Below are 72,089 nucleotides of genomic sequence, written 5' to 3' on the forward strand. Positions count from 1 at the left end.
CATTTTGTACCAGTGTGTTTTTTAGATAGATCTCTGAAAGTAGAACTGCAGACTCCACTGGTAAAATGCGTGTGTTCATTTTGCTAGGTATTGCCAAACCAGCTAGATCTGAGAGTGCTTGCTTTCCCACAGCCTCACAAAAAGAATATGCTGTCAAATTTTCAGGTTTTTCCAGTCTGATAGTAGATAAATGAATATTCCAATGAGTTTCAGTTTGCAATTTTCTTATTATGAGAAAGCTGAACAGTTTTCTAATCATGAAAGGCTTGAGGTCAATTTCTAAGGTTAAGGTCCATTTCATTTCCTTTTTCTGTGAACTATGTATTTATTTTATAATGTTGTTAGCATTTATCTTCTTTGTTTTCAGGGGTTTTAGATATTAGGGATATCAACACTTGGTGATGTAAGTTGCCATTATTTCCTGGTTTTTCATTTATCTTTTTTCTTTGCTTAAGTGTGTTTTGGCATACAAGAAATTTTCTTGTTAAAATTTTATGTAATTTAAGTTAAATTAAATTAAAATATTTTGTTGATTTTGGACTTTGTGTCATAATCAGTAAGATTTTCTCTGCTTCCAAATTGTAGAGAAAATTGTACATTTCTACTACCCGTACATTTCTTCTACTACCTGTATAATTTCACCTCTTTACATCCAATTATCTAATGCAGTTAGGGTTTATAAATTGTAATTAATCCAATTTTATTAGGGTTTTTTTTTCCGATAAGGACCTTCAGTTTCATCAACACCTCCTATTAAAAAGAGTAATTTTCTCCTGAGATTTGAGATGCTGCCATTACTCTGTTTGGAATTTCATATACAACTAGGCTATTTCTGGATTATCTATTCTAATTTGTCCAGAAGTTTCTCTATTGATGTATTGATACCAGACTTTTTTAATTGCAGAGGTTTTATAGTATGTGTCAGTATTTAATGGGGCTATACCCCTATCAATGCAGTGATTTTTTTTCTAGTAGGCTTTTTTTTTTTTTTTTTTTGCTGTACGCGGGCCTCTCACTGTTGTGCCCTCTCCCGTTGTGGAGCACAGGCTCAGCAGCCATGGCTTACACACCCAGCCACTCTGCGACATGTGGGATCTTCCCGGACCAGGGCACGAACCCGTGTCCCCTGCATCGGCAGGCAGACTCTCAACCACTGTGCCACCAGAGAAGCCCTCTAGTAAGCTTTTTTCTTTTTGACTTCTTGGTTGTTTTTTTTCCCAAATGAATTTTATAATCAGTTTAGTTCCAAAAGTATAAAGCATCGACAACAAAACTGGTAAATAAGAATTGCATTAAGTTTATAAATTAGCATAGAGAAAACCAATATCTTTATGATGTTCAGTCTTCCTATCCAAGAATATCATGTTATTTATTTATTTATTCAAGTCTAAATATATGCCTTTCAGGAATGTTTTATGGTTTTATAAGTTTTGGACATTGTTTATGCTATTTTTAAAATTTTTAAATTTTTTATAACTTTATTGGATTATAATTGCTTTACAATGGTGTGTTAGTTTCTGCTGTACAACAAAGTGAATCAGCTATATGTAGACCTCTATCCCCTCCCTCATGAGCTTCCCTCCCACCCTCCCCATCCTACCCTTCTAGGTGGTCACAAAGCACCAAGCTGATCTCCCTATGCTAAACCACAGCTTCCCACTAGCTATCTGTTTTACACATGGTAGTGTATATATGTCAGTGCTACTCTCTCAATTCTGTTTATGCTATTTTAAGTGGCAAACATAAAAATAAAATCGATTGTTTCCCTTTTATGTAAGATTCTAGTTCTTAAATTGATGTATATACATTTTGTTATACAGTTCATTATACTAAGGTAGTGACCATCAATTCCTATATTTAAGAATTTTTAATATGAATGGGTATTGTATTTTGTAAAATGTCTTTTTTAATGTAAATGTACTTTTTCTAGAAATATTTTCTTTGCTTAGCTTCCAAAACCTATTTCGTTTCTCCTCCTGCCACCCTGGTTTTTCCTTTCTTCCAAGCCCTAAAATCTGTGTTCTTCAAAGTTGGGATGATTCGGAACTCATTCCTCTATCATCTTACCTATCTGCTCCCTCTCCTTAAGGGATCTTGTCCAGGTTCCTGTCCAGGCATCTATACACTGATAACTATCAAATAACTATCTGGAAGCTTTAGATTAATATATCCATCTACTTACACATCTTCTTCCCTTACATATCTAATAGCCATTTTAACTAAACTAAATTCTTGACTTTCTTCATCTCAGAACTGCTTCTCACTCCAGTGTCCTCCTCTCAGTTATATTTCAACAAACACTTAGATGGGGCATACTGTGTTCCAGACACTATTCTAAGTGATTTATTAACTACCTACTCATCTAACACTCATAATAACCCTGTGAGGTAGTTACTATTACCATGCTCATTTTATCAATGGGGAGATGGAGGCATGGAGAACTCAAATGACTTGTCCAGTATTCCAGTTAGTGAGAGAAAGCTCTAAGGTTAGTGGGCAGTTTGATTGCAGAGTGCATTTTACCATCATACAATGATTTGTTCTGCTTGTCCAGGCCAGTGAACTTGGAGTTATCCTTGACTCTTCTGTTCCTTTTGAACCCCACAAATACTGTACTACCAAATCTAATGACTCTTTCATCAAGATAGATCCAGAATCCGAACACACTTTACCTCATTCATTCTGAACACCTTGAGTTAAACCACCATAATTTCTTGCCAATAATATTAAAATTAAATATTAAAATATTAAAATAAACTAGTTCCCTGCCTCTTATGCTTTTTGCTTCTATAGTATATTCTCCACATGGCTTCTATTGTCCCAATTAAAACATACGTCAGACCTCGTCTGTTCTCTGCTCAAAACCCTCATGGTCTTCCCAAATTGAATAGCAGAAGTCCAAAGTTTCTAAAATGACTTGTCTCCTCCTTGACCCAGCCTTGTTAATCTCATCATGCTTTCTATGGCATCCTTATGGTGCCTTGAATACACCTCTACTCTCTCAACTCAGAGCCTTACAACTGGTTTACCCTCTGTCCAATACACCCTCTCCCTAGATATCTGTGTTTTGCTTTCAAATTCCTTTCAATTCTATACTCATAGGTCATCTTCTGAAAAAGATCTTTCTTAAATATCTTTTATTAAAATAAAAATTTCACTCATCAATCTCATCTGCTTTTTTAAAATAGCATTAATCATCATCCGAAATATTATATATGTATATTTTATATATATATAAAATATATATAATTTATTTACAACATACCCCAATTAGGGATTTTAAGTTTTTTTGTTTGTTTGTTTTGTTTAGTTTTGTTTTGTGGTACGTGGGCCTCTCACTGTTGTGGCCTCTCCCGTTGCAGAGCACAGGCTCTGGACGCGCAGGATTAGTGGCCATGGCTCACGGGCCCAGCCGTTCCGCAGCATGTGGGATCTTCCCGGACCGGGGCACGAACCCGTGTCCCCTGCATCGGCAGGCGGACTCTCAACCACTGCGCCACCAGGGAAGCCCGATTTTAAGTTTTTTACTGTTAGAACTTCAGTACCTGAAAAGGTACTTGGGAACCAAATAAGCGCTCGGTAATTATTAGCTGAATGTATAAGTAAGTAATATGCATGGTTCCCTTAGCTTAATTGATTAATAGCTCTTCTCATGGAGCATTCCACAGTGCTAATGTTCCGTGGAGCACTATTTAGGAAACTGAGTTAAGTATTAGACATGGTGTTTTATTTGAACTTGAGGGGAAGCTTACCAGTTTCTATTTTGCTTTAATTGTTGACTAGCTAAATGATGATATTGAATTAAGCCAGTTTTCTCCTGCTTCTGTTTACTTGTGTCCCAACTGCATCTAGAATATATTCCTTTAACTTTATCCAAACTCAACCCCTGTGTGTTTTACAGAATAGATATCCCTCAAATATAGGTCTCCTATTCTTTTCTGCTTATCTTCAACGTATTCACCAGGATTGGCTAATAGATTTAAACTTGTCGTCCAACTCATAGATTCATTTGAGGCCAAGAAGAATTAAAGTGTTGCGGTAGTTTAAGTGGCTTAGTCAGGGCTCAGGTAGAGTGTCTTTGATAAGTCAAGATTGCCTAGAGTCAGAAAGGGTGAGTGACACATATCTTTCATGTTTGAATTACAAGGTAAGTTCCTGAGAGAAATTAAATTATTCACTTTAAAAAAATCTATTTACTATCTAACATAAAACACTGTTAGTATATTGCCTATAATAGATACTCCATACATATTTGTTGTTTGCATGATTATTCTGCGAATGCTAAAGAAACGTTTATTTGTATCCTGAGCATGAATCTCATCCCTCTGTTTCCTAGGCAAATTTTTCCTTTGTAAAAGATCATTAATTCCTAATATATTCTAGATAAATCTTTCTGTGGCACCCAAATGTCACCTGTCTATATATCATGAAATAGAGTTCTACAAGTTATCATATGAGAGAAAAGCATCTCTTTTATCTATATACCATTCTTGTGCAAAATAAAAATAATTTATATTTTTTGGGGGGTAACAATACTTATAATACTCCTCAAAATAATTTATAAAACACTGCTAACATCCAGTAGCTCAGTGTGAATTCTTGTTGAACTCAATAGAAGTCCACTTATCATTTTCCTAACTGATAAAATCATACTGCTGACAGGAATAAGAAAAGATACAAGTGAAGAGTTTACAATGCCTAATTTTTCAAAGAAAGTTTCCCAACAGGTTGCCTCATTCTCAAAACAAAAACACACTTTACCAAACAATACAGATACATGATGATGTTTCACTATATTTCTAATAGTCAGTACTTGACCTCTAGGGTAGTGATTTGAAGCAAGTGAAAAGCACTCAATTTCAAAGCATTTACCAAACTTCAACATGAAATCAGACTTTTTTGTGTATGTGTATGTAATTGTTTCTTCTCTGGGTTCTCAGCCTGCTTGTTGTTTTTGATGTTTTTTTTAAACAAAACCATTTAACCAAGCATAGCCATATTTACAGACCTTGTTTCTATATTCTCTGGGGGTTTAATTGTTCTTACCTCAAAAAGAAAATAAATCATGCACCATCATCAATGAATGCCTGAACAATGGTTGGTAATTATATTTTTACCATTTCTCCTTTTTATTAAGTCCATCAATCCATCAAATCTGTCAGCTTAGCCATTAGGAACCTGATCTAGAAGCATTCATCTCTAGATAAGAAAATTCATGAATGTGGTGGTATTTGGCCAGCAGTAGGGTGTAGTGTAGGCCTGAATCAGGTGAGCTGTGAGAAGTATAAGGAATTTTTTTTTTTTACAGTTCAATTTGGTTTTTTTATTTTTACAAATTTATTGGAGTATAATTGCTTCACAATGGTGTATTAGTTTCCGCTTTATAACAGAGTGAATCAGTTATACATTTACATCTGTTCCCATATCCCTTCCTTCTTGTGTCTCCCTTCCTCCCACCCTCTCTATCGCACCCCTCCAGGCAGTCACAAAGCACCGAGCTGATCTTCCTGTGCTATGCGGCTGCTTCCCACTATCTATCTACCTTACATTTGGTAGTGTATATATGTCCATGCCTCTCTTTCGCTATGTAACAGCTTACCCATCACCCACCCCATATCCTAAAGTCCATTCTCAAGTAGGTCTGTGTCTTTATTCCCGTTTTACCCCTAGGTTCTTCATGACATTTTTTTTTTAAATTCCATATATATGTGTTAGCATACGGTATTTGTCTTTCTCTTTCTGACTTACTTCACTCTGTATGACAGACTCTACGTCTATCCACCTCATTACAAATAGCTCAATTTCGTTTCTTTTTCTGGCTGAGTAATATTCCATTGTATATATGTGCCACATCTTTTTTATCCACTCATCCGATGATGGACACTTAGGTTGTTTCCATCACTGGGCTATTGTAAATAGCGTTGCAATGAACATTTTGGTACATGTCTCTTTTTGAATTATGGTTTTCTCAGAGTATATGCCCAGTAGTGGGATTGCTGGGTCATATGGTAGTTCTATTTGTGGTTTTTTAAGGCACCTCCATACTGTTCTCCATAGTGGCTGTACCAATTCACATTCCCACCAGCAGAGCAAGAGTGTTCCCTTTTCTCCACACCCTCTCCAGCATTTATTGTTTCTAGATTTTTTGATTATGGCCATTCTGACTGCTGTGAGAAAATATCTCATTGTAGTTTTGATTTGCATTTCTCTAATGATTAATGATGTTGAGCATTCATTCATGTGTTTGTTGGCAGTCTGTATATCTTCTTTGGAGAAATGTCTATTTAGGTCTTCTGCCCATTTTGAATTTGGATTCTTTATTTTTTTGTTACTGAGCTGCATGAGCTGCTTATAAATTTGGGGAATTAATGCTTTGTCAGTTGCTTCATTTGCAAATATATTCTCCCATTCTGAGGATTGTCTTTTGGTCTTGTTTATGGTTTCCTTTGCTGTGCAAAAGCTTTTAAGTTTCATTAGGTTCCATGTGTTTATTTTTGTCTTTATTTCCATTTCTCTAGGAGGTGGGTCAAAAAGGATCTTGCTGTGATTTATGTCATAGAGTGTTCTGCCTATGTTTTCCTCTAAGAGTTTGATAGTTTCTGGCCTTACATTTAAGTCTTTAATCCATTTTGAACTTATTTTTGTGTATGGTGTTAGGGAGTGATCTAATCTCATACTTTTACATGTACCTGTCAGTTTTCCCAGCACCACTTATTGAAGAGGCTGTCCTTTCTCCACTGTACATTCCTACCTCCTTTATCAAAGATAAGGTGACCATATGGGTGTGGGTTTATCTCTGGGCTTTCTATCCTGTTCCATTGATCTATCTTCCTGTTTCTGTGCCAGTACCATACTATCTTGATTACTGTAGCTTTGTAGTATAGTCTGAAGTCAGGGAGCCTGATTCCTCCAGCTCCGTTTTTTGTTCTCAAGATTGCTTTGGGTATTCGGGGTCTTTTGTGTTTCCATACAAATTGTGAAATTTTTTGTTCTAGTTCTGTGAAAAATGCCAATGGTAGTTTGATAGGGATTGCATTGAATCTGTAGATTGTTTTGGGTAGTAGAGTCATTTTCACAATGTTGATTCTTCCAATCCAAGAACATGGTATATCTCTCCATCTATTTGTTTTTTTTTTTAATTATTATTTATTTATTTATTTTTATTTATTTATGGCTGTGTTGGGTCTTTGTTTCTGTGCGAGGGCTTTCTCTAGTTGTGGCAAGTGGGGGCCACTCCTCATCGCGGTGCGCGGGCCTCTCACTATCGCAGCCTCTCTTGTTGTGGAGCACAGGCTCCAGACGCACAGGCTCAGTAATTGTGGCTCACGGGGCCAGCTGCTCCGTGGCATGTGGGTTCTTCCCAGACCAGGACTCGAACCCGTGTGCCCTGCATTGGCAGGCAGATTCTCAACCACTGCGCCACCAGGGAAGCCCTCTCCATCTATTTGTATCATCTTTAATTTCTTTCATCAGTGTCTTATAATTTTCTGCATACAGGTCTTTTGTCTCTTTAGGTAGGTTTATTCCTAGATATTTTATTCTTTATGTTGCAATGGTAAATAGGAGTGTTTTCTTGATTTCACTTTCAGATTTTTCATCATTAGTGTATAGGTATGCCAGAGATTTCTGTGCATTAATTGTGTATCCTGCTACTTTACCAAATTCATAGTTTTCTGCTAGCATATTTAGGATTCTCTATGTATAGTATCATGTCATTTGCAAACAGTGACAGCTTTACTTCTTCTTTTCCAATTTGGATTCCTTTTATTTCCTTTTCTTCTCTGATTGCTGTGGCTAAAACTTTCAAAACTATGTTGAATAAGAGTGGTGAGAGTGGACAACCTTGTCTTGTTCCTGATCTTAGTGGAAATGGTTTCAGTTTTTCACCATAGAGGATGATGTTGGCTGTGGGTTTGTCATATATGGCCTTTATTATGTTGAGGAGAGTTCCCTCTATGCCTACTTTCAGGAGGGTTTTTATCATAAATGGGTTTTGAATTTTGTCAAAAGCTTTCTCTGCATCTATTGAGATGATCATATGATTTTTCTCCTTCAATTTGTTAATATGGTGTACCACATTGATTGACTTGCATATATTGAAGAATCCTTGCATTCCTGGGATAAACCCCACTTAATCATGGTGTATGATCCTTTTAATGTGCTGTTGGATTCTGTTTGCTAGTATTTTGTTGAGGATTTTTGCATCTATGTTCATCAGTGATATTAGCCTGTAGTTTTCTTTCTTTGTGACATCCTTGTCTGGCTTTGGTATCAAGGTGATGGTGGCCTCGTAGAATGAGTTTGGGAGTGTTCCTCCCTCTGCTATATTTTGGAAGAGTTTGAGAAGGAAAGGTGTTAGCTCTTCTCTAAATATTTGATAGAATTCGCCTGTGAAACCATCTGGTCTTGGGCCTTTGTTTGCTTGAGGATTTTTAATCACAGTTTCAATTTCATTGCTTGTGATTGTTCTGTTCATATTTTCTATTTCTTCCTGATTCAGTCTTGGCATGTTGTGCATTTCTAAGAATTTGTCCATTTCTTCCAGGTTGTCCATTTTATTGGCATAGAGTTGCTTGTAGTAATGTCTCATGATATTTTGTATTTCTGCAGTGTCAGTTGTTACTTCTTTTTCATTTCTAATTCTATTCATTTGAGTGTTCTCCCTTTTTTCTTGATGAGTCTGGCTAATGGTTTATCCATTTTGTTTATCTTGTCAAAGAATCAGGTTTTAGTTTTATTGATCTTTGCTATCATTTCCTTCATTTCTTTTCATTTATTTCTGATCTGAACTTTATGATTTCTTTCCTTCTGCTAACTTAGTGTTTTTTTGTTGTTGTTGTTGTTGTTCTTTCTCTAATTGTTGTAGGTGCAAGGTCAGATTGTTTATTCAAGATGTTTCCTGTTTCTTAAGGTGGGATTGTATTGCTATAAACTTCCCACTTACAACTGCTTTTGCTGAATCCCATAGGTTTTGGGTCGTCTTGTGTCCATTGTCATTTGTTTCTAGGTATTTTTTGATTTCCTCTTTGATTTCTTCAGTGATCACTTCGTTATTAAGTAGCATATTGTTTAGTCTCCATGTGTTTGTATTTTTTACAGATGTTTTCCTGTAATTGATATCTACTCTCATAGCATTGTGGTCGGAAAAGATACTTGATACAATTTCAATTTTCTTAAATTTACCAAGGCTTGATTTGTGACCCCAGATATGATCTATCCTGGAGAATGTTCCATGACCACTTGAGAAAAATGTGTATTCTGTTTTTTTTTTTTTTTTTTTTTTTTTTTTTTTTTTTTTTTGCGGTACGCGGGCCTCTCACTGTTGTGGCCTCCCCCGTTGCGGAGCACAGGCTCCGGACACACAGGCCCAGCGGCCATGGCTCACGGGCCCAGCCGCTCCGCGGCATATGGGATCCTCCCAGACCGGGGCACGAACCCGTATCCCCTGCATCGGCAGGCGGACTCTCAACCACTGCGCCACCAGGGAGGCCCTATTCTGTTGTTTTTGGATGTAGTGTTCTATAAATATCAATTAAGTCCATCTTGTTTAATGTATCATTTAAAGCTTGTGTTTCCATATTTATTTTCATTTTGGATGATCTGTCCATTGGTGAAAGTGGGGTGTTAAAGTCCCCTACTATGAATGTGTTACTGTTGATTTCCCCTTTTATGGCTGTTACTATTTGCCTTATGTATTGAGATGCTCCTATGTTGGGTGCATACATATTTACAATTGTCATATCTTCTTCTTCTTGGATTGATCCCTTGATCATTATGTAGTGTACTTCTTTGTCTCTTCTAATAGTCTTTATTTTAAAGTCTATTTTGTCTGATAAAAGAATTGCTATTCCAGCTTTCTTTTGGTTTCCATTTGCATGGAATATCTTTTTCCATCCCCTTACTTTCAGTCTGTATGTGTCTCTAGGTCTGAAGTGGGTCTCTTGTAGACAGCATATAGATGGGTCTTGTTTTTGTATCCATTCAGCCACTCTGTGTCTTTTGGTGGGAGCATTTAGTCCATTTACATTTAAGGTAATTATCGATATGTATGTTCCTATTCCCATTTTCTTAATTGTTTTGGGTTCGTTATTGTAGGTCTTTTACTTCTGTTGTGTTTCTTGCCTAGAGAAGTTCCTTTAGCATTTGTTGTAAAGCTGGTTTGGTGGTGCTGAACTCTCTCAGCTTTTGCTTGTCTGTAAACGTTTTAATTTCTCCATCAAATCTGAATGAGATCCTTGCTGGGTAGAGTAATCTTGGTTGCAGGTTTTTCTCCTTCATCACTTTAATTATGTCCTGCCAGTCCCTTCTGGCTTGTAGAGTTTCTGCTGAAAGATCAGCTGTTAACCTTATGGGGATTCCCTTATGTGTTATTTGTTGTTTTTCTCTTGCTCCTTTTAATATGTTTTCTTTGAATTTAATTCTTGAAAGTTTGATTAATATGTGTCTTGTGGTATTTCTCCTTGGATCTATTCTATATGGGACTCTCTGTGCCTCCTGGACTTGATTAACTATTTCCTTTCCCATATTAGGGAAGTTTTCAACTATAATCTCTTCAAATATTTTCTCAATCCCTTTCTTTTTCTCTTCTTCTTCTGGAACCCCTATAATTCGAATGTTGGTGCATTTAATGTTGTCCCAGAGGTCTCTGAGACTGTCCTCAGTTCTTCTCATTCCTTTTTTTAAAATTCTGCTCTACAGTAGTTATTTCCACTTTTTTATATTCCAGGTCACTTATCCGTTCTTCTGCCTCAGTTATTCTGCTATTGATCCCATCTAGAGTATTTTTTATTTCATTTATTGTGTTGTTCATTGTTGCTTGTTTCACCTTTAGTTCTTCTAGGTCCTTGTTAAATATTTCTTGCATTTTGTCTATTCTATTTCCAGATTTTGGATCATCTTTACTATCATTATTCTGAATTCTTTTTCTTGTAGACTGCCCATTTCCTCTTCATTTGTTAGGTCTCGTGGGTTTTTATCTTGCTCCTTCATCTGCTGTGTGTTTTTCTTTCTTCTCATTTTGCTTATCTCACTGTGTTTGGGGTCTCCTTTTTGCAGGCTGCAGGTTCGTAGTTCCCGTTGTTTATGGTGTCTGTCCCCAGTGGCTAAGATTGTTTCAGTGGGTTGTGTAGGCTTCCTGGTGGAGGGGACTAGTGCCTGTGTTCTGGTGGATGAGGCTGGATCTTGTCTTTCTGGTGGTAAGGTCTATGTCTCTTGGTGTGTTTTGGGGTGTCTGTGGACTTATTATGATTTTAGGCAGCCTCTCTGCTAATGGGTGGGTTTGTGTTCCTGTCTTGCTAGTTGTTTGGCATAGGGTGTCCATCACTGTAGCTTGCTGGTCGTTGAGTGAAGCTGGGTTCTGGTGTTGATATGGAGATCTCTGGGAGATTTTTTCCATTTGATATTATGTATATCTGGGAGGTCTCTTGTGGACCAGTGTCCTGAAATTTGCTCTCCCACCTCAGAGGCACAGCAGTGACTCCTGGGTGTAGCACCAAGAGCCTTTCATCCACACAGCTCAGAATAAAAGGGAGAAAAAGTAGAAAGAAAGAATTAGTAGAAGTAGAAAGAAAGAAAGAAAGAAAGAAAGAAAAGAGGGAGGGAGGGAGGAAGGAGGGAAGGAAGGAGGGAAGGAAGGACAAAATGAAAGAAAGAAGATAAAGTAAAATAAAATAAAGTATGATAAAATATAATAAAGTTATTAAAATAAATAATTATTAAGAAAAAAAGAAACAAACAAAATGGACGGATAGAACCCTGGGACAAATGGTTGAAACAAAGCTATACAGGCAAAGTCTCACACAGAAGCATACACATACACACTCTTAAAAAGAGGAAAAGGGGAAAAAATCATAAATCTTGTTCTCAAAGTCCACCTCCTCAATTTGTGATGATTCGTTGTCTATTCATGTATTCCACAGATGCAGGGTACATCAAGTCGATTGTGGAGCTTTAATCTGCTGCTTCTGAGGCTGCTGGGAGAGATTTCCCTTTCTCTTCTTTGTTCTCACAGCTCCCTGATCTCAGCTTTGGATTTGACCCCGCCTCTGCATGTAGGTCGCCGGAGGGCATCTGTTCTTTGCTCAGACAGGACAGAGTTAAAGGAGCAGCTGCTTAGGGGGCTCTGGCTCACTCAGGCCAGTGGGAGGGAGTGGTATGGAGTGCGGGGCGAGCCTGCGGCGGCAGAGGCCAGCTTGACGTTGCACCAGCCTGAGGCATGCTGTGCGTTCTCCTGGGGAAGCTGTCCCTGGATCCCCGAACCCCGGCAGTGGTGGGCTGCACAGGCTCCCGGGAGGGGAGATGTGGATAGTGACCTGTGCTCGCACACATGATTCTTGGTGGCGGCAGCAGCAGCCTTAGCGTCTCATGCCTGTCTCTGGGGTCTGCGCTGATAGCTGCTGCTCATGCCCGTCTCTAGAGCTCCTTTAAGCAGCGCTCTTATTCCCCTCTCCTCGAGCACCAGGTAACAAGGAGGGAAGAAAAAGTCTCTTGCCTCTTCGGCAGGTCCAGACTTTTCTCCGGACTCCCTCCTGTCTAGCTGTGGCGCACTAGCCCTTTCAGGCTGTGTTCACGCCGCCAACCCCAGTCCTCTGCCTGCGCTCCGACCGAAGCCCGAGCCTCAGCTCCCAGCCCCTGCCTTCCCCGGCGGGTCAGCAGACAAGCCTCTTGGACTGGTGAGTGCTGGTTGGCACTGATCCTGTGTGCGGGAATCTCTCCGCTTTGCCCTACCCAGGTACGTGGGGAGTTTCTTGCTTTTTGGGTGGTCTGAGTTTTTCTGCCAGCATTCAGTAGGTGTTCTGTAGGAGTTGTTACACCTGTAGATGTATTTCTGGTGTATCTGTGTGGAGGAAGGTGATCTCTGCGTCTTACTCTTCCGCCATCTTCCCCAGAAGAAGCATAAGGAATTTGATGTTAGTCATATCTGAAAAAGCTAGCTTCAAATCCCAGCTTTGTTATGTATTACATGACTTAACTTCTTCAGTCTCAGTTTCTTTATCCATAAAATGGAGAGAAAGGTAGGTAGCTTATAGAATTGTTATTTCGAAAGGAATGCTTGGCATATTAGAAGGAAATCCTTAGACAAATATAAGCCAATTACATTCTAATTTAAATAAATAGTTTGCCTTGATTTAATATGCTACCATTTTTGTATCAAGTTATCAGTACATCCTCCATGTTCTCTTCTAGTACTGTTGTAGGCAGAAATAAGCATAGGGAAGTCTACACATAAAGCATTACAGGAATGCTTGACTCTTAGAATATCTTTGTTGCTTTATAATTAATTCTTCGCATATGCCATGAAAATGTTCTTTCACATATGTAAATCAAACTATGTCACCTACTTGCTCAGAATTATTCAGTGGTTCCCATTCATCCATGCTAAAGAATAAATTATATACTCACTGAAAATCTAACTACAAATTTCTACTCCTCTCTCATTTCAGCATCATATTCCAGCAACATTGCTTCCTGATAAACTCATCTACCTCAAATTCAACTCTCATGAAGTCTCTTCTGACATACTAGACAAATATAAGTTTTTCTTTTACACTCTTACTCCATTTAAAGCAATTAATATCTTGTAAACAAGCATCTGTATGAGTGCATGAAATGTGACTCCAAGACCCAGTGATGGGATGGTCACAGATGCAACTTATGAGGGTTGCCTAATTTGCAAAACTAGGGCCAAATGGGTAAGCTTAGTAGAACCAACCTTGCTGCACTAATAACATCTAAGGGGGAATAACACCTTGGGTATAGCTAGTTTACATACAGCTAATCATAAACTCCTAAATGCATGGGCCTTGTCTTTCATGGTTATATACTTAGCACCTGTAGGCAGACAATAAGATACATCTCCACGCTTTTAAAAAAGGAAATATTCAAAATACTGACCATACCAACCAAGTATTTGTGAGGAACACAGGGGAACTGGAATGCTCCCATACTGTCGATGGGAATGCGTTTGGGTACAGTCATTCATTTTAGAATACGAAACCATATGTTCATATAAAGGATTTTATGTTCATGTTCATAGTAAGTTTATCTGTGAGAGGCAAACTGGAAACCACAAAACGCCATCCTTTAACAGATGAATACCAGTGAAATAATGGTATATCCAAACAGTATATTTATCAGGAAAATGAATTATTCACATTGGCAACTTAGATGATTCTCAAAGTAACTATGCATGGACATAAAAGAAGACAAGCATGTTAAGGCTCCAATGATATAAAAGTCTAGAAAACACTAACTAATTAAATGGGAGAAAAGTCAGTCAATAATAGTTGCCTGAAAGTCCTGGGAGAAATGTCAGAAGGTAGATATGGCAGTGATGGATGTTTGTTATGATGATGGTTCCCTGGCTTTACAAGTATTAAAACTTACAAAGCTGTGCATTTTAGGTATGTTCTGTTCAGTGCATACCAACTATACAGCTAATTAAATTTCAGTAGAAATTGGCCTCACATAAAAATCTTAATCTCTTTGCTAAATCTCCTTTTCAATAGAACTCTGGCAACCACACATTAACCCCATCACCTCTCCTTGCCCATGGGAGGGAATCTGTAGCAGTAGCAGTGAAGACTGGTGAGCAGTGAAAGGTGTTTCCACTTAAGTTATCCAGGAACTCTGCCTGGGTCCTAAAATTCACATGCCTCAACTACACTATTTCCACTCTCATTCCCCATTGTTTTCACTGTGCGACAATGGCCTTGAGATCAACTATTTGCGATGCCATGTAATTCCTAAAACCTTTACATTATTCAGTCTGACACTGACTGGGGGCTCAGGAGGAGAGAAACAGCTCTGGAACTCCTGAGAATTTCTTCAAAAACCTTATCCTAAACAGTCACAGTCACTGGAACATTTGTGGATGAAACTTTAGAAAAGGCTCATCCCTTCTTGTTTGTTTGTCTCTCACTCCCGATTAACTCCATGAGTGTTTCTGTATGAAATATCGTTCCCACCTGATATTCAAAATACTGACCATACCAACCAGCTGGACCTAGAGAATTTCTTCTCTTGAACAGTACTGGGGGCATGATGTGACATCCCATGTGAAAAAGAGAACCATTCATGCTGCTCCAAAAATCACTGGTGGTTCTCACAACTGTCCTCATCTCAGGGTGACCTCAGGACCCACCAAAAATCCTGACATTCAGGACTCAACATTAGTCCCACAGAGCCCTGCAGTCTACCCTAGGTGGCCTTGGACAACAAATTGGACCGAAACTGGAGTGAAAACTATTCTCTTCCATGATGCTATCCTCACTGAGGTATACGAAGTTTGGAACACTCACAAAACCTGTTCCTCATCATCCTGACAGTCCAGTTTGGTTCTCAACACCAGTCTGACAGTGAACAAACCCCAAGATGAAAGGTGGCTTAAATAATAGTCTTTATTATGGTATAGAGCAGAGCAAACTGAGGCAGATATTCCCAAACAGAGTGACTTGGACCTAGAATAACCGATCCTGAGCATGATATGAGACAATGCCGTCAAAGAAGTTGAAGCTCTGTGAGCCACCAGCAGAACCCAGACTGGATTCCCATGGTCAAAGCTGCTTTGGTCCTGACAGGACCAAAAAAGGATGACAACACCCAAGTGCTCAGGCTATTCATGCATTTCTAAGAGGATAAGAGAGCACAAAGGTCTACCTTTCCTGATCACACTGAGGTGATGGGTGCCAAGTATGGGGATCTGCCACTTGGGAGAGGTAAGAAACGCACAGTGACATTAAGTCAGAAAGTACAGCATAGCTCCTTAAAAGCTTCCTACAAACCTGGTACTCATAGGGAATCTGCACACTAGGGCTGTTCAGATGTATGGCATTCAACTTCCAGCTGATGACTCCCTCACAGAGCCTATTCAGTATGATGTATTAACTAAGGAGACAGCTCATTCACTGCTCTCCTCATCTCATTTGAAGGCCTTTCTCCAGTATGAACTTTCTGGTGATGAATGAGGTTAGGCCTTCAGCTGAAAGCTTTCTTACATTCACTGCGCTCATAGTGTCTGTCTGGGCTGTTAAGTTTCTAGCGCTCAGTCAGAGCAGACCTTTGACAGAAAACGTTTCCACACTGGCTGCACTGCTGAGGCCTTTCTGTGATATGAACTTTGTGGCGTTGAGTAAGCTGGATGCTTTGGCTAAAGAAGTCTTCACATTCAGTGCACTCATGGTTTTTCTCCATTGTGAACTCTGGTGCTTAATAAGAGTAGAGCTTTGGCTAAAACGTTTCCCACATTCACTGCACTTATAAGCCTTTGCTCCAGTGTGAACTCACTGGTGTGAAATGAGACTAGAGTTTTGGCTAAAATGGTTCCCACATTCACTGCACTCATAAGTCTTTGCTACAGTGTGAATTCTCTGATGGACTTTAAGGTGGAAGCTTCACCTAAAGAACTTTCCACATTCACTACACTCATAAGGCCTTTCCCCGGTGTGAATTCTATGTTTAATGAGACTGGAGATGTACCTAAAGACTTTCCCACATTCACTGCACTCATAGGGCCTCTCTCCAGTGTGGATTCTCTGGTGCTGAACAAGCATGTGTTTATAGCTGAAGGCTCTCCTGCATTCTTCACATTCATAAGGGCTTTATCCCATGTGGACTCTCTGGTGCTGAACAAGTTTGCTTTTAGTGGTGGAGGTTTTCCCACATTCACTGCACTCATAAGGTCTGACTCCATTGTGAATTCTCTGGTTCACAATAAGTTGAGAGCTTTGGCTAAAGAACTTCCCACATTCTCTACACTCATAAGGCCTTTCCCCTGTGTGAATTCTTCTATGAGTAATAAGGCTGCAGTTGCATCTAAAGACTTTAACACATTCACTGCACCCATAAGGCCTTTCTCCATTGTGGATTCTCTGGTGCTTAAATAGTATGGGTTTACAGGTGAAGGTTTTCCCACATTTGCAGCACTCATAAGGCCTCTCTCCAATGTGGACTCTCTGGTGCTGAGCAAGCCTGGACTTCTGGCAGAAGGCTTTCCCACATTCGTGGCACTTATACTGCCTTTGTCCATTGTGAGAGGCCTCCATACACTCGGTGTCCTTTTGTGGAGTGACCTGGTGCTGGAGAAGGCCAGAGGTACCAGGGAAATACTTCCCAGGCTCCTGGCACGTGAAAGACTTCTTGCATGCACAGACTCTGTGGCTCTTCCTAAAGGTTTTACCCACGTCTCTTCTAAAGGGTTTCTCTCCACTGTGCTGGTGAAAGTTCACACCTGCCCCACACAGTTTCTGACCAGGGTTTGTGCCAAGGTCCTCAGCTAGATGCAAACCATCTAAGTACAGGCAGAACCTCTGCCAGGGATAGGACTTCAGGGTGGACAGGTCTGTCTTTGAAGTATTTATTGGTGGCACTTCTACAGAAACTTTCTGCTCAGAAAGTGTCTCCTCATCCTCTGCTCTATGCCAATACCCAGGTGAAAGACACAGGAGGGGGTGGAACACACAGAGGAGCTGGGGTCCACAACTCACTCCTCTGGGAATGGTTTTCACCAGGGCCTTGGCTGCTGGTGACACTTGTGCTGTGTGGAAAGGTGTGTCCAGGCACAGGAAAATCTGTCACTGAGTAGCTGTGTTCAAGGACTATTTTAAGGATAAGTGGGGAATTCATGACATGTTAATGTAGGCCAGAGTGAGGATGGAGAAGACCACTAAAGAGTGGAAGACAGACAAGTGAGGGATAATCCTGGGTTCGAATTCAGAGTTGAAATGACAGAAGGAGCAAAGTATCAAGAATGGGTAGGAAAGATAGAAATGAGGTACACGGTCACTGTTCTTTACCCTAAAACATTGTGGGGCACAGGACGTGTTCCTGATATGATCTGAACCCAGCCATGATATCACTTCTTCCTCTGGATGCCAGTCACCAAGGCAGGTCCCACTTTGGGTCTCTCTAGCTGTGCCTGGAGTCATGTCCACTCTGTCACATACCCAGGGTTCACCTCCCAGCTCCAGTTGGAAAACAACATGGGACCTAGAAGATGAAAGTCTCAGCCTTGGCAACCACAGCACAGCGGACAAGGAAGCAGTAATAGAGATGTGGTCACTGTCTAGCCAATGACGCAACAAGTGGCAAAGGTCTCCAGGATCACATCACGGTACAGGACTCTCTGGGCCTCATCAAGAAGCCTCCATTCCTCCTGGGAAAAAGTACATAGCCACGTCCTCAAAAGTCACAGAGCCCGGTGCAGGGTTCATAAGTGGTTCTGAACGTGGAACCTGAATCGGACCCATCAGTGCAGCCTTCCCAGCACAGTCTGTGGGCCAAGCAGGGGCCCAGACCCGGCGGCCCCTGTCCCAGCCCCGAGACAGAGTCAGGGCGGATGGCACCCACACCGAGCCTCAGACCCCCCCTCAGAGCAGCCAGCACAGTGCCCTCCCGGCTCCCTGACCTCACGCCGGCCCAGGGCTGTGAAGCTCACCACCGGTAAACAGACCCGCATTTACAAAATGTCGCCCGCCATCCATGCTGGAAAACCCTCCCACCTTGCTGATTTTTAATGTAAGTCCTATTTAAATGGACAAAGTAGAAAAAAACTCATATATGCACACTCTGTATGTAATCAAAGAATTTTACATGTAAACAAGAAGATGAAAGTATAGCACATGGTCTCAATGACACTTTGCTGCAGAGTGAGAACTATAAGGCCCATCATCTCTAAGAGTGCATTCCCAATGTGTTAATAGAATAAGGTTCAGTATAACATGGACTTGAAACCCTAATGACCTGGAAATGTGGTTTCAAAAGAATTTTCCTCCATTTAATAGAATAAGCTTTGGATTTTCAATGGATCAAATAGCAGATCTCTTTCAATTTTTGTTTCCTTCCCTGGTATCAAGGTCCTTGCGAGTGTGTGTGTGTCTATGTGTGGTTACTAGGTATATTTCAGGAGGTCCTCTCTAACCTGCTCATATTTGTATGATTCTTTCTCTAGAGTGTCCCAAATAAATACGATCAGGATTAGGGGCCTTCCCCATGGTTATTGTTGTCTGATTGGGATTGAGGTGCCCTAGGTTTAAATTGGCTTGGAATTAACCTCTTGGCGTGTTGATAAGCCCTGATCCTCAGTTGAACCCAGAGCTTTTGTTTTTACAAAGTAATTTGTAAAAAACGGTAATTTTACAGTTACCCGTTAGGGTATGGTGTCTTCTAGTTCTTTAATAGGGATAGGGATGAAACATTTGTGTCATGGAGTGCCATAGGTATTTTCTTCTATAACCTTAAATATCAGGGTCTTTTTTTGGTGACACAGGCATGGGCAACAGTGGTAGAAATATGTAAGGCCTCCTAGGATCCCAGTTAGGATATCCGGTTTTGGGAGTATGGACTACTCCTTTCACATGAGTGTCTACTTGATGGGCTCATATGTGACACAGGGGATCAGTCTATCTACTGAGTTCCACAAAATAGAGAGCAATACCTTATTGAAACAAATAACCATGGTCACAGGATGAGGGTCATTCTCCTGAGTGTATAATAATCATGGCTTATGCTGGAATAAAAACACATGACTCAATACAAGAAACAAGGTACAGGCCGAGACACATAACCCGGCTCCATTTTAGGGAGGGCCTCAATCCCATATTCTTGCCCCTAAACACCAGTTTTTAAAACTTGCAACTTGGGTTCATAAATCTAAAACAGACACTTGGTAGGACTTTGTAAAAACACCACAGCATAGATCAAAGCCCAATCTTACCAGCAGGCAGCATCACAGCTCTAAGTGCAGGCTAGCCAGCAGGCAGACACTCCAAGGGCTTGCTCACAAGCAGGCAGCAGAGCCAGTTTGCAAGTCAAAGAAGGCGAAGACAATCCTACAGGTGACGGTGTTTCAGCTCCTAATCATTCTGCTCACAGCACTGTGGAGGGTGGAATCAACCTTTCTTCCCACAAATTGCTTCAGATGTCAAGACAGATGATGTCACACATGCATCGAGAGGATATGAAAAGGTTTATTTCACACAAAATAGGTCAGGGCAACTACACGCACTTGCCTGGAGTGCATTGAGCTATGTGGAGGTAATGGCTTTGGTTTGTATTGTGGTTAAGGGATGGGGCTGAAGGGAATATTCTCATGTGTGGATGAGGGTTTGCATGGTTTGATCTTACCTCTGGGTGCCACAGGAAGGAACACCAGACTTCCTTACACAGGGCAAGAAGGGATAAAGGAGGGGTGGGTCCTGAAAGCTGTCAGAAGCCAAACATCAAAAAGGGAGTCAGACTCTTTAGGACACGAGTTGATCATTTAATGAAACTTTTGATTTGCAATGTTTCCTCAGATTGTCCACCAATGATTTCCTCCTTTTCTTTCCGTTTCTCCAAACTCAAAAAGCATCTGATAAAAGACAATGATATGCTTCTCTCTCAATTTCTGTCCATATTACATATAAGAATGAAATCAGTTTCCCAAATCTTAGTTACAATTACCTGTTCAGTGTTTTTCTTCACCACTCAATTATAAGCTTCCATGAATGGCATTTGGTTTTTGTACCACTGTCATATAGTTGATATCCAAAAAGATCCATTAAATGAGTTATGGATATAGCATAGTTTAGTTACTCACTACATGGAAAAGTTCCTAAGTGAATTTGACTCGAGAATGAAGAATACTCTCTTAAAAATCAATAAAGCACAATGCAATAACAAAACAAAACACACAGTTTTGCTCTTTATATCCTATGTTGTCTTTGACAAGGCATTTAATATCTTCAAACCTCATTTTCCTAACCTGCAAAATGAGGAAGTACTTTCTCTGAAAACCTGTGAACATGTTTTCCCAAGATTTTGTCTCTGGAGGGAATCCAAATGATAAATTATTGCTTAAGTATTAATAGAACTTTGTCATTCCTTCACCTGAATAGTCATCTTCTATTGATAAGTAATGATAACAACCTGAGGGTTTTAAGCTCAAAGGATGGATATACAATACATTGTAAAAGGGGAATAGAATGGCACCCCACCTAAAATTGGGTCCCATCCATTTAAATGAGAGGTCCTCTGTGCCCTCTTAAACGGTGCTTCAATATCATCACTTATGCACGTCAACAAACATCACAGAATAATTAGGGAGAGTCGAAATCATTATAATGTCAGCCCTTCCTATTATAGAACTGTAACCACTCCATATGGAACTGCCTAAAGCAATTGCTGAATGCAGTACATCTGACTGTATCTTCTTCGGAGGCCACAGAAGCATCTTACTGTAGCCTGCAGGTTTCACACAAGGCCCTTTCCTCAATTAGGATTTAATCACCTTGGAGAGCAGCTGAGAATTTCAATCATTATTTTTTTCCAACTTCCCATCAATCCTGTCCATTGAAGTAACTTGATTTTTTTTCTTCCTCTACAAGAATGCTAAATCTTCTTGGTGGAGGAAAGTGATGGGGGGAAACAAAGTGAAAGAAACTAATTTTTATAGGATAAGTAAATGAAACTCCTAACTAATTGTTGTTTTAAACCACTCCATTATACCTGTACCTTAATACCTTGTGGACAGGAAGGAATCCCTTTAAGGGCCACATTTCTTATTACTTACTGCAGCAATTTGGACCAAATTTGCCATAAAGGTCTGAAGTCAACACATACTATGGTTAAGAGCTAGGGATTTAGAGACACATGGCTCTGTTTTCAAATCCCAGCTCCACCACTTATGAACCACATAACGTATATTTACTTATCATCCTTGAGACTCAGTTTCCTTATACCTAAGAATGGAAAGTAATCGTAGCTACTTCAGATGAAGACAGAAAGTTAAATGCAGGCAATGATTTCAAGTACCTAGAACAGTTCCTGGCACATAATAATATTTTAAAATGGTAGCTATCTTTTTTGTGAATTTTTGAATTTTTTAAATTTATTTTTTATACAGCAGGTTCTTATTAGTTACCTATTTTATACATATCAGTGTATACATGTCAATCCCAATCTCCCAATTCATCCCACCACCACCACCACCACCACCTCCACCCCCCACCACTTTCCCCTCTTGGTGTCCATACATTTGTTCTCTACTTCTGTGTCTCAGTTTCTGCCCTGCAAATCAGTTCATCTGTACCATTTTTTCTAGGTTCCACATATATTCGTTAATATATGATATTTGTTTTTCTCTTTCTGACTTCACTCTGTATGACAGTCTCTAGATCTATCCACGTCCCTACAAATGATCCAATTTCATTCCTTTATATAGCTGGGTAATATTCCATTGTATATATGTACCACATCTTTATCTGTTCGTCTGTCGGTGGGCATTTAGTTTGCTTCCATGACCTGACTATTGTAAATACTGCTGCAGTGAACATTGGGGTGCATGTGTCTTTTTGAATTATGGTTTTCTGTGGGTATATGTCCAGTAGTGGGATTGCTAGTTCATATGGTAATTCTATTTTTAGTTTTTTAAGGAACCTCCATACTGTTCTCCATAGTGGCTGTATCAGTTTACTTTCCCACCAACAGTGCAAGAGAGTTCCCTTTTCTCCACACCCTCTCCAGCATTTGTTGTTTGTAGATTTTCTGATGATGCCCATTCTAACTGGAGTGAGGTGATATCTCATTGTAGTTTTGATTTGTATTTCTCTAATAATTAGTGATGAGCAACTTTTCATGTTTTTCTGGCCATCTGTATGGCCAAGATATTGGAGAAATATCTATTTAGGTCTTCTGCCCATTTTTGAATTTGGTTGTTTGCTTTTTTGTTATTGAGCTGCATGAGCTGTTTATGTATTTTGGAGATTAATCCTTTGTTGATTCATTTACAAATATTTTCTCCCATTCTGAGGGTTGTGTTTTCATCTTGTTTGTAGTTTCCTTTGCTTTGCAAAAGGCTTTAAGTTTCATTAGGTCAAATTTGCTTATTTTGGTTTTTATTTCCATTACTCTAGGAGGTGGATCAAAAAAGATCTTGCTGTGATTTATGTCAGAGTGTTCTTCCTATGTTTTTCTCTAAGAGATTTTTAGTGTCCGGTCTTACATTTAGGTCTCGAATCCATTTTGAGTTTAGTTTTGTGTATGGGGTTAAGGAGTGTTCTAACTTCATTCTTTACATGTAGCTGTCCAGTTTTTCCAGCACCACTTATTGAAGAGACTGTCTTTTCTCCATTGTATATCCTTGTCTCCTTTGTCATAGATTAGTTGACCATAAGTGCATGGGTTTATCTCTGGGCTTTCTATCTTGTTCCATTGATCTATATTTCTGATTTTGTGCCAGTACCATATTATCTTGATTACTGTAGCTTGTAGTATACTCTGATGTCAGGGAGTCTGATTCCTCCAGCTCTGTTTTTTTCCCTCAAGACTGCTTTGGCTATTTGGGGTCTTTTGTATCTCCATACAAATTTTAAGATTTTTTGTTCTAGTTCTGTAAAAAATGCCACTGGTAATTTGATAGGGATTGCATTGAATCTGTAGATTGCTTTGGATAGTATAGTCATTTTCACAATACTGATTCTTCCAGTCCAAGAACATGGTATATCTCTCCATCTATTTGTATCATCTTTAATTTCTTTCATCAGTGTCTTATAGTTTTCTGCATACAGATCTTTTGTCTCCTTAGATAGGTGTATTCCTAGGTATTTTATTCTTTTTGTTGCAATGGTAAATGGGAGTGTTTCCTTAATTTCTCTTTCAGACTTTTCATCATTAGTATATAGGAATGTAAGAGATTTCTGTGCATTAATTTTGTATCCTGCAACTTTACCAAATTCATTGATTAGCTCTAGTAGTTTTCTGGTGGCAGCTTTAGGATTCTCTATGTATAGTATCATGTCATCTGTAAACAGAGACAGTTTTACTTCTTCTTTTCCGATTTGGATTCTTTTTATTTCTTTTTCTTCTCTGATCGCTGTGGCTAAAACCTCCAAAACTACGTTGAATAATAGTGGTGAGAGTGGGCAACTTTGTCTTATTCCCGATCTTAGAGGAAATGCTTTCAGTTTTTCACCATTGAGAATTATGTTTGCTTAGGTTTGTCATATATGGCCTTTATTATGTTGAGGTAGGTTCCCTCTATGCCTACTTTCTGGAGAGTTTTTGTCATAAATGGGTGTTGAATTTTGTCAAAAGCTTTTTCTGCATGTATTGAGATGATCATATGGATTTTATTCTTCAATTTGTTAATATCATGTATCACATTGATTGACTTGCATATATTGAGAATCCTTGCATCCCTGGGATAAATCCCATTTGATCATGGTATATGATCCTTTTAATGTGTTGTTGGATTCTGTTTGCTCTTATTTTGTTGAGGATTTTTGCATCTATATTCATCAGTGATATTGGTCTGTAATTTTCTCTTTTTGTAGTCTCTTTGTCTGGTTTTGGTATCACGGTGATGGTGACCTCACAGAATGAGTTTGGGAGTGTTCCTTCCTCTGCAATTTTTTGGAAGAATTTGAGAAAGATGGGTGTTAGCTCTGCTCTAAATGTTTGATAGAATTCACCTGTGAAGCCATCTGGTCCTGGGCTTCTGTTTGTTGTAAGATTTTTAATCACAGTTTCAATTTCATTACTTCTGATTGGTCTGTTCATATTTTCTATTTCTTCCTGGTTCAGTCTTGGAAGGTTATATCTCTCTAAGAATTTGCCCATTTTTTCCAGGTTGTCCATTATATTGGCATAGAGTTGCTTGTTGTAGTCTCTTATGATGGTTTGTTTTTCTGTGGTGTCCATTGTAACTTCTCCTTTTTAATTTCTAATTTTATTAATTGTGTCCTCTCCCACTTTTTCTTGATGAGTCTGGCTAAAGGTTTATCAATTTTGTTTAGCTCCTCAAAGAACCAGCTTTTAGTTTTATTGATCTTTGCTTTTGCTTTCTTTGTTTCTACTTCATTTATTTCTGCTCTGATCTTTAGGATTTCTTTCCTTCTACTAACCTTAGGTTTTGTTTGTTCTTCTTTCTCTAGTTCCTTTAGGTGTAAGGTTAGATTGTTTATTTGTGATTTTTCTTGTTTTGTGCAGTAGGCTTGTATTGCTATAAACTTACCTCTTAGAACTGCTTTTGCTGCATCCCATAGGTTTTGGATCGTTGTGTTTTTGTTGTAATTTGTCTCTCGGTATTTTTTGATTTCCTCTTTGATTTCTTCAGTGATCTGTTGCTTATTTAGTAACGTATCCTTTAGCTTCCATTTGTTTCTGCTTTTTACGTTTTTTCCCTATAATTAATTTCTAATTTCATAACATTGTGGTTGGAAAAGATGCTTGATATGATTTCAATTTTTAAAAATTTACCAAGGCTTGATTTGTGACCCAAGATGTGATCTATCCTGGAGAATGTTCTCTGAGCACTGTAGAAAAAATTGTAATCTGCTGTTTTTGGATGGAATGTCCTGTAATATCAATTAAATCTATCTGGTCTATTGTGTCATTTAAAGTTTGTGTTTTCTTATTAATTTTTTGTCTGGATGATCTGTCCATTGGTGTAAGTGAGGTGTTAAAGTCCCCCACTATTACTGTGTTACTGTCGATTTCCTCTTTTATAGCTGTTAGCATTTGCCTTATGTATTGAGGTGCTTCTATGTTGGGTACATATATATTTATAATTGTTATATCTTCTTCTCGTATTGATCCCTTGATCATTATGTAGTGTCCTTCCTTGTCTCTTGTAACATTATTTGAAAGTGTTTTATCTCATATGAGTATTGCTACTCCAGCTTTCTTTTGATTTCCATTTGCATGGAATATCTTTTTCCATACCCTCATTTTCAGTCTGTATGTGTCCCTAGGTCTGAAGTGGGTCTCTTGTATACAGCATATATATGGGTCTTGTTTTTGTATCCATTCAGTGAGCCTGTGTCTTTTGGTTGTAACATGTAATCCCTTCATATTTACGGTAATTATCAATATGTACATTCCTGTTATCATTTTCTTAATTGTCATTGGTTTGTTTTTGTAGGTCCTTTTTTTCTCTTGTGTTTCCCACTTAGAGAAGTTCCTTTAGCCTTTGTTGTAGAGCTGGTTTAGTGGTGCTCTGTTCTCTTAACTTTTGTTTGTCTGTAAAGCTTTTGATTTCTCCACCCAATCAGAATGAGATCCTTGCTGGGTAGAGTAATCTTGGTTGTAGGTTATTCCCTTTCATCACTTTATATATATCATACCATTCCCTTCTGGCTTATAGAGCTTCTGCTGAGAAGTCAGCTGTTAACCTCATGGGAGTTCCCTTGTCTGTTATTTGTTGTTTTTCCCTAGTTGTTTTCAATAATTTTTCTTTGTCTTTAATTTTTGTCAATTTGCTTACTGTGTGTCTCAGCATGTTTCTCCTTGGGTTTATCCTGCCTGGGATTCTCTCTGTTTCCTGGACTTGGGTGGCTATTTCCTTTCCCATGTTAGGGAAGTTTTTGACTATAATCTCTTCAAATAGTTTCTTGGGTCCTTTTTCTCTCTCTTCTCCTTCTGGGACCCCTATAATGCAAATGTTGTTGAGTTTAATGTTGTGCCAGCGGTCTGTTAGGCTGTCTTCATGTCTTTTCATTCTTTTTTCTTTATTCCATTCCACGGGAGTGATTTCCACCATTTTGTCTTCCAGGTCACTTACCTGTTCTTCTGCCTCAGGTATTCCGCTATTGCTTCCTTCTAGTGTATTTTTTCCATTTCAGTTATTGTATTGTTCATCTCTTTTTGTTTGTTCTTTGATTCTTCTAAGTGTTTGTTAAACGTTTCTTGCATCTTCTCGATCTTTGCCTCCATTCTTTCTCTGAAGTCCTGGATCATCTTCACTATCATTATTCTGAATTCTTTTTCTGGAAGGTTGCTTATCTCCACTTCATTTAGTTGTTTTTCTGGGGTTTTTTCTTGTTCCTTCATCTGGTATTTAGCCCTCTGCCTTTTCATCTTGTCTATCTTTCTGCGAATGTCGTTTTTGTTCCACAGGCTGCAGGATTGTTGTTCTTCTTGCTTCTGCTCTCTTCCCTCTGTTGGATAAGGCTATCTAAGAGGCCTGTGATGGGAGGGACTTGTGGTGGGTAGAGCTGGCTGTTGCTCTGGTGGGCAGAGCTCAGTAAAACTTTTATCTGCTTGTCTGCTGATGTGTGGGGTTGGGTTCCCTCCCTGTTTTTTGTTTGGCCTGAGGCGACCCAGCACTGGAGCCTAACCGGCTCTTTGGTGGGGCTAATGGCAGACTCTGGGAGGACTCACACCAAGGAGTATTCCCAGAACTTCTGCTGCCAGTGTCCTTGTCCCCATGGTGAGCCACAGCCACCCCCTGCCTCTGTAGGAGACCCTCCAACACTAGCAGGTAGGTCTGGTTCAGTCTCCTATGGGGTCACTGCTCCTTCTCCTGGGTCCTGATGTGCACACTACTTTGTGTGTGCCCTCCAAGAGTGGAGTCTCTGTTTTCCCCAGTCCTGTCAAAGTCCTGCAATCAAATCCCACTAGCCTTCAAAGTCTGATTCTCTAGGAATTCCTCCTCCTCTTGCCAGACCCCCAGGTTGGGAAGCCTGACATGGGACTGAGAACCTTCACTCTAGTGCATGGGCTTCTCTGGTATAAGTGTTCTCCAGTTTGTTAGTCACCCACCCAGCCATTATGTGTTTTGATTTTATTGTGATTGCACCCCTCCTACCGTCTCATTGCAGGTTCTCCTTTGTCTTTGGATGTGGGGTATCTTTTTTTGATGAGTTCCAGTGTCTTCCTTTCAATGATTGTTCAACAGTTAGTTGTGATTCTGGTGCTCTCACAAGCGGGAGTGAGCACACATCCTTATATTCAACCATCCTGAACCAGCTTCCCAAGTTCACGCTTTTAAAGTGTACAATTAAGTTATTTTTAGAGTGTTCACAGAATTGCACATCTGTCACCACTTGGTAGCTATCTTTTTTATTTCTTATTCTGTATTACACTTGACACACCTATCTTCAGTCCCTCATTAGGCCAAATGAAATAAGATGGATTTTCTGAAGATTATCTTCATGGAGGTATCTAGAATTAGTCATCATTCATTTTTTGAAATCATAGAGTTTAGAGAGATCTACAAAGGGAGGCCAAAGTGGGGAGAAACATTGCTTATCTTTTCTTTAATGTTAGTCTTTGAATATTAAATTTTAACTGATTATTAAATACATTTATTGGCATATAATGGTTAGTCATTCACTATCATTGAATCAAAACATCCTTTCCAGTTAAAAAAATTAATTCTTTGAGATTTCTGTAGGAAAATGATATGAGTTGATGTTTTTAAAATAAACTGTCAATACTGTATCTTTTAACCTTAAATTAAGGCTACAAGTACTCTTAGGCAATTTTTTTTTTTTGGTTCTTTCATTACATTCTACCTAGACATCTATTTGCATTGCCTTGAAATTATGTGTTTTTATATCATCCATTACCTCCTCATTCTGAGCTTGTCAAGGTTGGGAAGCACATGCTTCATTTTTATATCAGATAAGACCTCAAACAAAAGCCATAATAGATGCTAATCACCCTTTATTGAATGAAGAAACAAACACATGGGTGAGTGAAGAAACAAACACATGGGTGAATGAACACCCTCTGCTCTCAGGCCAATTTAGAACTTTACCCTTGTATTCAAAGGATCCTGGATCTGCCTAATTTTAAAGGCCATCAGAGAAGAGCATTTCACAAAATTTTCTGACTTTATGTTTAATTCTATATCTATCAAGAAATTTTTTTCTTCTCTAGTTGTAACTGCACATACTTTCAGGACACATTTTTGAACTTTAGCCTTAGTGTAGGACCACAGAACCCATTCTTGGTAATATAACCCATCCTTGGTAATACATAGCTCACATGTATTGAGGAGTATTGTCTTTTACTCTCCAACCAAATAGTCATATCACCCATATCACCATTTTTCTCAACACCTTTTTTCTCATCTCCTCAAGCTATAATAGTAATAATAATTATTATAATTATAAATAATATATAATAATTAACATATGCTAGGCACTCTTCAAGCACTTTGCATTTGTCAAATAATTTAATCTTCACAACACTCATATGAGAGGTATTATTGCTATCCACGTTTGACGTATGGGAAAATTGAGGTGGAGAACATTTAATGATTTGCAAAAGGTCACATAGCTAATAGGTAGCACACCAGGATATAAACCCAGGATGTCTGCTTTTGTCCATTGAGCCTCCAAAATACTTTCCCCAGAGCGAAAACTTCTCTTTCCAGCTTATCGTTTCTTTGGGGTTCAATTGTGTGGTACAGGTGCTGTCTATGAAAATGCCAAGTCACACGTGGTATCCTTCATTTTGTGAAGGATAGAGTGAAAAAGATATGAGGACTCCTGGTATTGTCCAAGAAAAGATTAATTGCCATTAGAATAGCACTCCTTTGATACAACCATAAAACTGGACTAATATATGAAACAACTGTTTTTCAACATTAAGCAATAGGCAATGATCTACAAAAAAGGTACAAAATGAGGTTAATCTATGATTGCTTCACCTTCATATCCAAAAGCAGTTTCCAGACTGCTACAGAGAGAGGTGAAGAGGGGGCAAGATCCTAAACAGAGCCTAGCAGTCACCCTGAATTGAGAACATAGAAATCAGAGTGACAAGAAGGCAGGGTGGCTAGAATATGTAGGGCAGAAAGAGACCTGCAGATTTGCAGAGAAGTGACGATGCTCTAGTCTCTGGCTGTGTACTTAGTTGGACATCTATGAGATAAAACTACACAAAGGTGGTGGGGAAAAAACACTAGAAAATAGTAGCTGAACAATTTCCAGCACTTACTCTGATATAAAAATAGTTTGAGTTCCCATTAGAATAGGGAGAAGTGGCCCAGGAAAGCACTGCCCGTCTTGGTAGGTAGGAGGTCTTACTTTTAGAGAAAAGGGTATTTTTGTGCTCATTATGTCACCTATATACTTAAATAGAAACATTCAAATTGAGTGGTCCGAAGTCCTCTTTGGTGTCTCTCTGTTGGGAAAAGCAGAGAATTAGCTCACTTAGTTTTGGATGGTTGCTAATGCATTTAACACTAGAGCTAAGAATTTAATCTCATAGAATCCTCATATAAGTGGAGAAGACCTAACAGATTTCCTTTTAGTACTTAGAGCCCACTGGGCAAGGAGAGTAACCATTGGTGTTAGATAATTGATTATTGCATGCTGCACTTTGGAACGTTTAAATCAGAAATTAAGAGACTCCAATGTTGAGGAAATAATAGAAGAGAATGGGGAAAAAAAGAAGAACAAAATGGGAAAGTGGAAATAAAATAGTTCGTGCCTTTTGATATTAGAAAGTAGACATATTGAGTGGCACTTAATAAATATGCTCTGCTTATAGCATGTCTGCACAAATTCTTATTGTTTCAGCTACAAAAGGTGTCTGATATTCTAGGCCTTCTTGGTGATGAATCAGAGAGTTGTAATGAAAGAACTAGACATAGTTTACAAACATATTTTTACTCATTTATATATCTTTGGACCCAGTATTGTTTGATATTTCTTACAGTTAGAGTGAGAAGAAACATGTAGATAATTGTTAATGGCAAATAATCTTTTGATTTAGATTTCCAAATTTTAGGGTAAAGCCAACTGATTCAGTGCAAATGTGGTAGTATTAAATTTATGATCAGTATTTCAGAGAGAATGATGATCAATATCAGGCTGTGACTTATCAAAAGATCATTTAACCTCCTGGCTTGATAGTTGTCACTAGGTAGATCAGGTTAATAATGAATCCTTTACCAACTATATTAGTTTTCTGTTACTGAATAACAAAGATAATAAGCTTAGCAGCTTAAAACAGCACACATTTTATTATTTCACAGTTTCTGTGTGTTGGGAGTTGGGAATCTAGTGACAGAGTAGCTGAGATGTCTGCTCAGGCTCTTAGAAAACTGCAGTCAAGATGTGACCAGACTGCACTCCTATCTGAGATGAGGAAGAATCCATTTCTAAGCTCACAAAGGCTGTTGACAGAATTCATTTTCTTGTGACTATATACCACGAGACCTGGCTTCTTGCTAGCTGTCTGTTGGAGGCTGTGCTCAGCTCCTAGAAGTTGCTCACAATTCATAGAGGCCACCCACAGTTCCTTGCCATGTGTCTTTTCCAACATGGCTCCTTACTTTATCAAGCCTACAAGTAGAGTCTTTTGAGAGAGTCTGTTAGCAAGACAGAGCCTTGTAGATAGTAATGCAATCGTAGAAGTAACATCACATCACCTTTGCCATGTTCTGTTGGCTAGGAAGGAGTGACAGGCCCCACCCATGCACAGGGAGTAAAGGTTATACAAGGATGTGTATACTAGGAAACAAAGATCACAGGCAGCTGCCCTGGAGTCTGTCTGCCACACCAGCTAATGTAATAGTGTTGTCACAGTGAGATAAGAGTCATGTGGCATGGATGTATCTCCTTTTGAATTTCACCTGTCATCTAATTTTCTTTACTCTTGTTATTGAATGTAAATGCTGAAACCATTCTGATGAATAGTGTCAAAGTTAGAAAAATCCAGAAAGACTAAAATGAGCTCTGTCATTGAGATGTTTTATGTTTGGGTTGCATTTTACACTTTTTAGAGCATTTATATATTTTTTCACCTTGTTTTTTTGCAAGGAAAATAAATAGTTTCATAAAAGATCTGTAGCTAGAATATAGTACTGTCCATCTTTAATTGAATATTCCTTCCAGTGAATTTCACTAACTGAAAATATTAAGGAAGTTCTCTTCTCTTCTGCTTATTACTCAGCAATTATGAAGCTGGGTAGTTGCCTACAGAATGTGACTGAGAATTCCACATGAATATGGAATCAAACTTTATTTTGATACCAAAATAAAAATTTGAAAATAGTAATAAAAAAGTAAGATATGATTTCTCCAAATGAGACTTCTTTTTTATTTTTGAACAGAGTGAATACAGCATTGAGGTGATTAAGCTATCCTCTGCGATCGTGATAAAACACAGTATTTCTACACATATTCTATCTTATAGTTTCTATGTTTTCTTATTGTAAAAATAAGACTTCCAATATTGTTAAATAAAGTTCTATCAAAACAGATAAAAAGCCTCTTCTTTCCTATGTAAATTTCCACATTTAATGTAACTTTTTTGTTTGTTTCTTCTATAATTTTCTCTAGGCACTGAAGAGAGACCAATAATTTGCATTCCATTCCTCTTTACCAAAGGAAAACAGTGTGCATACTGCCTAGTTTGAAAAGACTTTAAATTATTGTATACATTAATACGGAGTTCTGCAAGAAAAACGGTGTTTTTTTTTTTTTTTTACCATTAACTCCAATGGGCTGAATCTAATTTCTCATCCATACTGGGCATTCATATATATTTTGTATATTAATTTTCAGATATCAAAAATGTGAAAAGTGGGCTTCCCTGGTGTCGCAGTGGTTGAGAGTCCACCTGCCAATGCAGAGGACACGGGTTCGTGCCCTGGTCCGGGAAGATCCCACATGCCGCGGAGCGGCTGGGCCCGTGAGCCATGGCCACTGAGCCTGTGTGTCCGGAGCCTGTGCTCCGCAATGGTAGAGGCCACAACAGTGAGAGGCCCACGTACTGCAAAAAAAAAAAAAAGAAAAAAATGTGAAAAGTAAAATAGAACAAATGTGCTTTGAGAACTTGCAAAAAAGAAGCCATCAAAAGCATCCAAGTTGTCACAATACTCTTTGATTATCTTTTTCTTTTTTGGCTGCGCAGCATGTGGGATCTTAGTTCCCAAGCAAGGACCGAACCTGTGCACCCTGCAGTGGAAGCAGGGAGTCCTAACCACTGGACCACCAGGGAATTCTCTTTGATTCTAAAGCTCATTTACTTTTCCCTAGGGTTCAACTGCCATAAGCACCATCATGCTTTGCTGCCTCCCTAATGAACATATTTCAGTGAGTGGTTCATTTATTGCCTTACTTGTAAGTAGAGGAAATATTGACAGGTAGAATACCAAGGAATTTTATTTTATCATACAGACTGGAAGCATATTGGTGAAATATTATAAGACAGTGTATAGTAAGTGCATGACTTGTTCTTGAAACAATAAAATGAGACTCAAAATGTCAACTTGTGTGAGTGACAGTTGTTTGAATCTGGAATGAAATGTTCTCTCCATTTCAGTTTCACTTGGTTGCTCTCTATTAGGAAGTGCTGGAGGAATCCAGCAGTATGACTAAGAAGACTGTCAAAAGGAATGTCTTTAGAGGAAGCCCAAGCTATTATTTAGGTTGATACAATAGTATTAAAATCACAGCCATTAGGGACAAAGCAAAGTAAGAGTTAACTGCAAAAGGTACTACTTGAAGGGCAGAGACAGGAAGATATTTTCCTGGCTACTTATATCTAAATTCAAAGACTCTATAATTGATATACACTTGGAAAAGTGATCATGGGACATTTTCTAATAATGACATAATTCTAATTCATCATGGCTGATCATCCATCAAAACTTTGTTTGTGATGCTTTGACTGATAGAATGAGAAGAAAGAAATCATTCCCTATTTTAGTCAGAGAGTGAAGGGACTGATGCACTTTAAAAATTGCACTCTGCTTTCAAGATAAAAATAAATAATCAAATGGACACTATCAAATAAATGGCTAATTGTAACAGATCCTTGTCTTGTGATAGCAATTAATACTGCCGTGAAAACAGGCACACATAAACACCACCATTAGATGACAAGAGTTAGCCTTTTGTGTTGAATCCCTCTTAACTGGCGGGCCTAGGCACTGATGAGGGTTTCAGGAGTGTCCCAGGGGTGTCTGGATGTGGGTCACTGGAGGGCAAAGGACACATCCATAACCATGGGAGGCAGAGTAGTTCCTTCAAATAGTCTTTTGAACAAAGTTATTGCCAAGAGCTAAGATGGTAGAAGAAGCAAGTAAGTCAAGAGAAAAGTTGTCTGGGCTAATTCTGGGCATGGGGATATGCAATAGTTGAGGGGCAATATCCATGTGCAGGAAAGTTTCATTTAAGGTGAACAGGATGAAATGGATAGTGTATACATATTTATGGACTCCGTATTATAACTTGGAGGAAAGCAGTAAACATATATATTCCAGAGAAAGGCTAACTCCATGGAACAAATATATCCAGCTAAGGAGAAGTTGAAACAATTACTTGTGACATATAGTCATTCTTGTTGAACAATTTTAGAGTAAATGGACACTGTAACTGGAATTGATATGTAAACACTGTGATTCATAGAATCATACAGACATTTTTCTACTTCATTTTATTTAGAATTATATCATCAGACACAAAATGAGAAATACATTTAAAAATAACAAATAACATTTTAACAGGTTGTTAAAGTAGAACATTTGATTGAGTCAACAAAATCAAATAAAGATGATATTACAAAATGAAGAGCCAGAACTAAATGCAAAAATATTAAGGAAATATTTGAAAATCAATTATATTATCCCTTGCCAAAATTGGTATTATAAAGTGTCAGATTATTGGAGATTGAGAAAGAATTTCTTTGGAAAGCCTCCACCATTGGCTCCTCCTTTTAATCCAAGTATAGAGGGAGAACATTAAACACGACCTGTGCATTGGAGGAGCAGGAATAGAGGGTACCATGGATTAGTGTCTGCATCCACCTGAGATACCTAAATGGTCCGGGCTGAAGTGACTCTGTGAGGATGGGCCTACATTCCCTGAGCATGTGAGGGCTAAAGATGAGTGACTGCGTCACTTGAACATGATATGGACAATGGTGAGATCAAACTTGAGTAAAATCATTTCAGGTCCTGACCAAGTGGGTTGCTTAGAGGAGCAAACAGACTCAGCACAAAAAAGTTGGACATGAATTGCTGGACTCTGATGGGCTGAGGAAGAAGGAAGTGATAAGGTGAGTGCACAGTCTAAATCAAAAATACTCCAGGTGAGAGGTTGGTAGCAACTGGGGCAGGACCAACCAATGTGCTGTGCAAGAAAAAGCCAGGACCAGAGAATATAGAACCAGCTATGACAGTAACAAGTACAAATGTTCGCCTCTCTAATTAACATCTCTCCCTTCTTATGCTTCAGCTTTGGAGGATTCAGAAACCATGGTTAACAATATAGTGGAGGAACAAAGGGAGAAAAAAGTAAGCTGAATATGCCTTCTTACTTGGCTCATTTATTTTTCTATCTTCTGTAGGCCCTAGCAGGGAGCAAAGTAGCTATAACTTTGAAGGAAAGTGGGATCTTGGATTATTATATTAGTCTGGATATGCTAAGAAGTGAATCAAATCTATGCATTTGTTGCTTTAAGGAAACTTTGTATTGTCTAAATTTTGAGCACTAAGCAACTATTTCCCAGGATAGGAAAGGCAAGCTTTTCCAAACAAAGGTAAAAGGCCAGGAAAGAAGAAAAAAGAATATGTTGCTTTGGGATTGGATTCCATTAGTCTTGCTTGTTCAGTGTCCTGGTTGTGTTATATGTTGGATCCATTCAGGAATTTTTTTTTTTAACAATCTATGCACATTATTACAGTTGCAGGCGGGATGTGCATCAAAAATCCTTAGACATAAAAATGAAGCCAGGACTTCACAAAAATTAAATGAAGATCAGAGTTTTAGTATTATAGGCATTCTAACTTTCTGAGTCTCACTGTGTTTGACAATTGGAAGTAACATGACTCTTATTATCTGAGTCATCACATGGGTCATAACAGTGCCTGAGTTTTTATCCAAGAGCAGGTGAAGAGCTTACCACACGAAATGAATTTGAGAAGAGTGAGAGATAAAACAGTCTCTTTGTGATTATCCGCCATGTGTCATGATTGTAGGGCCTACCAGTCAAAACAAGAAGAAAAATAACAACAACAAACAAACTCATCTCACGAGAAACTGAGTTTATATTCAGCACATGATTTAGGCTCTTGAAAGTTTATGATCTCCATTTCTGTAAGAACTTGAATGAATCCCTTGATGCTAAATTACGGTTATTTGAGAAGAGGAAATTCATGCTGGTGAAAATCCTATTGCCATTGGAAAATACCTGCTTTTTCATTCTTGGGGATTTTCTTTCTCTGTACCTCCAGGTAATAATGCTATACTCATTACAATGCTATTTAAACTTTTGGGAGGACATCACAGACTCCTTTTAGAATCTGAAGAAAGTTTTCGACACTTTCTTCTCCTGCTTATAAATATGCATATAGATACTTAGGACTGATCTGCTGCTTTTGGTGGCCATACCACTCCCTCTTTCTTAGGGTAAATCTCCCCCCTCTTCATTGGTGGAACCCATTTAATTGTGGTTTATTTGGAGCTGATGATGTAGTTCCAGCCCAAACTCAAAGTCCTGAGAACCAAGTGAGCCAATTATGTAAGTCCCAGTGGGAGTTCGAACGCCCAAGAACCAGGAACATTGATGTCTGAGGGCAGAGGAAGATGGATGTTCCTACTCAGGTAGAGAGGTCCAATTCTCCTTTCTCTACCTTTTTTTGCTCATTGCAGAGTGAGTGGGTGGATAGCCCACTGTAACTGGTGAGGGCTAACTAATTTCTTTACTCAGTGTACTAATTCAAATGCTAATCTCTTCTGGAAACACTCTCACAGATACACCCAGAAATAGTGTTTTACCAGCCATTTGGGCATCTCTTAGCCCAGTAAATTTGACACACAAAATTAATTATTATATCCCTCTGTGGGGAGGGTGCCCTTTTTCCCTTAGATTTTCAGGTGGCAGGATGTGATTCTTGGGCAGGTAGAAGTCATCATTTCTGCCACATTTCAGAGATCTGTATTGAGGTAAGGAGAAGACAGAGCCCTAATATCTCTTGAGCTTTGGGAACAAGAGTTTCTTGAAGCCAACTGTACTTTTTGACTTTTTGGTAGCATGAGCTAAGAAATTCCCTGTCTCATTTAAACTAGTTTGCATTGGTTTTTGTTTGTTTCTTTGTTTCCTAACACATGTACTAAAAGCTAAAGTTTGCTTATAATTTCATGGATTTCTGGATCCAAGAAATTCATTAACCTTCCAAACCATGTTAAGAAAGCTGCTTTTTGTGTGATGTATTGAAATGGAGCCCTGAAAATTGAGAAAAAGAGGATCTGTCACTGAAGGAGAAGGAAAGACAAGTAGTTCATAATTCTTGAGTGTTTCCCAATTCCCTAGTGTTCCTGGTTTACCTCTATTACCTCTAAGAAAGAAGACACATATCCCTGTGGAACATTAAAAAATCCAGCAAGATGTTAATTATACATTGTTAAAAAGCTGCCAGCTCCTTCCCCAGAGGAGATGCCATCTCTGTGATTGGTGAATCAATTTTCTCTGCTAATCTGTGAAAGTTCTTCAGCCCTTAAGTTCTCTGGAAATATGAATGCAAGATATTGAGTGTGAAATGTTAAAAACAATAACCAGTTATTAATGCCATTCAAATGCAATTAGTTTATAGGAAAGACCTGACTTTTCTGAAGTGGTATATTCAGGTTTCAAATTAAATACTTATAGTAAGAAATATGTTATCTTATGATGTGTGTAATTATAGTTTACCTCTCAATTCTTATCTTTCATTCAGTGTGTTCAACTTATTTATATCTCTGAAAGATGTGGTACATGACAGGTGATCAAAAATGACTGTCACGTGAATGAATGAATCAGTTATGGGTAAAGACTGGACAAACTTTGTGGGTAACTATGCCTAGTCATGAACGCCACATGTGTTTTTACAAACTTGCTACTTCTTCATTGCGCTTCTTAGAATGCTATGACATTTTTAGCCACATAAATACATGAAGTATTTTCCTATAAAGAGTAAAGTTTCTGGTCATAATGGTAAAGAGAGGGTGGTTTTGTGTGTGTGTGGTATGTGTATCTCTATAATTAGGCGCTAACAAAATACAGAGTAGGCACACTCGGCTATCTCTGAGCAGGAGTGGCTCAAACATCAGCTCACCAATTCCACTGAAATTCGTTGCACTGGAATATGATTGTGCTGAATCTAAATCCAAGGTCAGGACAACCAGAGGAGGCCAGAAGTTTAGGTTAGTGGGTCCCTCACAGGAGTCAGTCTAAAACAGAAAAAGCATTAGTGAGCCACATGCCCCAACAACTTGAGTTAAAACAACAGCAAAAAGAAGACAAAAAAACAGAAGAAGAGAGAATAAAATAATTTTAAGATAAAAATAACTCAGGTTAAAAGTGACAATCAAAATTTCATGCCTTGAAGTAGAAAACAACCTTAGGCATTACCTGACACAACTTCCCAAATAATGAGGAAATAGTCTATCCTACCCCATGCCCCTTTTATCCTTCTAGTGGTGTTCCACCTTCTAAAAAAAACTGTGTTGATAAAACCCCAGGGTAATAAGCCTCATGAAGACAGAAGAATCCCTGGGTGTTTAGAGAAAATGACAGAGGCTAGTAGGGCAGAAGTCCTCCTGGGCAGGTGCTCCCTGGCAAGGTGAATTGTAAACCTCAGTTCTTCCGCACCTCCGTATTTTACTCTCCCATTTCCTTTCTTTCTTTCATTTTATCTCCCCTCCCTTTATCCATCGTTCCTCCCTAGTTCTCTAGCTCTCTCCTTTATCTCTAATATTGCCCTCTTCCATCATGCTGAATTTTCTTTAAACAAATAAGTTCTTTAATCAAAAAGTGGTTTTTATTTCCATCTTATGAGGCTTCAAAATACAGAAGACAGAAATAGGAGAAAAATGGTGAATTGGGGGCAGAAAAATACGTGAAGGAAATCTGACCCTCTGCACTCTCCCGTATTCCTCTGTAAATTAGATTCTATGAAAGAATGGTGAGGGGTGGGTGGCAGACAGCAGAGTCAGAAGGGGATCAGGAGTGAAATGTATTTAAACAGCTTCTTTTTATTCAAGTATAGGCTATCACGGATCATACTGAACACATTGAATGAGAGATAAGAAAAGAAATGAGAGGTAAACTATAATTACACACATCATAAGATAACATATTTCTTACTCTAAGTATTTAATTTGAAACCTGAATATACCACTTCAGAAAAGTCAGGTCTTTCCTGTAAACAAATTACATTTGAACGGCATGAATAACTAGTTATTGTTTTTAACATTTCACACTCAGTATCTTGCATTCATATTTCCAGAGAACTCAAGGGCTGAAGAACCTTCACAGATGAGCAGAGAAAATTGATTCACCCATCACAGAGATGGCATCTCCTCTGGGGAAGGAGCTGGCAGCTTTTTAACAATGTATAATGTCTCATGACATTCTAGTAGGGATTTGAAAGTTGAATTCTGACTGGGCTGTGGCATATCCTCCAAGCTTTGTTACATCACACTCAACAGTTAGTTTCTACCACTTGGATTTTTTTTTCCCTGAACATAACTTCTTATAAATAAGGCAGCTCGTTACTCTGCCCTTTTGTCAGGTGTCAGAAGCTTTGCCGTTTTATGTTTTGGAAGTATGTCCAGCTGATTCTCCCTTACAAGATGCAAGAAAAATAGAAAAAGAAGTAATTATGAAGACAGGGTCTCCGGACTTGGTTCTATGCTTTTAATGTGTAATCTCTTGCAAACCCCTTGAACTCTATCTCAGGTTAATTAGTAAAAGTAGATATTACTGTTTTTATCTACAGGTGATTATCTAGGTACTCATACCATGAATTCTGTGCATGTTACTTATGTACTGAGAACAATCTTTTATTCAACAGATTTTCATTACAGTGCCATACTCTTCCAAGAACTGGGAATACAGTTGTGATCAAAATTATATTCTTGTCCTCCTGGAGTTTATATTCAAGTGATGGCAGACAGACAATAAACAAACAAATAATGTGTCAGAATAACAGAATAAGGAATGCTAATGATGAGAAGAGGCAGTTTTACATAAAGTGATCAAGGTTGTATCTCTGACAAAATGACATTTTAGCAGAAACCTGAAGGCAATAAGACTGTGAGTCATGTTGGTAACTAGGGAAAATGTGTTCAGTGAAAGGAACAGCAAGGAGGACAGTATCCTTAACCAAGAGAGAACAAAAGCAAAAAGGAGAATATCAGAAGATGAAGTTAGAGAAGTAGAAAGGGGCTGGGCAGTATAAAGCCTGTTGTCCATGGAAGGGTTTGGATAAGGTACAGTTATGGCAGAGTCTCATTTACACTTTAACAGGATCACTCTGGCTAAGCATTAGAGAATAGACTAGAAAGCAAGAGGGGAAGAAGGGAGACCAATTTAGAAGGCCGTTGCAGAAGCCTTGAGAATAGCTCATGATGTTTTTCATGAGACATATGTGAGTATATGGAGCAGAATATTTGAGAAGGTAAAATGCTCAATGGAAAGCTCAGAAAGTCAAATATAAAAGACAAAGTCAATCCTAAATCACAAAGGAAGGATTTAAAAATTTTCACCTGAGGTAAATATTACAGTGGGAATGTGTAACTTATCTTCAGTATGTAATAGTCTACCAGTTGTTTCTTCAATGGGTGACATTTCTTTCCGATTTAGGGAAAAATGGGATTTTCCCTTTTTCATCTATTGGTAGAGTCCTTGCCTTCAAAAACCAGTTCTTCCTCTTTTTTTCACATTATAAACCTAAACACACAAGCAGAACATACACACAGAGATACAGTGTGTTCAGTATGATCTGTGATAGCCTATACTTGAATAAAAAGAAGCTGTTTAAATACATTTCACTTCCTGATCCCCTTCTGACTCTGCTGTCTGCCACCCACCCCTCACCATTCTTTCATAGAATCTAATTTACAGAGGAATACGGGAGAGTGCAGAGGGTCAGATTTCCTTCACGTATTTTTCTGCCCCCAATTCACCATTTTTCTCCTATTTCTGTCTTCTGTATTTTGAAGCCTCATAAGATGGAAATAAAAACCACTTTTTGATTAAAGAACTTATTTGTTTAAAGAAAATTCAGCATGATGGAAGAGGGCAATATTAGAGATAAAGGAGAGAGCTAGAGAACTAGGGAGGAACGATGGATAAAGGGAGGGGAGATAAAATGAAAGAAAGAAAGGAAATGGGAGAGTAAAATACGGAGGTGCAGAAGAACTGAGGTTTACAATTCACCTTGCCAGGGAGCACCTGCCCAGGAGGACTTCTGCCCTACTAGCCTCTGTCATTTTCTCTAAACACCCAGGGATTCTTCTGTCTTCATGAGGCTTATTACCCTGGGGTTTTATCAACACAGTTTTTTTTAGAAGGTGGAACACCACTAGAAGGATAAAAGGGGCATGGGGTAGGATAGACTATTTCCTCATTATTTGGGAAGTTGTGTCAGGTAATGCCTAAGGTTGTTTTCTACTTCAAGGCATGAAATTTTGATTGTCACTTTTAACCTGAGTTATTTTTATCTTAAAATTATTTTATTCTCTCTTCTTCTGTTTTTTTGTCTTCTTTTTGCTGTTGTTTTAACTCAAGTTGTTGGGGCATGTGGCTCACTAATGCTTTTTCTGTTTTAGACTGACTCCTGTGAGGGACCCACTAACCTAAACTTCTGGCCTCCTCTGGTTGTCCTGACCTTGGATTTAGATTCAGCACAATCATATTCCAGTGCAACGAATTTCAGTGGAATTGGTGAGCTGATGTTTGAGCCACTCCTGCTCAGAGATAGCCGAGTGTGCCTACTCTGTATTTTGTTAGCGCCTAATTATAGAGAAGGGATAAAATGCCGAACAAGACAGACATGACTTCTGTCATCACAGAGTTTTAAATCTCATGCGGGAGACAGACATGTAAGAAATTGTTAAAGCGAGATGCATTGGTAAAAGAGAATTGCAAAATATAGGTGTATGTAAAAGATTGGAGGTCTCTGAATAAGTGACATTTAAGGTAAGACCTGAAAGTTAGTAAGAGTTAGCAAGTGAAGGACAGAGTGGGAGGAAAATTCTAGGCAAAAGCAGGCAAAACTCTTTGATAGGAAACATCATAAGATCTTAAGGAACTGAGGAAACGTTGCCAGGGCAACGAGTATGAGAGGGAACATGGCATCCATTTGAGGTGGGAGATGTAGGGAGGAGTCAGAATACTGAGGTCTTGGAGGGCATGAAAAAGATTTTGGGTATTACGCTAATGGCAATGAAAATTCATAGAAGTCATTAAGCAGATAATTGACATTGACTTATTTAAATCTTTTAAAAGTTTCTCTGGTTTCTTAGTAGAGAATGTATTAGTGAAACTCCAGAATAAAATGGGAAACTGTTAAAGAGTGATTTGCAGGAGAGTTGATGGCTCAGGCTGGCAGGTTCAAGTTGGGTTGGAGGGAAGTCAATAGCTTCAAGAGATGTAATAGAGTAACTTAAATACTAAGAAATTGAAATGCTTTGGAAGAAGGAGTAAATCAGTGGCAGAACTGAATTATCTGTATTCAAAACTGAGATTCATTTTCTGATAATTGTCATAATATTTATGGGAAAAGAGATAGAATTCTTGAAATATTATAGGTATGTCTCAAAAGATGAGGGAAGTATTGTGACTATGGGGTTTTAGGTGGTTATACTATGTCTAAAGGTAGTTTTCACACAGACTTTTCAATCTGTCCAAATCTAATAGCTATAAATATAATTTTTACCAATTATTTACTACTAGTCCAAAAAATGTTAACTGTTTAACTACTTCATTTATGCCATTTTGATTGGTCTTCTGATTTCTCCAGTCCAAGTATCAACATTTTTTCAGCACCAGTCCTAACTTTAGTGCCTAAATGAACTTAAAATTACTAAATGATTGCCTTTTATCTTTTTTTTTAACTGAGGAATAAGATGTACACTATTTGAATGTCTAATAGTTATGTTTCTAATAGTTATGTTTCTAATAGTTATGTTTCTGTGTTCTAATAGGATATCATCATGGACCTTGCTCTGATGTATACACATAACAATACAGTAGGCCAAGTATGTAGTTTTGTATAAAAGGTTGACATTTTCTTCTATCAAAATTGTAGTGTTCCAAATTCATTTAAGTATAAGCTGTTCAGTGGGAATTAAAGTCACATATTAAATAATTTAGAGAAAACATGGGCATTCCTGAAATGAAATTGTGCCAATTAAAAGCTGCCTCTTTTAGTGAATTATTTAATCTCATTAATGTCTGGTAGTTAAATCAAATCCCATAATTCAAAAATATCTAGGGGTTTTTAGTAAATTTATAAACAACAAAGAATTGGCAATTTATTCATGACTAATAAAATGTGTTCTTCATAATTTATTCTCCAACATCCTAAAATAATTACATTGTTCAGATTAAGCACTGTCGAATTGGCTCTGTTTAAAATCCCATAGTGTTAAATGCCTCACCTTTAAATTGCCTCACCATTAGCTCAATTAGAGTGGTGGTGGGGCTTTAATCTCATTTTCTTACTTGGTGTACTCAAGTGTCCGTATAATTTTTAATTTTTTACATGAACCCCAAATCTGCACTATCAATATAGGATGTCTATCAAATAATAGAGAATTTACTGGGAGCAAATCAGGAAGAGAAACACAGTCATTTGTTCACACATTATGTTTCATTCACTTCACGTACTCACACAGATGCAATTACTCACTCAATAATTACTTTGACAAATATTGAGTAAGCATGCCATGTGGGTTTCAAAGTAGAGATAAATAAAACACAAAAGTTAGCCTGCAAAGAGCACATACTATTGTTGGAAAGTCACATAAGTGGTGACTCTAGCATCTGTGGTGTAAAAGATGTCTGTGCAGGGAACTGTGGGAGATAGAAAAGCAGTGTCTTTCTCAGCTGGAAGAAGTCAGAAGAGACTTTTCAGAGGAGGGAACTTGATTTTTGAGGCATGAAGTTGAGACAGCTAGTTGGGTCACAGAGCAGAAACATTTCTGATAAAAAAGGTACTCTTCAAGCATCTGTAAGGGTACCAAACAGTGAATGACTGTAAAACATTGACAGGATGGCAGTCAGTTCTTACTGGCCCGCACACAGGGTGCTGTCATGATGGAGAAAAAGAATGACAAGTAGTGCCTTCTGTGCCGGGCAGAGGGATTGGACTTTACACCAAGTTCAATGAGAAGCCCTGCCGGTTCTCTGGGGTGGGTCAGCAATGCTGATGGAGGGTAAGTGAAAGCAAAGGAAATGGAAAACACTTGAGTCCACCAAGAAAAATAAACTTATGGTTAGATGACAAGTACCTTGCAATCACTGTTTAACAGGGCATACGTGAGTAGCCTGATGTTGAAATAACTATAGATGAAGGGGTTTATGGTGCAAAATGGATGCTCATGGCAGAAATTCCTGATTGGTTTTAGATTAAAAAATAATGCTACGTCAGAGCAACTTGAAATTTTTATATTGTGGGTAGTAGGAATTGTATAAATGATGTTTGTGTTTTGGATTGGCTGAGAGTGTAGAGCCAAATCTAAAGCCCTACTATACCTATTGAGTCAAACTGCTGGCTTTACCATGTCCCCACTCTTTATTTATTTATTTGTGTTTATTATTTCATGATACTATCATATTTTCTTTTGGATGTCATTTTGTGAGGGGGTGTATAATAAAATAATAATAATAGCTAGCATTTACTGAGAACATATAATTTACCAGGCATTGTTATAAGTGCCTTTTTATTCCAAAACCAAAGCTATACAGTAGGTATTATTATTTCCATTTTACAGCTGAAGAAACTGAGGCAGAGAAAGGTTACTTGCTTTGCCCAAGCATTGTTGCACTGCTGTAGCAAAAGTGTGATTCCGGGCCAGTATGGTTAATTACTTTGCTATCTACCTATTTTTGTTTTTCCTTCATCTGCAGAATTGGAGTGGGATATAATTAAAAGGTACAAAAATTGCCATAGGGACTCAGAATCAGGGATTAGTTAATCTGCATGTTTTATTCCATTTTGCTTAAAAATGCCTTCTGACTGACAGATTTAAAAATATCTTTACTATATTTTCTTCTTTCAGTACTTTTCCTTTTGACTCTTCAGTTCATTTGAAACATATATGGTTAAAAGTGTTATATATATTACCAGGTTTCCCAATTGAGTAACCTTATCTTTTTGATTGATTAGTGTTGTCAAATTTATCAGATAACAAATTTTCATACATATTATATATGTATTCCTTTTGGAGGGCTATAGTCTTCAATTAATTTGTCTGATGATTCTTGTATTCTTGCACTTTTTGTTGATTTATATTAGTTATTATCTCATTTACATTTCATATACTACTGCATTGATTAGAAATTATAGAAAATGCTACATAATCATGATGGTATCACTTTAGTGTTTCATTTTTAATTATAATAATGGTTCTTATAACATCAGTTACAATGTTAACATGATGCAAGGTGAAAGCCGTCCATCTATTTGCATAAGGTAATGGAGTTAGTAAATGGCATGCCTGGGACTCAGACCCATGCATGCCGAGCTCCAAGTCCATGTTTATATTACTCTATACTCCAGCTAGGAGTTTTGAGCAGCCCTGCAGCTTTGAATCTATTTCAGCATTTCTATGATCATCTCAGTGGAATGCAGAATATGATTTAAAGGCACAATATCAGAATTATTTTAATATTATTGTCATATATATTTTTAAGGTTTTGAGATGATATTGGGCATTTTCTACTATATCACTTATAATATATACCTATCATAAACTGTACAATCATTGTTCATTATAGATTCTATCAGGTTTATTAAACACTTGGCTAAGTATAAAGGAAAAACTCTTAGATGAAATCTGCTATTCCTTCCTACCCATTCCTTTCAATAGGAGTAGATTAGAAGATTCTCTACATAAAGGCATGCTTACTTGTAATATGTTTTGGTTTCTATTAAACCTATGCTGTAGCTTCTTAAACTGCTGATATCAGCAAGTTAACATTTTTGTTTTTAAAATATGTCGACTATATATGCAAGTGATTCTCTGTGTACTAATCATGGGACTGTCTATTGACACCTTGGACTCCTGAAAGAAGAAATTGAAATTACGCTAAGGAGATAGAAAGACTCTAACAGTCTTAGATTGTACAGTGTTATTGTTTGTTATTCTGTAAGTGTGACTATAAAAAAGGAACCAAGAAATGATGACATCAAATGATACTTAATAATTTTTTATCTAATCATGAAGTATTTTGACTGTATGTTGCACAGCTTCCAGTTTTAATAGTAAGAAACTTGCACTATGCACACCTCTTTATCAACTTCTTTAGCCTTATTGTGATCTGATTTGTCTTCTTCTAGCTAAAGGTATTCACCTTTTGCAATTTTCATTTCAATGTTCGGTATTATTTCCTTTATTTTCTTATAGAAAACAGACTACCTCCTATTTATTGAACAAATATTCTGTTTCTGGAAGTGAGCTAATTGAACTATTTTCATTATATCATTTACTCTGCATAACAACCATGGAGTTTGCTATTATTATTTCAACTAAATAACTTAAAAAATACATGGTGAGGGAGTGAAGTGCCTGCTTGTGTACCAAGGTTTGCACCAGATCTAGACTGATTTCAGAGTACTTACACTTAACCCCTTCTAGACTATGCAACTTTCCAATATCCTACCACTGTCAAGGATAAAGCACTTAGAATGAGTCAGTACTCTGTTCATTTTCACCTTTGCATTCAATCACACTAGGAGAATGAGAGCATAGGCCCATTAGGAATCTATATAATGCATCTTAGGTAATTAATTATCCTAAGGGAAAAGATCATCAAAATCCACAAGTTTGGTTCCAGGGAAATTGGTAAACATGGAAAAAGGCTCATTATTAAGATGGTTCTACAACTTAGCCCCTATGAATGTAAGGGGGCTTAAAGGTAAAAGAGCTACTGCTCTATAAACTTTGGGAGATAATGAGACCAGATTTCTCGAGTAGTTCTGCTACTGATAGTAATGGCTGAAGTCACTTTGGCTCCATTATATCATTATATTGAGTATTGTGTTTGTGAAGGCTACAAAAGCTTTGGTAGAGGTGACACTGTTAGTTGTCGGGCTACCAATGCAACATTGCCCTCACTGACTCATTCAGTACCATTGTCACTGGACACTGGTTTTCTCAGAAAGGATGCTGCATGTGCTATTTGCAATTTCTTTGGTAGTTTCTGGAATTGCTGCCTTCTTTAGCTGTGTTTGCCTGTGAGCGTCCTTTTATCTTTTTTGAATTTCTTCCTTTTCATTTCCTTTATTTTTTTTTCTTTATTGCTTTAATGCCTAACCTTAACTGCATAGGAAACCAAAGGAAAAATGCCATTCCTGCTGTAAGAACTTAGTGCCTACAATGTGCCCAAAGCCAAAGCCAGGATTCTAGCCTTATTAGCTAAACCCAACCCTTCTGAAGATGAAGTACAACATTCCTGTTGGGCAAAGGTCTATTCTAATGTTCTGTAAACCGTAGGCTCAATTTCAAGTAATGCAGAGGAAACTCCGTTGATGCTGCTTCCTCTGAATTGAAGTTTATTTATTAACTCCATCATCGAGAAAGTTTGGGAAACACATTATATGCATACCATGCAAGAACATTCATCTCACATGTACCACTGTTTTTGCTTGTTTGTTTAACGTTTCCTCCCCTCACTGTCTTCTCACTTCTGGATTATCACTATAAATTATCATATTTCCAATCTCTCAATGCAACAGTTCATTCTAGATATTTATACATGTTTAATCCCACCCCCAAAATCACTATTTTCTTCTGGCCATATTTCTGTGCTCAAAAATCTTACTGTTTTGCTTACTATATTATGTTTTCTATTCTCAAGATCAAGACTAGGCTTCTGAAACTGGAATTGAAGTCACTTCACAATAGAACTGATTGCTAACTTTTTTTTTTAACGTCTTTATTGGAGTATAATTGCTTTACAGTGTTGTGTTGGTTTCTGCTGTATAACAAAATGAATTAGCTACATGCATACGTATATCCTCATATCCCCTCCCTCTTGCATCTCCCTCCCACCCTCCTTATTCCACCCCTCTAAGTGGTCGCAAAGCACTGAGCTGATCTCCCTGTGCTATGCAGCTGCTTCCCACTAGCCAAAAATTGGTACAGCCACTATGGAGAACAGTATGGAGGTTCCTTAAAAAAATAAAATAGAACTACCATATGACCCAGCAATCCCACTACTGGGCATATACCCTGAGAAAACCATAATTCAAAAAGAGTCATGTACCACAATGTTCATTGCAGCACTATTTACAATAGATAGGACATGGAAGCAACCTAAGCGTCCATCGACAGATAAATGGATAAAGAAGACGTGGCACATATATACAATGGAATATTACTCAGCCATAAAAAGAAATGAAATTGAGTTATTTGTAGTGAGGTGATGGACCTAGAGTCTGTCATACAGAGTGAAGTAAGTCAGAAAGAGAAAAACAAATAGCGTATGCTAGCACATATATATGGAATGTAAAAAAAAAAAAAGGTTCTGATGAACCAAAGGGCAGGACAGGAATAAAGACACAGACATAGAGAATGGACTTGAGGACACAGGGAGGGGGAAGGGGTAAGCTGGGAAGAAGTGAGAGAACAGCATTAAGATATATACACTACCAAATGTAAAATAAATTGCTAACTTTTTAAACCCTATTCTTTCCTACTTGTTTTTATTAACTTTCAAGCAACTATGTTCTTGGAGCAGACTTTATAAATTGCCATCTCCGTGTCTTTGATTATACTATTTTCTCATTATCTGGCCATTTTTAGCCTCTAATTCAAGATTCAGTCTAGAGCTCATCTCCTTTATAAAGGCTTTTTCTAGACCAGAGTGGCCTTCCTCCTTCACTCTTATAATTCTTTTCACACCTTATATTGGTTTTTCTTTTACTCTTCAAGTAACTTGCAAGGGCCTAGAGGAGAAATATCATATGTGTATTTCTCTGTATTTCCTACAGTACCTAATATAGTACCTGTACATGGTAGATTTCCATTTTATATTTATTGGTTGACTGGTTGATTGCACAAAAGCAACGTAAGTACTATTTTTTGACCTTTAAGAGTTTACAATATAATTATAATATTTCATTTTTTTTGATGGAGGATTCTCAAGGATTTGGAAGTATTCTTAAATCATGACTCATAAAAATGAGTTAAGGATACAGCTCATAATCTTTTCTGTGTAAAATGAGGGTATTGTCCTACAGTATCCACCAGAGTTCCTCCTTTTATAATCTATTCTGTAGGAATGCAGGGAAGAAATCTATTAATGTAGAGAAGATGAGGCTTTTTGCTTTAGTACTGAGGAATTTAAAAGTTCATCAAGCAAAAGGAAGAGATTCTAGGTGGTAGGTAGTGAGATTCCCACAATAAATAGCTGAGAGAAAACAACAAATCGTCTATATTTAGGTTATAAGGTAATTAACCTGGTCTGGATACAGGCTTCTTGAATTGGCATGAATGGCATAAGCCTGGAGAGGTAATATGGGGACAGATCCCTATAATGCTTTCATCACAGACATGCATAAGGAAGCTACTTACAAGGTAAAACTAAAGATATGAAAGAGAAAGGCTACTTACATGTCACAGTGCTGCTCCCACTTAGAAAAAAACTTGTTTCAGACATTACTTCACGTCTTTTTACTTTTCAAGCCTTGTATGTATGGCTTATATAAGTGTCTGAATATAATTGAAACTATCAGCTTTCTTTCCTTTTTCTCTATTGAAGTTCCCCAACTTACTTTTTAAAAACCCCAAAACTTATAACTTATTTTAGAAAGTATGCAATATGTCAAAGGTCCCCAGAGTTGACTTGGAGAAAACTCTGAACATGACTTCAACCAAAAAAGAAATATTTCAAGTATTTTATAAATGCTTGCTATATTACCTGTATCAGCAATGCAGCTGGAGAAAATTACTGCAGAAACAGGGTAAGACCTGGTGGTACAGAGTGTGCTCTGAGGCTGATTGTACATAGTTCATGCAAACTGTATCTTCTATGCCAGGATGAACTTGTGTGGGTAGGAAGAATATTATTGAAAGCCAGCAGAATCACTATATCCATTTCTATGAAAAATGAAATACTTAGAAGGAGGGCACATAAGAAATGACTAAAAATTGAAACATGAAGTCTGCCTCATGAAGCTGTTTGCTCACTGGATAGGAAAAAAATATATGGAACAGTTGATGGGCTTTACTGATGCTATATCATAAATAGTACTCTATCCAACTGACAGAATTAATTAGAACATACTCACCACTTTATTTCCAAAGACAGAAATAGAAGATTTATGTTTTTGTATAAAGAGCTATTTGTTAATAATCAAATAGCTATTTCTGTGCTTATGTAATGCATGAGCAATATTAGAGTTTTTTGGATTGTCCTAAGTAAGGAAATAAGAGAAAATTCTCTTTGAACAAAGATGGGATTGTGAATTTAGTTTCTTGGCTTAAGCATGTCCCTCCTAGATCTACCTGTTTTCCCTGCACAGTTGTTCACAACATCCAAGTGCAGTTAATCTCTCTGTTTAGTGGACATGGATATTTTTACAGTGCCTTAAGAGTTTTGTTGGTTGCCAGATCATTAATGGGCTATGAATTATGCAATAAACTTCTCCTGCACCAGTAAAGAAGAAGCCAGCAGTGAAATCTGGCCTGAGAATAGATGAAATGCAACAATAAAAGCCATAAACACATTTTTTCATTTGGAAGTCCTATTAAGAATAAGAAATAATTCATGTTCAAATGGTTTTGTATGGCAGAGATGCTGTAATGAAAGAGTTTGCAGAACTTTTAAAAAATTGAAGAAGTAAAAGGAGATCATGGGACTTGAAACAGAGTCTGTGACTGGGAAGCAGGGAGCTCATTGCCTTTGTTTCCTTCTTCCTTTTAAAGTCTTGGGCTAGTAAAAATTACATTTATAATCACAAGATTATGGGCCCATACATAATTTACCAGGTGGTTATTTTTATGAAAAGAAAAGAAAACTCACTTGCTGTTTTTTAAAGCACTTTCATGTAATGTCATTTTAAATTCATGTTAAAGATCTAAAAATGTTTTTGGGTTTGAAGCTGCTTTTCTTGATGACAGAGCTCTTTCTGGGTTTGAGAGTAAAAGAATGAGAGAGGAATAGCATTTCTTCTTAAGCAAAATACCAAGTAGGAACGCTTTAGCCTGGAGTTGCAGTTTATTTTGAGTGAGTCTGCCAGTATGTGAAATTTGGTCATTTTGCTTTTGGATTTCTACAGAGTGGAGAAGCACTTGGAATAAGTATATATAGTGTTTAAAAGCATGGGTATGAGACATACATGGTTCATACACTCTGGTTCTTTCACTTACTAATTGAGCTTTGGACAAATTAGTTATTCTTTTTGTTATGGATTGAATTCTATCCCCACTCCTGCCCAAATCATATGTTGAAGTTCTACTACCCAGTACCTCACAATGTGACCTTACATGGAAATAGGGTCATTGAAAATGTAAGTTAAGGTACGGTGGTTAGAGTGGGCCCTAAACCAGTATGTTCTTATAAAAAGGGGAAACTTGGACATAGAGATACTGTTGGGGAAATTAACTTAAAACAAACTCTTCTCCCAACCCAGAGAACCTCTCCATAAAGGTAGTAGAAAAGGAAAACAGTTTTATTATTGAATAAGAGTTAAACCAGAATGTGATGTGCATCCCTGACAATCACTAAGAGATTGTAAAGACAAAGAAATCCTCACTCTTAGGCAGCCAAGCAGATACAACACATCGCATGCATGTTTTCAAGAAAACAATATATAGTCAAGTAAGAGGACTTGTCAGCACTTTCTGTCACACATAGCTCACACTAACTTTCCCTAGTAGTTGGAGTAACTATCTATGTTGGCTAATTGGCTTTATCCAGAAGGAAACAAACTTCTCAAATCTTCATGACAGGAGGTAGTTTTGCAACTTGGAACCAAGTCCCACCAAAGTAAGCCTCCTGCCTTCCCACAGAAGCTGGGAGATAGAGGTGCTGTGTCCCTTGAGGATTCTCCTCCACAGCCCTCAGAAGGAACCAGTCCTGCTGGCACCTTGATCTCGAACTTCTAACCTCCAGAACTGTGAGACAATACATTTCTGTTGTTTAAGCCACTCCGTTTTTGGTAATTTGTTAAGGCAGCCCTAGCAAACTAACACACTCTTTTATATTTCAGTTTTCTCCTGGAATGGGTGGGGTTTGGGAAAGCATGAGAACTGTAAAATGGGTATGGTAACACACCTACTTCAGAGAGTTGTTAAGAAAATTAAATAAGTTAAGCATATAAAATGCTTAGCAAAGTGCCTGGAGCATAATACTCAATACATCTTACCTGTTATTACCATTCTTCTTTCCTTGAGCACAACACAATATTACACAGTATTATTGTCTATAAAATCAGGAGGTTAGACAAAATTCTCTCATGTCCTTTGCATCTCTGAAATTCAATTATTCTATTTTTTTCTGTCTTAAAATTTTAAGCCCCCTTTGTTCATTTCACTATCAATCAATCAAAGTATATTATCTCCTATTTAATTCAACAAATATTTATTGGGTATTTTCTGTGGAATATACATGTAAAATTTGATTAGGTAAAGTAATGGAAATATAAAATTATATAGAGGAAGCACAGAAGACAGAGGAATCAAATCTGGGAACGAAAGGGAAAAGTGAAGGCTGAGCAGATCAGATAATGTCTGGAGTGAAGGTTGGAGATTGACTTCATTACCCAGAAAAGGGCAGAGATAGTCATTTTAGGCCCAGGGAGCAGCAGAGCCAAAAAAACAATTAACAACATAGAGTAGTTCTTATTGCTGCAAATATTTCTGGAGCCTAAAATTGTGCAGGGAGCAAGGGGAGATGTGGCTAAGAGGGAAAACACAGCCAGATTGTGTCAGAACAAAGGGAGAGTGGGAAAAGAATGGAGAATGAAATGCAATAGGTAACAGAATTTTGAATACAAATGATATCTAATGTGTAATGGGAGCTAACTATAGTCAGGCCCAATTCTAAGTACTTTTATGTCTATTAACAACTGTAATATATATGGCAACACTGTCAGGTAAGTATTTTTATCTTCAGTTTACAGGAAAAGAAACTCAGGCACTGAGAGATTAGGTAATATGTCTATGATTATTATCTAGTAGCAGAGGTAGAGTCTGAAACTATGTGGGTTTGGTCCAAAAAAGAAAAAGATGTTCACATCCATTATGCTATAGCAACGAGTTTCAGTTGCCATATGCAGATTACATGGAGGGAGGTAGACCAGAGCAGAAAGGAATCCTCATCTATGAATCCTATCTGTTTTTTATGGTCCTCCTCAAATGCCACATTTTCTGCAAGATTTTCCCTGATGCCCTCCACCAGAAGTCATCTCCCCTGTTGTAAATTCATTTAGTACACGTTTTGTTTTGTTTTGTTTTGTTGTAAACAGCGTAGGGTTTATATCACTTTTGAAATTTGTACCAAAGTGATTGATATGACTGCCTTAGCTTCTTTATATGAGTTAACACTTTAACACTAAGAATTGTATGTGAACAATGTTTGGGAAATAAAAGGTACAAAATAAGTATCTGGTGGATGAATAATTAGAAGGGAAGAAAAGGAAGTAAGACAACAGCAATCTATTTTTGGAAGCTGTTAAGTAGCCAAATGAGTGGTAACCGAGTGCCCTGGGGCAATTTCTGAATAAGTAGGAAAAGCTGAAAAATAAAGTGGTTTCCACAAATAATTTTCCAAAGACTTAGAAACTGGTAGCACTGGATTTAGGATTAAGGAGGGGTGGCAAATAAGCAGGGAAGGTGGGTAGGTCTTTAGGTCTGATGTCGTGACAGGATAGGCAGGAGTGGGTTTAGTGAGACTACAGGGACAAGAAAGGATATAAGGTATATTATTTAAAAAAGCAGCAAAGGACTCAGAGTCTAACTTCATAAAGAAAGGGAGAAAGTGAAGTGGCATTAGATACAATGAAATTTTGCCAACAGAGTGATCAGAGAAGTTTTTTGTTTATTTAAGTTTTTAAGTGAGGATCTGATGCTCAGCTGTTTTGTTTGTTTTTTTTTTTTTGCGGTATGCGGGCCTCCCACGGCCGTGGCCTCTCCCATTGCGGAGCACAGGCTCCGGACACGCAGGCTCAGCGGCCATGGCTCACGGGCCCAGCCGCTCCGCGGCATGCGGGACCCTCCCGGACCGGGGCATGAACCTGCGTCCCCTGCGTCGGCAGGCGGACTCCCAACCACTGCGCCACCAGGGAAGCCCCCAGCTGGTATTTTTATTTCCTCTACTTTGATACACATTCTGTAAGTCTTACTAACGACTCTGTTGACTAATCTAACCGAATATTCTAAGCCATCACAGAGGCTTTTAGCCAAACCAAAGGTGAGAGGATGATGAAGAAACACTTACTGTCCTTTTGTGAAAATCCAAATGTTACGCTTTGCTGGAGATCATGTGTTGACATTTCCTTAGCACATGTCTGTGACCACCCTCTTTAGCTTCATCCCAAGTCAGCATCCCACACAGAAGCTGCTTAAGAGTCCTTGCTCTCATGGCTTCTTGGCACACAATCCTGTGTTCCCTTACTTGGTCTTTTCTAGCACATTCGTTCCAGTTATCTGGCTCTTCTATATATTTGCCCTGAATTGTTACAAAGAACAAATTCTGTATGTGAGGTGACACTGATGGAATTAGGCTCATGTCAAGAAACAGTTCAAGACTTTTCTGGAATACACTGATCCTCTCCTTTTTCTTATAATTCAATCTTAATGATATAAACTAGGAGTCTGAGGAAATCTATTGAGAGATTATTTCATGATTAAATGGAAGAATCTGTCAAATCTGCATACTCAGGAGACAAAATACATTCCTTAACAGGGAGTTTTTTTTTTTTTTTAATCTATTGCATAGCTACAATTAAAAAAAACTTTTTCCCCTGGTGTTCACACAATTCTATGTTCTATTCTTGAAGTTGTTTTTTGTTTCTTGATTGTTATTCATTTTAGTTAAAAACATAATGAGAATGAAATTGAAAAATGAAACTGTATATTACATTTGAATAAAATTGTAATTTTAATTTAAAAACTTTTAAATATCAAAACAAACTTATACAAAGGAAGGTTGTAGAAGTCACATTTTTTGAGAACTTGTAATATGCTAGCTACTTTATGACTCATTAAGTCAGCATTTCTATAAGGTAGTTACTCTGTATCTCTATAAATGAATTCTAAAGTATTATATAGATCTATATGTATATAGATCTGTATATCTGAAGTATATATTACTGTTGTATGAATTTAAATACAGGTAATTCTTTCCCAAGGAGATTAAATTATCATAGTAAAATGTGAAAATTTATATTTAAATGTGATTGATGAATACTTTTATGTTATACTATATACAATTGTCTGAGACATATGATCTCAAACCAATCTTGTTATCATTTAGGACTCCTCCCTACATTTATTTTTGTGTGTATGTGAAATATCAGCATGAGAATTTTATTGTATATTGAGGTATGTATTAAATTTTGCACATATTTTCTCATTTTGAATTTACATTTTTTCCTTCTAACCCAGTTTATAATGGCAGTTGTAGGCGTATGGTCACATTGTGTCTTATGGCCAAGAATTCCATTTCTACTAGGACTCATTAACAGGTCAGGAACGGTTTCTCAAATGCTATATAATTCTCTATTGGAGATGCCATGGCCTTGTTCCAGAATCCCATGGACCTGCATTGTGATACTCCCACTGGGGCTTGCCACAGCTCCATATGGCATCTTTTCCCACCACTTAACACCACCAACATCATAGTGTCTGCTGGATGGTAATGACTCAAACAATAATGCCTCTTGCACCACAGCCTAAATTTGTCACAGAATCCTTTCCTTCTCTGGGACTCACTCAAGGCTAGGGCCTTCTATGTTACCCCATATATGGGCTGGTTTATCAATAGGTGTAAAATGTATTACTTCCAGAAGCCAGTGAGTGCTGTGCTTCCTTCATTGTGGTAAGAAATGAATGATGCAGCAATTTGTCTTTTACTTTGACAGGGCACCTGATGATTGGACCTCTAAAAGCTTTACAGAAGTCACAGGTCTTAAGCATTTCTATGATTTATCTCCCTCTGAAGTGCGTGTATCTCACCAAGGTTTTTAGCATACTAGCATACTAGCCACCTCTTGCTCATTTTATCAATAAGTGTAATGTCACTGATGTAATGAGTCAGTGTGTAATTTTCTTAAATGTTCAGGTGGTTTAGATCTCTTTAGACTATAGTATAGCACAGGACAGGAGACTTAAGAAGCCCTGAGGCAAAGCCTAAAAAGTCCTGTAAGTGAATTCTATTTTCTTTTTTTTTTTTTTCTTTTTTTAAATTTTATTTTATTTATGTATTTTTGGCTGCATTGGGTCTTTGTTGCTGCGTGCGGGCTTTCTCTAGTTGTGGTGAGCGGGGGTTACTCTTCATTGCGGTGCGCGGGCTTCTCATTGCGGTGGCTTCTCTTGTGGAGCACGGGCTCTAGGCACGTGGGCTCCAGTAGTTGTGGCACGTGGGCTCAACAGTTGTGGCTCACGGGCTCTAGAGTGCACGCTCAGTAGCTGTGGTGCACGGGCTTAGTTCCTCTCTATTTTCTAATTGCAGTAAGAAAGAATACATTTACTAAATCAATAATCCTATTAATCTATTCTAAGCAATGATAACACATTTAGCATAGCAGCTATGATCAGGGCTGAGGTAGTCTGCAGTCTTTCTCCAGGATCCAGTTTCTTCAGGGGTCAGATTTGTGAATTGCATGTAGTAGAGACTGCTACTGTTGCTTCTTTAGGTCCTTAATCACTTCACTAGTTTCTGTTGTCTCTTCAGCCTGTGATATTGTGTTTGAACTGTTATCTTGGGCAAGGTAGGGGATTCAGTTTCAAAGATTTTTCACTTGACCTTTCCTACTGTGATAGCTCTTACCTTACAGGCCAAGAACCCAGTGTGGGAGTTACTTCAACTGCCAAATTTATCAATTCTAATAATATACTTGGAGTCTGAGGAAATAACCACTGGTATGCGTCTGAAGACACAGTGGGCCACTGGGAGCTAGACTCTGTCCAGAACATCATTTATTATTACCTTATTCCCATAGGTCCCCATTCTAACAGAAGGGCCATGATGGTATCTATGCCAACTCAGCCCATTTTAGAGTCTGTTGTTCACTGTAAGCCAGTCTCAAGTCCCCATCTAACAGCCTCTTTTCTCTGACCACTCTGGGTACACTTGTGATAGTTTGAGTCCTCTGAGAAGTGGACACCAAAATGGGACTAGACATGCAAGAGATTTACTAGGAGACATGCCTGTGAAAGAGAACGGGAAATGAGTCAAGGTAACTGCTAGCTCCATGAGTCTGTCTTCCATGTCTGAGCCTTACAAAGGAGAGAAGGAAGGAAAAATAAGTTGGGAGGATGAGTCTTAGATTTCAGTACAGTTCTAAAGAAGTTCAGCAAGACCCATAGGTAGTCTTTGACCAAAGTTACTTTAGTATCCCTTATTTGGTGGGAGCAGCCCATGGGATGCTTGCTTCTGGAGCAAATGCTACATTCTTGACAATGTAGCAACTGGGGCCATCAGTTAATTATGCTCCCAAAGTCAGAGATTTGATAGATGCATTTTCATGGCTGGCACAGTACCAGCATGTGTGTACATCTGCACAGATACATACATTCTCCCATAAAAACAACTATAGAACAATTACATTTATGAAAGTTTATTAAAATATAAACTACTCAATCATCTGTTATGATATAATATTATAATGTATATATGTAAAATATAATGTATCGCTAGTAAATCTGTTTCATAGCAGGCACGCAATCGTGTTTCTATGGTTAGGAAATCTGTTAATCATTCACCATGGTAATTCAAAACAAAAATCATGTGATTGCTAGAAATGCTAAACATAAATTGGCTAACATTTTTCTTCAGTTGTTTTAGATTTTAAAATGCTTTTTTTTTTTACATCTTTATTGGAATATACTTGCTTTACAATGGTGTGTTAGTTTCTGCTTTATAACAAAGTGAATCAGTCATACATATACTTATGTTCCCATATCTCTTCCCTCTTGCGTCTCCCTCCCTCCCACCCTCCCTATCCCACCCCACTAGGTGGTCACAAAGCACCGAGCTGATCTCCCTGTGCTATGCGGCTGCTTCCCACTAGCTATCTATTATACGTTTGGTAGTGTATATATGTCCATGCCAATCTCACTTTGTCACAGCTTACTCATCCCCCTCCCCATATCCTCAAGTCCATTCTCTAGTAGGTCTGTGTCTTTATTCCTGTCTTACCCCTAGGTTCTTCATGACATTTTCTTTTCTTAATTTCCATAGATATGTTTTAGCATACGATATTTGTCTTTCTATTTCTGACTTCACTCTGTATGACAGACTCTAGGTCCATCCACCTCATTACAAATAGCTCAATTTCATTTCTTTTTATGGCTGAGTAATATTCCATTGTATATATGTGCCACATCTTCTTTATCCATTCATCCGATGATGGACATTTAGGTTGTTTCCATCTCCTGGCTATTGTAAATAGGGCTGCAATGAACATTTTGGTACATGACTCTTTTTGAATTATGGTTTTCTCAGGGTATATGCCCAGTAGTGGGATTGCTGGGTCATATGGTAGTTCTATTTTTAGTTTTTTAAGGAACCTACATACCGTTCTCCATAGTGGCTGTACTAATTCACATTCCCACCAGCAGTGCAAGAGTGTTCCCTTTTCTCCACACCCTCTCCAGCATTTATTGTTTCTAGATTTTTTGATGATGGCCATTCTGCCTGGTGTGAGATGATATCTCATTGTAGTTTTGATTTGCATTTCTCTACTGATTAATGATGTTCAGCATTCTTTCATGTGTTTGTTGGCAGTCTGTATATCTTCTTTGGAGAAATGTCTATTTAGGTCTTCTGCCCATTTTTGGATTGTTTGTTTCTTTTTTTGTTATTGAGCTGCATGAGCTGCTTGTAAATCTTGGAGATTAATCCTTTGTCAGCTGCTTCATTTGCAAATATTTTCTCCCATTCTGAGGATTGTGTTTTGGTCTTGTTTATGGTTTCCTTTGCTGTGCAAAAGCTTTGAAGTTTCATTAGGTCCTATTTGTTTATTTTTGTTTTTATTTCCATTTCTCTAGGAGGTGGGTCAAAAAGGACCTTGCTGTGATTTATGTCATAGAGTGTTCTGCCTATGTTTTCCTCAAAGAGTTTCATAGTTTCTTGCCTTACATTTAGGTTTTTAATCCATTTTGAGCTTATTTTTGTGTATGGTGTTAGGGAGTGATCAAATCTCATACTTTTACATGTCCCTGTCCAGTTTTCCCAGCACCACTTATTGAAGAGGCTGTCCTTTCTCCACTGTATATTCCTGCCTCCTTTATCAAAAATAAGGTGACCATATGTGCGTGGGTTTATCTCTGGGCTTTCTATCCTGTTGCATTGATCTATATTTCTGTTTTTGTGCCAGAACCATAATGTCTTGATTACTGCAGCTTTGTAGTATAGTCTGAAGTCAGGGAACATGATTCCTTCGGCTCCATTTTTTGTTCTCAAGATTGCTTTGGCTATTCGGGGTCTTTTGTGTTGCCATACAAATTGTGAAATTTTTGTTCTAGTTCTGTGAAAAATGCCAGTGGTAGTCTGATAGGGATTGCATTGAATTTGTAGATTGCTTTGGGTAGTAGAGTCATTTTCACAGTGTTGATTCTTCCAATCCAAGAACATGGTATATCTCTCCATCTATTTGTATCATCTTTAATTTCTTTCATCAGTGTCTTATAATTTTCTGCATAGAGGTCTTTTGTCACCCTAGGTTGGTTTATTCCTAGATATTTTATTCTTTTTGTTGCAATGGTAAATGGGAGTGTTTTCTTAATTTTACTTACCAATTTTTCATGATTAGTGTATAGGAATGCCAGAGATTTCTGTGCATTAATTGTGTATCCTGCTACTTTACCAAATTCATTGATTAGCTCTAGTAGTTTTCTGGTAGCATCTTTAGGATTCTCTATGTATAGTATCATGTCATCTGCAAAGAGTGACAGCTTTACTTCTTCTTTTCCGATTTGGATTCCTTTTATTTCTTTTTCTTCTCTGATTGCTGTGGCTAAAACTTCCAAAACTATGTTGAATAAGAGTTGTGAGAGTGGGCAACCTTGTCTTGTTCCTGATCTTAGTGGAAATGCTTTCAGTTTTACACCATTGAGGACAATGTTGGCTGTGGGTTTGTCATATATGGCCTTTATTATGTTGAGGAAAGTTCCCTCTATGCCTACTTTCTGGAGGGTTTTTATCATAAATGGGTGTTGAATTTTGTCAAAAGCTTTCTCTGCATCTATTGAAATGACCATATGGATTTTCTCCTTCAATTTGTTAATATGGTGTATCACATTGATTGATTTGTGTATATTGAAGAATGCTTACATTCCTGGAATAAACCCTACTTGATCATGGTGTATGATCCTTTTAATGTGCTGTTGGATTCTGTTTGATAGTATTTTGTTGAGGATTTTTGCATCTATGTTCATCAGTGATATTGGCCTGTAGTTTTCTTTCTTTGTGACATCCTTGTCTGGTTTTTGTATCAGGGTGATGGTGGCCTTGTAGAATGAGTTTGGGAGTGTTCCTCCCTCTGCTATATTTTGGAAGAGTTTGAGAAGGATAGGCGTTAGCTCTTCTCTAAATGTTTGATAGAATTCGCCTGTGAAACCACCTGGTCCTGGGCTTTTGTTTATTGGAAGATTTTTAATCACAGTTTCAATTTCAGTGCTTGTGATTGGTCTGTTTATATTTTCTATTTCTTCCTGGTTCAGTCTTGGCAGGTTGTGCATTTCTAAGAATTTGTCCATTTCTTCCAGGTTGTCCAATTTATTGGCATAGAGTTGCCTCTAGTAATCTCTCATGATCTTTTGTATTTCTGCAGTGTCAGTTGTTACTTCTCCTTTTTCATTTCTAATTCTATTGATTTGAGTCTTCTTTTTTTCTTGATGAGTCTGGATAATGTTTTACCAATTTTGTTGATCTTCTCAAAGAACCAGCTTTTAGTTTTATTGATCTTTGCTATTGTTTCCTTCATTTCTTTTTCATTTATTTCTGATGTGATCTTTATGATTTCTTTTCTTCTGCTAACTTTGGTTTTTTTTTGTTCTTCTTTCTCTAATGGCTTTAGGTACAAGGTTAGGTTGTTTATTAGAGATGTTTCCTGTTTCTTAAGGTAGGATTGTATTGCTGTAAACTTCCCTCTTAGAACTGCTTTTGCTGCATCCCATAGGATTTTGGTCGTCGTGTCTCCATTGTCATTTGTTTCTAGGAATTTTTTGATTTCCTCTTTGAGTTGTTCAATGATCACTTCGTTATTAAGTAGTGTATTGTTTAGCCTCCATGTGTTTGTATTTTTTACAGATCTTTTCCTGTAATTGATATCTAGTCTCATAGCATTGTGATCGGAAAAGTACTTGATATATTTACAATTTTCCTAAATTTACCAAGGCTTGATTTGTAACCCAAGATATGATCTATCCTACAGAATGTTCCATAAGCACTTGAGTAAAATGTGTATTCTGTTGTTCTTGGATGGAATGTCCTATAAATATCAGTTAAGTCCATCTTGGTTAATGTATCATTTAAAGCTTGTGTTTCCTTATTTATTTTCAGTTTGGATGATCTGTCCATTGGTGAAAGTGGGGTGTTAAAGTCCCCTACTATGAATGTGTTACTGTTGATTTCCCCTTTTATGGCTATTAGTATTTGCTTTATGTATTGAGGTGCTCCTATGTTGGGTGCATAAATATTTACAATCGTTATATCTTCTTCTTGCATTGATCCCTTGATCATTATGTAGTGTCCTTCTTTGTCTCTTCTAATAGTCTTTATTTTAAAGTCTATTTTGTCAGATATGACAATTGCTATTCCAGCTTTGTTTTGATTTCCATTTGCATGGAATATCTTTTTCCATTCCCTCACTTTCAGTCTATATGTTTCTCTAGGTCTGAAGTGGATCTCTTATAGACAGCATATATATGGGTCTTGTTTTTGTATCCATTCAGCCAGTCTATGTCTTTTGAATGGAGCATTTAATCCATTTATGTTTAAGGTAATTATCGATATGTATGTTCCTATTCCCATATTTTAAATTGTTTTGGGTTTGTTATTGTAGGTCTTTTCCTTCTCTTGTGTTTCTAGCCTAGGGAAGCTCCATTAACATTTGTTGTAAAGCTGGTTTGGTGGAGCTGAACTCTCTCATCTTTTGCCTGTCTGTTAAGGTTTTAATTTCTCCATCAAATATGAATGAGATCCTTGCTGGTTAGAATAATCTTGGTTGTAGTTTTTTCTCCTTCATCACTTTAAATATGTCCTGCCACTCCCTTCTGGCTTTCAGAGTTTCTGCTGAAAGATCAGCTGTTTACCTTATGGGGATTCCCTTGTGTGTTATTTGTTGTTTTTCCCTTGCTGCTTTAATATGTTTTGTTTGTATTTAATTTTTGACAGTTTGATTAATATGTGTCTTGGTGTGTTTCTCCTTGGATTTATCTTGTATGGGACTCTCTGTGCTTCCTGGACTTGATTACCTATTTCCTTTCCCATATCAGGGATGTTTTCAACTATAATCTCTTCAAATATTTTCTCAGTCTTTCTTTTTCTCTTCTTCTTCTGGAACCCCTATAATTCGAATGGTGGTGCATTTAATGTTGTCCCAGAGGTCTCTGAGACTGTTCTCAGTTCTTTTCATTCTTTTTTCTTTATTCTGCTCTGCAGTAGTTATTTCCACTATTTTATCTTCCAGGTCACTTATCCGTTCTTCTGCCTCAGTTATTCTGCTATTGATCCCTTCTGCAGTATTTTTAATTTCATTTATTGTGTTGTTCATTGTTGCTTGTTTCCTCCTTAGTTCTTCTAGGTGCTTGTTAAACGTTTCTTGCATTTTCTCTATTCTATTTCCAAGATTTTGGATCATCTTTACTATCATTATTCTGAATTCTTTTTCAGGTAGACTGCCTATTTCCTCTTCATTTGTTAGGTCTGGTGGGTTTTTACCTTGCTCCTTCATCTGCTGTTTTTCTGTCTTCTCATTTTGCTTATCTTACTGTGTTTGGGGTCTCCTTTCTGCAGGCTGCAGGTTCGTAGTCCCCGTTGTTTTTGGTTTCTGCCCCCAGTGGCTAAGGTTGGTTCAGTGGGTTGTGTAGGCTTCCTGGTGGAGGCTCACAGTGCCTGTGTTCTGGTGGATGAGGCTGGATCGTTTTTTCTGGTGGGCAGGTCCACGTCTGGTGTGTGTTTTGGGGTGTCTGTGGCCTTATTATGATTTTAGGCAGCCTCTCTGCTTATGGGTGTGGTTGTGTTCCTGTCTTGCTAGTTGTTTGGCATAGGGTGTCCATCACTGTAGTTTGCTGGTCGTTGAGTGAAGCTGGGTGTTGGTGTTGAGATGGAGATCTCTGGGAGATTTTCACCATTTTATATTACGTGGAGCTGGGAGGTCTCTTGTGGACCAGTGCCCTGAAGTTGGCTCTCCCACCTCAGAAGCACAGCAGTGACTCCTGGGTGCAGCACCAAGAGCCTTTCATCCACATGGCTCAGAATAAAAGGGAGAAAAAGTAGAAAGGCAGAAAGAAAGAAAGAAAGAAAGAGGATAAAGAAAATAAAATAAGTAAAGGAAAATGAAATAAAGTTATTATAACTTTATAACTTTATTAACTTTATTATAAAATAAAGTTATTAAAATAAAAAAATTATTAAGAAAAAAAATTTTTAAGTAAAAAAAAACCCAGAAACGGAGGGATAGAACCCTAGGACAAATGGTGAAAGCAAAGCTATACAGACAAAATCTCACACAGAAGCATACACGTACACACTCACAAAAAGAGGAAAAGGGGAAAAAATAATATATCTTGCTCTCAAAGTCCACCTTCTCAATTTGGGATGATTCGTTGTCTATTCAGGTATTCCACAGATGCAGGGTATATCAAGTTGATTTTGGAGATTTAATCCGCTGCTCCTGAGGCTGCTGGGAGAGATTTCCCTTTCTCTTCTTTGTTCGCACAGCTCCCGGAGTTCAGCTTTGGATTTGGCCCCGCCTCTGCATGTAGGTCGTTGGAGGGCGTCTGTTATTTGCTCAGACAGGACGGGGTTAAAGGAGCCGCTGATTCGGTGGCTCCGCCTCACTCAGGCCGGGGAGGGCGGGGGAGGGAGGGGCACGGAGTGCGGTGCGTGCCTGCGGCGGGAGAGGCTGGCGTGACGTTGCATCAGTCTGAGGCGCGTTGTGCGTTCTCCCGAGGAAGTTGTCCCTGGATCCCGGGACCCTGGCAGTGGTGGGCTGCACAGGCTTCCCAGAAGGGAGGTGTGGAGAGTGACCTGTGCTCACACACAGGGTTCTTGGTGGCGGCAGCAGCAGCTTCAGCGTCTCATGCCCGTCTCTGGGGTGCACGTTATTAGCCACGGCTCGCGCCCGTCTCTAAAGGAGCTCCTTTAAGCAGCGCTCTGAATCCCCTCTCCTCGCGCACCAGGAAACAAAGAGGGAAGAAAAAGTCTCTTGCCTCTTCGGCACGTCCAGAGTTTTCTCCGGACCCCCTCCGGCTAGCCGTGGTGCACTAACCCCTTTAGGTTGTGTTCACGCTGCCAGTTCTCTCCCTGCGCTCTGACCGAAACCTGAGCCTCAGCTCCCAGCACCCGCCCGCCCCGCCGGTGAGCAGACAAGCCTCTCGGGCTGGTGAGTACTGGTCGGCACCAATCCTCTGTGGGGAAATCTCTCTGCTTTGCCCTCTGCAACTCTGTTGCTGCGCTCTCCTCCACGGCTCCGAAGCGTCCCCCCACCCCCCCGCCACCCACAGTCTCCGCCCACAAAGGGGCTTTTTAGTGTGTGGAAACCTTTCCTCCTTCACCGCTCCCTCCTGCTTGTGCAGGTACCGTCCCTGTTCTTTGGTCTCTGTTGTTTCTTTTTTCTTTTGCCCTACCCAGGTATGTGGGGAGTTTCTTGCCTTTTGGGAGGTCTGAGGTCTTCTGCCAGCGTTCAGTAGGTGTTCTGTAGGAGTTGTTCCACGTGTAGATGTATTTCTGATGTATCTGTGGGGAGGACGGTGATCTCTGTGTCTTACTCTTCTGCCATCTTCCCCTAGTTCCTGCTATTTTTTTTATATGTGTTTTCCATGCAAGGATACTGAGGCTTGGGGGAAGTGAAGCCCCTTCACGAAGAGGGCAAGAGGGTGACTGTTGAACAGAGAAGGGGAGATGGGAGCCTGAGAAGGCCTAGAATCGAGACATCAGAGTGGCCCCTTAGGGCTGGCTCTAGATTAGAAAATTCTTAGTAAAATAGGGATATATGGGTTGCTTTTTAATATGAGTATGTATGTATGTATATATTTGTTTATTTAACATTATGTCTTATAATGAAATACCAGAATTTCACAGTCAAGACAGAGAAAGGATGTTTAATTTAATTTTAGTTAATTTAAAATTGTTCTAGTTACTAGTGCTACAATTAGTTGTGAAAAAATAAGGTATTAATAGAAAAAATATTTATCATTGCAGATGACAATTGTACAACTCAAGAGAGTGAAATGGAATGTTATTATGATTAATAAGAACATTCAGTAATGTAGCTGCACCCAATATTTACATATAAAAGTATTTTTCTATATAGCAATAAATCCAAGAGAAAATACAATGAAGGAAAACATCTCATTCACAATAGGCAAATAATATATACAATACTTAGAAAGAGGGTTAACAAAATGTATGCAAGACATATGTAAAAACAAGTTATAAAGCTACTTAGGGTCATAAAATAGGGCTTTAATAAATAGGAAGGCATTATCTACTATTGGATTGGGCAGCTAAATATAGATGTGTCACTTTTCTCAAAAAAATCTATTAATTTAACAAGATATAGTGCAAATGCTGGTTTTTTTTTAAAGCAGATTATCTTTTAAATTCTTATAGAAAAAAAACCTTGCCTAAATAAAAAAAAATTCTGAAACTGGTGAACAATACAGGCAATACACAATAGGCCTTATAGCTTATCCAAGATCTGATTAGCATAACTCCCAGTGACAAGACTGACACATGTTCCATTTCTACAGTTACAAGGTCAGCCAAACTATATGAACACAAGATGTTGAGAGTGATGGATAAAGAATTGTTTCTAGCCAAAGTATATTATGTGCTTTATTCCAGAAATTTTTCCATTCATTATTCAGCATTCAGCAATTGTTTATTGAATTCTTATTCTATGCCAGGCTCAGTTTTTGATGCTGGGGGTAGAACAGTGGACAAAAGAGACAATTCCTGCCTTCATGGCTTATACATGCTAGTGGGGATCATACAGTGCACTGTGTAAGTTTAAGGTTAAGAAGTGCCCCAGCCAGTGACAGGGGTCTCCAGCACATGTCCAGGCAGGACTGTAGTGCTAAAGCCTCTTGCATGTAAGTCTGCTCCTGAAGGGATAGTTGAGCTTCCTCAAGTTCTGACTTGGCTCTCCCTGACTCACATTTAGGATCTGTTCTGGGGACACAAAAAGATTTATCCTTCATCCAACACTGGAGAATACTTCTGCCCCTGAGCTGACTTCTTTACCAATCTTTAGTCAAATTTGCTTAATTTACCCAGATAGAGTCTTTGTCTTGACCTCTCCTTCAAACTGAACATACTACCAGCATCTGCCAATTAAATGACTTATGCAGAAAGCTTTTCTTAATAAATGTTAAAATAAATTTTAAAGTTAAAATACTTAAAATAGTATAACTGATTCAAAAATAAAAAGCCATATTAATGGAACACAATAGAGGTCAGAAATCCAGATAAATGTGAAGATTAATATGTGATATGAGTGGCATTGATTAAAGTGGGTCATTCAATTAGTGTTGCTGAAAACATTGAAATAGTCACAGGAAAACAATAAAATGACATCCTCCCCCCCACCCCATTCTTAGTCATTATCCCACAGTAAATTTCCAATGAACTAGGTATCTTTCTGACATTATCTTTGTGATAAGGGCACATAATGTGAGATCTATCATCTTAACAAATTTTAATTGCACAATACGTTATTGTTGACTCTAGGTACTATATTGTAGAGGAGATCTCTAGAGCTTATTCATCTTACTTAACTGAAACTTTATGACTGTCGATTGATAACACCCCACTTTTCCCTCCCTCTAGCCCCTGGCAACCATCATTCAACTCTTTGATTTTATGAATCTGTCTATTTTAGTTACCTCATGTAAGTGATATCATATATTACTTGTGACTGGTTTATTTCACTTAGCATAAATTCCTCAAGGTCTATCCATGTTGCCTTCTTTTTTAAGGCTGAATATTATTCCACTGTATATAGATACCACATTTTCTTTATCCATATGTCTGTCGATGGGCATTTTTGTTATTTCATCTTAGTTATTGTGAATAGTGCTGCAATGAACATGGGAGTGCTAATATTCTTTGGGAATCCTAATTTCAATTCTTTTGGATATATACCCAGAAGTAGGATTGCTGGGTAGTTCTAGGTTTAATTTTTGAGGAACCTCTGTATTGTTTTTGATAGCATCTGCACTATTTTGCATCCCTAACAACAGTGTACAGTGGTTCCAGTTTCTCCACATTCTTGCCAACATTTGTTGTGGTGGTTGTTGTTGTTTTTGATAATAACCATCCTGACCAATATGAGGTGATATCTCACTGTGGTTTTGATTTGAATTTTCCTCATGATTAGTGAAGATGAATATCATAATATAAAATAAGAGCCATTAAAAAAAGTACAAGAAGGAAACATTGGAGAATTTAATTGCACTTATTTCTAAGCATTGAAAAATATCCAGAAGCAACAGTAGGCTAAGTGTTGATTTGAGCTGCATTACAAAATTTCTTCATGGCAAAAAAATCCTTAATAAAGTCAAAATATAAGCAAAATTTGAGAGACAAAATGTTTGCAATACATGAGAGAGAAAAGAACTAAAATAGTATTTGTTAATTGTTACTTATGTTGCTTTCTGTTATTATCCTTTGCTTTTAATGGTTGCCCTTTGGAGAGCTTAAGTGTATCTTACTATTATTTTTACTTAGACACTCTTAAAACTGGCTTTGCAGTTATAAAAAGAATATTTGCAACTTCCTTTTAAGTAATTTAATAACAGTAAATTCAACTTTGCCTAAGGTGAAAGTGGAATCAGTTCACTCTGACTTTAACCTTTACAGTTTTTCACAAGTTTAATTTAAAAGGTTAAAGTAAAAAAATTTCATATTTGAATTAGAGGTATAGGTGATACATTTATATGTGAATCTACACAATCTTTAATCATGTTCAGGAGAAGATAAAAAATGATATGCAAAGTTATGATATATTTAAATGTCATTTTGTGGACAAAAAGGAAAATGTGTAGACTATTTAGAAAATTGATATGTGATGCAATATTTATTTTGCTTGCCTTTCCACCCAATTAGGACCAAATCAAAGTGTTATTTTTTAAAAAAACAACACCTGAATATTCTGTAAATTCTGATTTTGTGTCAGGATATCCAAGGCAGCAGAGAAGAGAAACTGAGAAATTATTCCACAATAAAGAAATATTTGATAATCACCAAAATAATATACCCCTTTCTCCATCCAACCTGAAGACACAGTTCTTAGTAGTGATGACATGCCAGAACTAATGTGTTCTGGCCAGACACAATGGATTTTGATTAGGTAGGATGACGGCAGCTTCCTTCTTAGATGAACATATTATTACTGCTTCACAGTAAATAATCTTTTGATGTATCTGAGAGTTTGCCCATCACTTTATTTTTTTTCACAAATTGTATTTCATTGTTAATAATCATGGACGTTTCTAACTAGTGTCTAAGTAGTTAATGGTATTGCTGTGAAGAAAGATGTGTATTTTAGTTTGTAAAACAGGGATTATGCTGTTTTCTTTATTATTCAGGAAAAAACATGTTCAATCCATTTTAGTTATTTTGTTTACACAGAAGACATGTTGACATAATTCCAGTGGTGACACATTTATGGTGAAAGACTGTGTATACTGTAAATAATTGGTTTAATTAGTAATTTCCTTTTGTATATCAACTCAGACATCAGATTGATTTTTCAGAAATATTGATCACATGCTGTTTTTCTTGTGCTTAGAACTTCATATTGTTGTTCACAAAGTTTCAAATATTTAACCTGACTTAAAAACTTACTATATAGATTCTGCTTACTTCTCCAGTCTTAGTGGTTAACACTTCCTCTCTTACTCTCTTACTAACTTCCTGAATTCCAATTATATTTGTCTTCTTCATCTTCTTCCATTTTGTTTTGTTTATTTAATTTTTTGAAATACCACAGACTCTCTCACCTCAGGACACAAACGCATTCTCTCTATGCAGAATTCTCACTAAAATTAGTCCTACTCTTGATTTATGTTAAGTAAACATATTTTCATATGTCTGTTCACCCAGACTTGATAACTTTGAGTTAAAATCTTTGAATTCTCTACCTTCTTTACAACTTCTCAATCCGATCACATCCCAAGTGCTCCACTTTATTATCTTCCTTCCATTGTCATTATACTTCACAACCAGTCGAGGGTCATGTCTTCAATCACTTTATCTAGAATCCTGCTTTCTAGACACTGCTATTCCTTTTCATTTCATGTACCCAGGCAGATTTTTTTCCTCCCACTTAACTACTTTAGTTATTTTTTTGCTTGTTTTTTAACATCTTTACTGGAGTATAATTGCTTTAAAATGGTGTGTTAGTTTCTGCTTTATCAGCTATAGATATACATATATCCCCATATCTCATCCCTCTTGTGTCTCCCTCCCACCCTCCCTATCCCACCCCTCTAGGTGGTCACAAAGCACTGAGCTGATCTCCCTGTGCTATGTGGCTGCTTCCCACTAGCTATCTATTTTATATTTGGTAGTATATATAAGTCCATTCCATTCTCTCACTTAGTCCCAGCTTACCCTTCCCCCTCCCCGTGTCCTCAAGTCCATTCTCTAGTAGGTCTGCGTCTTTCTTCCCATCTTGTCCCTTGGTTCATCATGACCATTTTTTTTTTTTAGAATCCATATATATGTGTTAGCATATGGTATTTGTTTTTCTCTTTCTGACTTACTTCACTCTGTATGACAGACTCTAGGTCCATCCACCTCACTACAAATAACTCAATTTTGTTTCTTTTTATGGCTGAGTAATATTCCATTGTATATATGTGCCACATCTTCTTTATCCATTCATCTGTTGATGGACACTTAGGTTGCTTCCATGTCCTGGCTATTGTAAATAGAGCTGCAATGAACATTTTGGTACATGACTCTTTTTGAATTATGGTTTTCTCAGGGTATATGCCCAGTAGTGGGATTGCTGGGTCATATGGTAGTTCTATTTGTAGTTTTTTAAGGAACCTCCATACTGTTCTCCATAGTGGTTGTACCAATTGACATTCCCACCAACAGTGCAAGAGGGTTCCCTTTTCTCCATCGCCTCTCCAGTATTATTGTTTGTAGATATTTTGATGGTGGCCATTCTCACTGGTGTGAGGTGATACATCATTGTAGTTTTGATTTGCATTTCTCTAATGATTAGTGATGTTGAGCATTCTTTCATGTGTTTGTTGGTGATCTGTATATCTTCTTTGGAGAAATGCCTATTTAAGTCTTCTGCCCATTTTTGGATTGGGTTGTTTGTTTTTTTGCTATTGAGCTGCATGAGCTGCTTATAAATTTTAGAGATTTATCCTTTGTCAGTTGCTTCATTTGCAAATATTTTCTGCTGCTTTTACTATTTTTTCTTTGTATTTAATTTTGATAGTTTGATTAATATGTGTCTTGGAGTGTTCCTCCTTGGATTTATCCTGTTTGGGACTCTCTGCTCTTCCTGGACTTGATTAATTATTTCCTTTGCCATATTAAGGAAGTTTTCAACTATAGTCTCTTCTCAGTCTATTTTCTCAGTCCCCTACTTTTTCTCTTCTTCTGGGACCCATATGATTCAAATGTTGGTGCATTTAATGTTGTCCCAGAGGTCTCTGAGACTGTCCTCAATTCTTTTCATTCTTTTTTCTTTATTCAGCTCTGCAGTAGTTATTTCCACTATTTTATCTTCCAGGTCACTTATCCGTTCTTCTGCTCAATTATTCTGCTATTGATTCCTTCTAGAGAATTTTTAATTTCATTTATTATGTTGTTCATCATTGTCTGTTTACTCTCTAATTCTTCCAGGTCCTTGTTAAACGTTTCTTGTATTTTCTCCATTCTATTTCCAAGATTTTGGATGATCTTTACTATCATTACTCTGAATTTCTTTTCAGGTAGACTGCCCATTTCCTCTTCATTTGTTTGGTCTGGTGGGTTTTTACCTTGCTCCTTCATCTGCTGTGTGTTCCTCTGTCTTCTAATTTTGCTTAACTTACTGTGTTTGGGGTCTCCCAAACAGGAGGCGGCTAGTGTCTGTGTTCTGGTGGATGAGCCTAGATCTTGTCTTTCTGGTGGACAGGACCACATCTGGTGGTGTGTTTTGAGGTGTCTGTGGCCTTATTATGATTTTAGGCAGCCTCTCTGCTAATGGGTGGTGTTGTGTTCCTGTCTTTCTACTTGTTTGGCAAAGGGTGCCAACACTAGCTTGCTGGTCGTTCAGTGGCACTGGGTCTTAGCATTGAGATGGAGATCTCTGGGAGACCTTTTGCCGTTTGATATTACATGGAGCCAGGAGGTCTCTGGTGGACCACTGTCCAGAACTTGGCCCCTCCACCTGAGAGGCACAGGCCTGACATCCGACCAGAGCACCAAGACCCTGTCAGCCACACGGCTCATAAGAAAAGTGAGAAAAAAAAAAACAAAAAAAACCCAGACATACAGCACCCTAGGACAAATGGTAAAAGCAAAGCTATACAAACAAAATCACACAAAGAAGCATACACATACACACTCAGAAAACAAGAATAAGGAAAAAAAATATATATATCGTTTCTCCCAAATTCCACTGCCTCAATTTTGGGATGATTCTTCGTCTATTCAGGTATTCCACAGATGCAGGGTACATCAAGTTGATTGTGGAGATTTAATCCACTGCTCCTGAGGCTGCTGGGAGAGATTTCCCTTTCTCTTCTTTGTTCTCACAGCTCCCAGGGTTCAGCTTTGGATCTGTCCCTGCATCTGTGTGTAGGTCGCTGGAGGGCATCTGTTCTTCACTCAGACAGGACAGGGTTAAAGTAGAAGCTGATTAGGGGGCTCTGCTCACTCGGTCCGGGGGGAGGGAGGGGTACGGAATGCGGGGCGAGCCTGCGGTGCCAGAGTCAGGCGTGACGTTGCAACAGCCTGAGGCACGCCCT

The sequence above is a fragment of the Mesoplodon mirus genome (assembly GCF_964341445.2).
Source record: "Mesoplodon mirus genome assembly, chromosome: 2".
Taxonomy (NCBI): domain Eukaryota; kingdom Metazoa; phylum Chordata; class Mammalia; order Artiodactyla; family Ziphiidae; genus Mesoplodon; species Mesoplodon mirus.